We start from the raw sequence: 71,596 nt of genomic DNA, 5'->3' as shown, positions 1-71,596 counted from the left end.
CAGATACACACACACCTGACCCGTAAAGTCACACAGACTGAGGCACCCCACCCATTCACCCCACCCAGCTCAGCCAACTTCTTCACTGAGCGACTGCACCCACTGGACCTGGATCAGAAGGAATCTAGTTCAATATTTTTTATTGCTACTCTAGCCATAATGACTCTTTATTTTGTTATGTATTGCTCTGATCATTGTTTTTACCCACTGTCACTTTCACCACTACAGAAAAGAAATCCTCATCTCCTGTGTACTGGTCGTAATTGACCAGCCAGTCTTTTTTTTTTATTCTTTTTTTATATCGCACCTTTAACGCCATGCCTCCCCCACCCCCTTTACCGATGACGTGATCATCTGCCGACTTTTCATCACCTGGGGACAATAACGCGCACAAACGTGGATGTGGTCCGACTCCGTGACCAGACAAGCCGCCGGCGATGGTTGCGTTGCTTTGATCGGTGTACATACAGCAGTGACGACTGCACTGGATTCAGGTCAGTGGGAGCAGGGTTGACAGGGCCTTTTGAAAACAGCCAATCAGAGGCTGACCCGGAATCCGAAACGCCGGCGACATCTCCCCCCGCCTCATGAACTGATCAGAGTTGTCGCCATCTCTCCATCACATTAGTGTCTCTGCATGGGACTGGCAAATAAAAATGAACAAATTCAGATGTTGATTGAGAAACAAACGAGCCCCACGGTTAGCTCCGTTGTGGTGCCGTAGTGCCGGAGTCCATTTGAGATTCTTGCTAACATCACAATTAAATAATGACAGCAGATTTTTGGTTATATAATATAAGGTCGTATAACTTTTATACCATTGCTGTCATCAATACTTTTCCTATGCTAGCTCTCTAAAAGAATGAACAGAGAGGCCTGCAAAGACTGTGTGCACACACGCTGCTCTCTGATTGGCTGGATTCATTGTTTGTCAGCGCTGGTCATCGTCAGTAAAACTAGTTCAAAGCATTTGGATTATTCCAAGCTCCCACCCCCGCCCCGCCCCCCCCGTTTCATCCCTTTTCACGGGCGGCAGAGAATATCTTTCCAACTACACTAGAAGCCCGCAACTGTTGAGATCTTTCAAGGTGATTAAAGCAAGCAAGAGCGACAAATGTGGATTTTATTTTTCATTAATTTTTTTGTCGTGCAAACCTTGCCCTTGAAATCTGTCACTCCTCCCGCCACGACAAAACAGAGATACTGTAAGTTTGGCTTGTTTTTCAGTGCAATGCAATTCTTTGGTTCTGTTCTGTGCCATGGGAGCTCAGCTCAGCCGTCCTCTCCGTAGGTGGATGGGAAACGCCAAAAGCAGATCAGCCGAGCAGTGAAACCTCTTCGATCTCACACACACACCACACACACACACACACACACACAGGAACATGCACTTCTAAATGTCCACCCTCTTTTTTTTTTTTTTTTGTGGCACAGTCTATAAACTGGTCTGTCCATTATTGATGACTGTGGGCTGTGGGGATCAGGCTGGGGGTGTTCTGAATCTGGAAAAAGGCTTGATGAAGGCAGTGTGCATAGCGTTTTCTTCTTGTTAGTCCAGTTGCCTTTTAAAGTGAACAACCCCCAGCGCCTTCATACAGTGCATATTTAATGTTTCAAAAAGAGAGAGAGAGGGAGAGAGAGAGAGAGAGAGAGATGGGAAAAAAACTTGCTTTCTAAGCTTTCTATTCTCCCTCCCTGTTTTCAGTCAATGACTTACTGTGATATTTGCGTAGGCTACAGAGAACATGTCGTTTGGCTGCTGATTTACTGTTAATACTATCTCTCGATTGTGGCTTTGCTCATGGTGATCCAACCCCACCCCCCCACATTTCCTTTCCCATGCGTCATAAGCTCCCCCGACTCCCTACATTTAACAGGGACGCCCCCACCTTAGCTGTCCACCGCCTTCCTATGTCCCACCAACTTTTTTTTCTATCGTCACAATTTGGCTTCCCTCGGCTCTCTCTCGTTTGAGCCATCATCCGCACTCTCACAGCGTAGACCCAACGTACAACATCTTCTCAGTCCCGTTTGGCGTGTGCTGTTTCAGCGGGGGGGTGGGGGGATCGGTGTCCACCTGACCTCCCTCCCCAGGGTGAGAAGCAGACACCAACATGGATACCCGGAGTGTGTCCTTGTCCTCTCCCTGGACGTTTTTTTTCTCATTGTGGTGTATATTAGCATTAGGTAATATAGACCTCAATGCACTTTGCTTTGACTTGAATCAGCTCCTTCCAGTGTACCTGTACAGGTAATGCCCCCAACTAGCCACTGGAGGGCGCCAATGTCTTAAATGTGAAACACTTCAATTTGTGGATATTTGCACAGGTACTTTATTTATTTTTTAGAATAATATCATTTAAAAAAAAAAAAAAAAAAAAAAAAACACCAAACAGGATTTATATCAGTCAGTCGATGGCTGTATATAAAATATATGAATATAGTATATATCTTAGAGCTCAAGGTTTATTTATAGCTAGAGCAAGGGAAGTAATTCTAGTTTAAAGCAGATTCTATCAGTGATGATGGGGAACAAAACCAACCTGCAATCCTGCATGACTTCAGAGTTTTGGTTTTGGGAGGGGGGGCGGGGGGGTGAGTGGGAATGAAACATGATGCACACCTAGGGTTGGAAGCTTCGTGGAATGCAGACACTGATCGTTTTTAGACACGGTTTGATACAGAGAAATGGTGCTAAATGTGGTACCTGGTCCCCCCCCCCACCCCCCCTCCCGTTCACACAAACAAACAGGAAGGCTTTGGTGAAACGCAGTGACTCTCCTCCACCTTGTTCGCTAGAGGATACAGGTTCAGTACATGCGAGAGGGCTTCTGAGTTCCTACAAGTATTTCGACATGCCGTGAGACGCACCACAGCGTACAGAAAAATGTTCAGTAGATCCAGAGAGGACACTCACTGTTGGCCTACATTTGGGAATAAGTTGTGCAGTTTGCTTCTATTTCAACTTGAATTTACACCGATACCCCAAAAAGTCCCTAACACGTTGAAAGCCCTGGGTTGCATTCAAAGCCATAGAAATGTCACGTCACTGTCTCCCGATCGCAAATATGAATCATGTTGTTAGCGAAGCCTTTTCTTCGGTGGGAATGAAACGAAATGAAACGGGCTACAAGAAAAAATAATAATAATAAAAAAAAAAGAAGCAAATAACTTGGTGTAAAACAACTCACTCTTAGTATATGATGGATGAACATTGTCTTAAGGTGGAATCTACTGTGAAACCTTCTTGAAAAGATTTTGTAAAGTAAACGTGTGTACCTGCTCAGAGACGCTTTGTCGCTGGTGTGGTTTAAATGGTGGATGGTACAGTATTAGGACCCCCAGGGGGGCTCAGCATTTTAACATGCACTGTCATTTCAAAAGTGATTTTTTTGGAAACGGTTGATGTTATATGCAAAAAGAGACTGAAGAAACCCACCCAGTTTGACCTGTATGAGAAATTTTACACTGCTCTGCTGTTGAATTCCTCCCCTCAGAATAAACTGTACGCTGAGATGGAGTGGATGTGGTTTATAAAGGGAGAAGATGGAGCTGAAGATTAATAAAAATTCACTGATGTTGGCATTTTGTTTCCTTCATTTTAGTCACACCATCTGAATATTTGTCGATTGGCTTTTTGATCATAGCTAAGTGAGTATTAATAAGTGAAGATTCTACTTTGTTCATTGTTATTTCCAGTTTTCCGTGCTGCGACACAAAAGATCAAAATGATTCGTTTAGTTGTTTCATGGGGTTTTATTGAACAGCTTCAATAATCATTACTTTTTCTAAGAAAAAGTAGGTGGTGCCACGTCTGCCAGGCGATGCCCAGCTCAGTGGAGGCTGATCCCAGGATGTTACCAACCAACACAGGAGAACGTGAAAAAAAAAAGAAAGGACAAAGGGTCAGAGGAACGAGAAAAAAAAAGAAAAACCAAAAGCTGGAAGGAAGAAATAGGCGAGCAGAGTCAAGAGTCTCTTGGTGGAGCGGCTGTTTCCTCTGCAAGCCCGTCAGCCGGCTTCGATTGCACGCGAATGGTCACGAGAGAAACGCGAGGTCGTCCCTCTTTACTTCTGTGCGGGGATCATGCTGTCGATGGCCTCTCCCTTCTCCAGCTTCTTCTCCATCTCCACCATCAGCTTGACACCGTCAACCACCAGCTGGACCTGGGACACCTCGGAGGAGCCCAGACGGTCGGCGTTGGAGATGTCGAACACACCACCCACGGAGGCGGTGTCCACACCACCTGAAGAGGATAAGGGGATTACAGGTTACGCGTCTCACCTCCCAGGGTCTCAGTAGAGATCGAAATGGACCTGCCAGGCTGATTCTGATACAGGAAACGTTATTGTCCGCCATGACCGAAAATCGTCTCAGATGTGGCCTCTACATACAGTGCAAAAACCAAACTCGGACAGTAAACGTGCTAAAGTTTATAGGGCTGCACAGTGTGTGTGTATATATATATATATATATATATATATAGTTTTTTTTTTTTACATTTATTTATTTTTTATCATTATCGCGATATCAACTGGCGGAATACAAACATCGCGAAAGGCTGCGACGTATCGCAACGGACGCAAGACTGATAGTTTTGTGTTAGTTTAAAGAAATGATCAGAACGCTGCACGTTAAAATGTAACTGTCATTTCTTTTTAGCAGTGTCTTATGTTCAATATAATGATCAATTTGTTCAAAAAAAAGAAAAAAGAAAAAGGAATGTTTTAAATGATTTCCTTTTTATTTTGTTTTTAATCCAACAAGCAATGTGTTGTATTTTAGCAGAATACTGAAAGCAGCAGAACTGAGTAGGATTTCAAGATCGGTTTATTTATCGCAAGTGATATCGTTATCGCGATATTTAACAATGTTATCGCATATGGCACATTGTCCTCGTGCAGCCCTTAATAGCTTATAAAAATAATTAACACAGTATGAAAAAAATACAATGTATGAGTGCAAAGTGACATAGTGTTTGTGTGGGTCATTACTTTATATTTAAGATGTTTACGGCAGTGGTAATGAAGATGTGTTTGTGCGTGTTTTTCTTGGCTAGAGGGACTTTATAGTGGCTTATAAGACCTATGCAGGGGGTGAGTGGACTCTTTTCCCCTTCCCTTGATCCCCAGGTGTACAAGCTAAAGAGTGGGTCTCTTTTTACTGTACCTGTGCCACGCTTCTGCAGACGCAGCCTGGTGAGGATCTCGTCGAACTTGGCGTGTGTGCTCAGCTTGGGCAGCTTGACGTGGACGCCACCACGCAGGCCGGTACCCAGGTTGGAGGGGCAGGTCAGGATGTAGCCCAGATGCTCGTTCCACATGAAGCCGTGGTTGTGCTTCTTGAAGATCGCCTCAATCTGGGAGATAGGTAATATAAAAGAAAAGTCAGGAGGAACATCCGGCAGTGATCCGCACTGCTTTCATTCTTTGACTTGTTTTGACCAGCGGTGGAAGAACTATTCAGATCCTTTACTTAAGTAAAAATACTAATACCACACTGTTAAAAAAAAAAAAACTCTGTTACAAGTAAAAGCCCTGCATTGAAAATGTTACTTAAGTAAAAGTATGTAAGTATCATCAAGGAAATGTACTTAAAAGTAAAAAATACTCAATGCAGAACTCTCCTCCCATTGTAGAAAGAGTAAAGGATCCAACCAGTTGTGTGTTTAATGGTCTCATCATCTCAGCTGGACTTGTAGGCTGTTATATTGTTGGCTAGTTTCATTTATAAGTACAGTACTTGAGTAAATTCCACCACTGGTTTTGACCTGGTTTTATTTATGAGTACCTTCTGCAGGCCAACGCAGAAGCGTCTGAAGACCTCCCTCATGTTGCCACCCTGCTGCATGGAGATGACACGCAGGTGATCCTCCTCGTTGACCCAGACCAGGAAGGTCTTGTTGTCGTTGTGCCTGGACGGAGATAGATGCAAGGGATCAGCATACAGTAAAACACACAGGTGATGCAGAAGCATAATGGGAGTCTCTCTCTTTTTTTTCTCAGTATTTTAGTTTCTTTATTTTAATTGGATTATACATTGGAGAGTGCCCAGATTAAAACCTTATGAGTTTTTTTTTTTTTTTTAGCATCTCTCCATCACATCTTTTATTGATTATGTGTATATCCATCTGTAGTATTTGTATATGTGTAAACCAATAAACTAAACTGAACTTGTGACGAGGTGTTTTCACTCATCGGTCGCACTCACCAGATGCCTCTGCCGTCGGGCCAGTCGCGGGCCATGCCAGCGCAGGTCAGCAGGGGAGAGACAGGCTTGTCAAACAGGAAGTGATCATTGATCAGCTGCTCCTGCTCGGCATCAGTCATGGACTTCAGGGGGTAGTACTTTCCCTTGAACTCGCCATCCAGGCTGGTCAGAGCTGGAGAGACACACGTACAGTACATTTAGGAGACTGAATATTCTTCTGCCGTTGATCTCAACAAGAAATAGTGAGGGGTGGGAGCTATTGTTGAGTGTCATCTGTCACTTAACATTCCCTGTTACTGCTTTAGCATCCCATGAGCAAGCAGAACCACCCTAACCCTAACCCTTTACTTGTTGGGGCACTGTATTCTAACTGTTACCCTCAAATGACACTTTCCTTTTCTTGCGAACATTGTTTGGGAATGCCCTACCCAAACCTAACCCCTTTTTTAAAGTAATATAATTCCCACTGACCATCTTGTCCAGTGGTTCCTTCAATCTCTTTTTAAACACTTTTATCCTTTTGAATTGTCTTTTAAAGAACCACGGATGGTCCCCTTGTGCCCGTGCCCCTCCCATTATGGATGCTAGGTTTTAACCCTAACCCTAACCCTTTGCATACTTATATGACCTCAAACCAATAATAACTTACCCTCAACGGACAGCTTCTCAATGCCTCTGCGCTCCCCACGGCTGCTGTGTGGGGGCAGGGTGAATCCCTTGATGCTGCGGCCAGTACGGACACGGCTGGACAGAACGTAGGCGGGGTCCAGGTCGTCACCACCCTAATGACAAAATGATAAAGTCTGATTACAAAGTGAAACAGAGGCCAGAAATGCAGGGCACTGTGCAGCTTCATGTTCCTATTTGTCTCGCTGAAGGTGTACAAATCAATGAAATGACCCAGTGTAGTGTTTGGTTTGAAACACTGAAAGTCTAAACTTAACCCTAACCCTGCAGTAAGTAAGTTTTCTCTCGTGTAAGGTCTTTACTTAATGAACCATAGCGCTCTCTGGGCTACTGCACCTTCAGGTTCTCGAAGTTCAGGTCGGTCTTGTGCTTGTCGGTGGCCTTGTATCCATTATGACGGTCAGAGATGATGGGGTCAAGCAGATCCTTGAAGACCTCGTAGGACTCCTCATCACCAGCAACGCAGCCAACAGTCATAATGAAGGGGTGACCTGAATTCAGGGGGCAGAGAGGAAAGAGACAAGCTTGTGAGTATTTCATTTGGTGATTTTATTCACAGGTTAAACTAAGAAATGTGCCGTTTTGTTTCAGTATAGACTTACAGTATGTGTCTGAATGATTTTATGCTGCATAAAAGGGATCTTTGTCTAAATGTAGGTGTGTCTCTCTTGGCTTACCGGGGTTGTCGACTCCAGTCTGGATGACATCATCCAGGGTGAAGCCATTGGGTGTCTGCTTGTCCCTCAACTTGCCATACAGCTCCTTGGTCAGGACCTTGGCCATATGGTTGTTGTGCTTGGACAGATCGGGGTACTCCTCCTCAACTTTGTAGTTGAGTTTGAAGTTGTTGTGGGTGTTACCGAAAGGCATGATTGCTTTCTAACACTGCAAAGAGAGGGAAACACAAGGATGAGCAAATTTAAACAGAGGCTCTGGACAATCAAAAACCAGTTCCTCCTAATCTAATCCTAGTCTGTGAAGGTGATCTGAATATCCACGAAACATTTCAGCATTTGGAGACATGGGATATTCTGCAAGACAGCTGGAGAGTGGGGTCGGCAGAGGAATCCTGGGGACAATTGTCGCTCAATTCTCGACTGCTCAAATGTCCAGTTAAAATAGAGTCGGGGGAGGAGCGCGTCGGCTGGATATTTTTAGCATTGGCACATCTGACTTTATGCCTTTTCTTCCAAATGTCCTCAGCACATAAGCATACAAGTAGTATTTTAATTATCTGGACACACGCACCACCGCGGTTCTCCAATTTACATTTTGACACATAAATACGCATGGAGAAGTCTTTGCTGGCCATGTTTTACATACCTATGCCCTTTGAAAAACACTCTGCACCTTCTTTGTATCACACTTGTATCACCACTCACCCTGCAGGTTCAAACACTTAGCACAAGTTGTCACTATGCTGACAGAAATCTGTCCCTTCAGGAACCCTCCCCCATGGTCCCCCAGGATCTATTTACTTGTAATCATCTGTACATGTTACCTTTTTTTATAATTTGTTTCATCTTGCCCTGATAGGCCTATCACATGAATGCAATGACCCACTTCTGACGTCACATAAAATGCAGCTACAGTGTGGCATTTTGGTAATAAGTCAAATATGAAAGTAGCGTTTTTAAGGTCCATCTTAAAAAGTTGACTCTTAAATGGCTAAGTCAATCAGTGGACATCCAGTGTCTCCAGGCAGTCGATGAAGCACCTGTCCACATAAATCAGCGCTCGAACGAGAGAACATTTGCAGAGCGCATAAATATATGTTGCGACACAAGTTCATGAAACAGCATTGCAGCTACCGCTATGCTAAAACATCATGTTCGTGCAGTTTTTTTGTTCCATTTAATAACATCACTGAGAATAATCTGACAAAATTCAATGACCTCTGATACCCAATAGGTCTCTTTTTCCCCCCCAGAATGCATCATATAGATTCAAACATCCCAGAATTGTTGTGCATTTATCCTTTGATTTCATCACAGACTTTGAGTCCAAAGGCCAGAAAAAAAGGCAGCCAAAAAGAGTTATTCTCTCCAGTTCTAAATGTTTGAAAGGTTCTCTGAATCCGCACGTCTCCAAATATCTGCTCCTCCTTCTTTAACTCCACAAAACTAATAATCTCTGGTATATTTCTTTACCTTCACAGCAGACAAGAAACAGAGGTAACAGTCCTTGGGATCAGATCCTGTTCACCGTAGACAAAATAGGGGTCACCCAACTTTGGAGGTCTTTCTCCCTGTTTATATACCGGGCAGACACTCAGCCATTGGTTGTCCATTTTAGTGCCTGCGGCACCCTCATTGGCCAGATCCTCTGTACTGATACTCTGAACAGTTTATGAAAGGGGACGCATTTACATCTCAGTCATCTAAGATGGGTAGGGCAGCTGTACCCTCAACCCCCCCTCACCCACCCCTGGCCCATACATAGCACCAGACGGTGGGAGTATTGGAGAGGGGAGGAGGGGTCACGAGGGTGGGTGAAGGGGGGGGCTGTTGGAGGTAGTTGACACAACTGAAAAAAGCTGAGCTTCACTTTTGCCACGCATGTGGTGGAGATCAGGGCCCCCAGTGTGAGGCGTAAAGGTTGGACAGAGTTAGTATTCTTTCACTTATCAAATGGCTGCCATGTCGAAATGCTGTCCAAAGAAACAGATATGGCGACTATGTTAATTCAAGAGGTTAACATGATAGATACCTCCTTGGTGATGAGTAACGGTACGTTTTGCACCACTGAAAGTATGGCTATGCCACATTCAACAACAGCAGCTTGTCGGGGGAAATTGTGTCATGAACTGACTCAAGGTTCAAAACAAGGAGGAAGATTATTTTAGTAAACTGTTGACCAGTGGTGGAAGAAGTATTCAGATTCAGTGAAAGTACTAATACCACACTGTAGAAATACTCTGTCACAAGCAAAAGTCCTGTGTTGAAAGTGTTAGTAAAAGTATGTAAGTATCATCAGGAAAATGTACTTAAAGTATTAAAAGTAAAAATTACTCAATGCAGAAAACTCCTCCCATTGTAGAAACTGTAAACGATCCAATCAGTTCTATCAATCAAGTAAGCGTTTAATCGGTCAATCCTTTCAGTTTAATTTATTATAAAACATTTTATTTTATAAAACACTGCATGTATTCTGTGTGCAAAAATCTTAACGTGTAAAGTAACTAGTAACTAAAGCTGTAACAGATGAATGTAGTGGAGTAAAAAGTCCAATATTTCTCTCTGAAATGTAGAAGTAGAAAGTGGCATGAAAAGAAAAGATTCAACTAAAGTACAAATAGCTCAACATTTGGACTCAAGTACAGTACTGGAGTAAATGTACTTAGTTACATTCCACCACTGTTATTGACATACATTAATCAAGGTTATGCAACAAAAAAAAAAAGGGTAACAACAACAATATCCACATGTACTGAGGAAGTTAATCAGCTGATTGATAGGTGATAGCGGTGGTAAAGTCTGTCTCGGGCACATACATTTTGAAAGGGCAATGAACCAATGGGGAAACCCCAACACTCGCGTCACCACACTCACTCCAACCATTGCTGGAACTTCATCCCTCAGTGACCGAGCGACAGAGTTTACCATCCATAACGCTGGCCATAAACAACCTCCACTCTGAGTACTTTCTTCCTGAAAGCGGAGGAGAAAAGAGACCAATCAAACCAAGCCAAGCAGAGAGGGGAAGCAGGGGTCGCCACAATTGTCATTTCCTTTTTAGGAGCTTAGTTTGACATTTGCTGTCAAATAGACATTTCTTAATGACTGGTATTTGAAATGTAACATTAGTACTACTTTTTCTTTACATAGAGTCAACAAGAGTGAAAGAAAATAATAATACTTTTTGCAGTATACAATAGTATTGGACAGCATTAGATTGTGCAGATATTGTTGCTATGTTCATCCTTTCTATGTTGACCCCCAGTGACCTGCAGAGGAATCTACCTCGAAACAGCCATGACTCCGTTCTGCTCTAATTGATATAATTATCAGACATCCAATCTATGACGGGAATACTGACTGTCGGATGGAACTTTGAGGATGAAAGAGGATGCCATCTTTGACATTAGCTTCATTAGCCTCCCTTCTAATCTCTCAAATATCTCCCACTATTTTACCAACGCTTATGCCCCGCATCTGCTTCATGCATTACTTCAATGAAGTTTATAGAACATAGAACTGCAGTATTGTCGGGGCAATGGCAATGGCTTCAGCAGGCCTATATTTGAAATTACAGTTAGTTGATAAACGTCCAAAATACATATTCTTCATCATTCAGACTAACTTTCTACTTATATAAGTGACTAACTCAAATGTGTATGGTTACGATACTACCTATTGGCCCTGTCGTGGTCTTGGAGTTTTTCTCTAGTCCAGGTGTCTCCAAGGGCCCTTTAGCTTCAACCTAAAATGTAGAAAATGTAGTTGCATACGTGTAACAGTATTTGTGAATGGCTACCATAGTGGCTACCTTTAGTAAGTCTGTCATCACTGTTGTGTAAATTAAATTGCGTTGATATATAAGTTGCATATTAAACTTGGCAGGATGGATTAAAATGGATGGATGGATATTTATATATTACTTATATGTCATGTTTTAAAGGACAAATTCAGCGCAAAATGAACCTAGGGGTTAATAACACGTGTACCGAGTCGACCGTTCTCTGGGATATGTTTTCATGCTAATTGAATGTGACCAGTTTTATCGCAAACCGCTAATTAGCTTATAAAGCTAGTCGTCCGGGCACGGGTAAAGTAAAAAGAAATTGCTATTTCTATACCACTAACAAGGCTGAAAATAGCACCACACTTCCACGGTACCGTTCACGTATACATGTGGGCGCCATCTTGGGAAAACAGTCATGACCAGTCTAATGACGAATGCCATGTAACCAGTAACCAGTAACATAGCTCAAGCACGGCGTTCGTCGTTCAACTGGTCGTGACTGTTTTCCCAAGATGGCGCCCGCATGTATACGTGAACGGTAATGTCTTTATAAACTTATCTTTTTAATAAACTGTCTGTACACTTCCAAAGTTCTCAATGCTTCGGTTAACATGTAGGGACCCTCATTATGCTACCATAGAAGTGTGGTGCTATTTTGAGCCTTGTTAGTAGTATAGAAATAGCAATTTCTTTTTACTTTAGCTGTGCCCCGACGACTAGCGTTATAAGCTAATTAGCGGTTTGTGATAAAACTGGTCACGTTCGATTAACATGAAAACATATCCCAGAGAACGGTCGACTCGGTACACGTGTGTTATTAACCCCTAGGTTTGCGCCGGATTTCTCCTTTAATGTTAAACATACATGTGGAGGGCACAGTGAATCCTTAAGCTTACATGTAACAGTATCTGTGAATGGCTACCATAGTGGCTACCTTTAGTAAGCCTGTCATCACTGTTTGTTTTTTTTTCACGAATATGCCAATTTATCTTTGCTAATTATATGTTGGACTGTGTTAATGTATATTTTTAGAACGTTTTAATTTTTGAAAAAAACTACTTTCAAAAAATAATCAAACAATAATTTGGGCGGCCCTCCTGCAGTTAGTCTTGCAGTAGGACCCCTAGGAGGTCACAGACCCCCTGTTGAAGATCTCTGTTGAAGTCTGTTTCCTGTTTTATTTTTATATTTAATGTCACTCTCCTTATGTGCCATGTCCTGGTAGCTCATGTCTTGTTTTCATGCCTGTTTACCACCATGTTTGTGTTCATGCGGTTTAGTTTAAAGTTTCTCCGGCCATCTCTCCAACTGCACGTCATCCCCTCGTCAGATTAGTTTGTATTTAAGTCATGGTTTTGCATTTGCTAAACAAAAAACCTGTAATACCGGTCTGCGGTGTCCTGCGTTTGGATTCTCCTGCTCCACTCAGCCGTGACAGGCCATATAATATTACACTCAGAACTAGCCTTCTCAGAGAAGGTAACAGGGCTCTTTGACTCAGGTTGGTTCCACAGCGATTCATAAATGTTCTAGCAAGCTACACCACCCCCACATTTTACAGGAACACAGTTGGCCTGCAGCCAAAGTAAAAGTCACTCATCAAATCCAAATCTACACTGGAGGGAAAGTTGGTGATAACACCACTGGTGTTCAGTGGTGGAATGTAACTAAGTACATTTACTCAAGTACTGGACTTAAGTACAAATGTTGAGGTGCTTGTACTTAACTTGAGTCTTTTCTTTTCATGCCACTTTCTACTTCTGCTCCGCTACATTTCAGAGAGAAATATTGGACTTTTTACTCCACTACATTCATCTGTTACAGCTTTAGTTACTAGTTACTTTACATATTAAGATTCCTGCACACAGAACACATGTAGTTTATCAAATCTGATGTTTGATTATAAAGTAAACTAGCCAACAATATAACAATATACAATATACAAGTCCAGCTGAGATGATAAGACCATTAAACACACAACTGGTTGGATCCTTTACACTTTCTACAATGGGAGGAGAGTTCTGCATCGAGTACTTTTACTTTTAATACTTTAAGTACATTTTCTTGATGATACTTAAATACTTTTACTTAAGTGAAATTTTCAATGCAGGACTTTTACTTGTAATAGAGTCTTTTTACAGTGTGGTATTAGTACTTTTACTTAAGTAAAAAATAAAATAAAATGTTGGTGTTGTCATACGGTAAAATAAATGGTGATGTACTAAAGGTGTAGTAACAATTCAAATGGGGGTCCATAGGAGTTTTATCACAGGCACTGTTCCAGGAAGGGGGGGCATCCCAACAAACAGCTGTGACTGTGGGATGTCCCAGCCCTCTACGACTAGCAGCTGACTGGATTACACCTGCTTCTTCCAATCCTCAGTATCATTACCACCCCTGCACCTAAAACACTCCCCCCTCCCTCCCAAATAGCCAACCCAACCCTGCCACATACTTCAAGCCTACACTTCAGACCTTATGCCGGCACGCATATATGTTCTCTAGCTATACTCCTGTTGTATTTTGTATTTATCTCTTTCCTCTTCTTCTGCTTTTGGTGCCACCAGTGTTGAGAGTTGTAGGAGTGTAGAGCCAACTGGTCACGGTGCCTTGGCCCTGAATTAAAAACCCCATCTCCTGTTACACAGCTGTCTGCTGCCTGTCCGGTCACCAAATTAGTCTCTGTGCAGGTTTCTACTATCACTCCATGCACCAATCTGTCACCTTTTCCTCATATTGCCCACAACACTGGTTTTGTCTTATGTGCATATTATTGTAGCACACTGTAGGTGGCTGGAGTTTGAGACACTGTAGTTACATTTCTGGTATATGTGTAGGTAAGACTCACAATAAGTTTGGCTTATTTTTTTGTGATCAATTTTTATTGTTTTTTTAATATTTTTAACATACAGAACATACAAACACAATTGAACAAGAATAACAACCCTCTCCCACCCCCCACCCTCTGTGGTCTCGAGGAAAGAAAAACAAATAACAAAAAACAGGAATCAGGAATCACACCTTGCCTAGTCGCTTTCCTCTAATTCTTGTGATGACGAGGTCATTAGGACTTGTGCTGCTGCATTTTTCCATAGGTCTATAGTCGATGATTTGGCTTTGTTAATCCTTGCTGTAGAGAGCTCAAGCATAACTATGTCCAGAAAATACGCCAACCACTGTTTTATACAAAGCGAGTGGAGCCAGCGCTGAGCTATCATTTTCTTGGTTGCGGTTGAGCCAGCTAGCCAAACTTTCTTCCGTCTCCCAAGCAGGTGTAATTTAGAGTCGTCATCAAGTAACAAAACAATCTTGTCAGTAGGATCCTATCACATCAGATATTATTGATATTGTTTTATTCAAAAACTCATGTAAGTTTGGCTAACTTTAACCTCCAGAAGGAAGTAGTAGCACCTGCAAATGAGACACCCCATAGAGCTGCTAAGTGCTGACATTCTAGCCAGAGCAATTGAATTAATGCCAGTCTAGAACAGTTATGCAACAGGGCAGTGACATGATATTGTGCCTTCTGCTCATGTTGGCCAGGAAGCTTCACAAGCTTGACAAAAAACTGAAACCTCTATCAGGAATATTCTAAACTGTGTGAAAAATAGTTTTGGGGATTGTTATCAGGAATGATTTGGTAACAGCGTGTATGGTTTCATTACATGTTCTGAAACCTTAGAGTGTTGAACTTCAACAATTTCTGTCTTCTTATCCCACAGAGTGTTGTCGGGGGAAGTGGGCATTAGTTCGTAGCCTTGCAGAACATTTTGGAACATATGAAGTTTGACCCTTGGAAAGGAATCTACACCAACTGAACTGACCTGTGTCAGAATAGCACGGTGTCAAGCTGCAGCTGTGTCCAGTGCCACACTCTGAGTGTTAGGTCAGGTTAGGCACATTATGTCACATTGGTCAGGAATGGGGCAAACGTATCATTTCGACATCTCTGCCACGAGTAGTGAGACTTGTCAGCAGTTCCTTCACATGAAAACGAGATGGTGATCATGAAACATGGCTGGAAAAGTAATGTTATGTGCTTGGCAACCAAATACAATGACATAGCAAGCGTCTATAAATAACACCTTTATGGCAGACTATTTAAAGCTTCTCTCCAACATTAAATTCAACACCGGTCACCTGTGGAGAACTAGCCTGGAGATGCAGATCATGCACACAACATAACATTTAAAGCAATATATTGGTTCCTAAAGGAATACTTCACTCTCAAAACCACAGGTGACTAATTGATAAACAAATGATCATTTTGAGGGTGAAGTAGTCCTTTAAAGATTCATTTTCAAGATGTATATGTGTTTCAGTTCAAGTTAAAAGAATACACTTTATCTATAGACTGCCTAAAGCCTAAAAACAACTTTGTTGTAATAGTTTTGAATAATGATTATGCAGATTTAAAGGCTGGATATTATTACTTTCTTTTCAGGCCTGGGGTGGTTTACTTGTTGCAGTCCTATCGGACTTTTGGTGGCTGGTATTCCTCCATTGAAATTTAAGCCGTCAGGGTCATGTGTACGTAGTGTGGTCAGGGGGAGGCTATAATTATACCAGGCTTGCTGGTCCATCTGCACCCTGTCAAACAGGAGCCCCCGCCCACCCAGGACCCATATTCAATTTCATCGAGTCAGTTCTCTGTCCATCTCTCTCCTAGCTTTCGCTCCACAAAAGTGGTGCCCATTTACTAAACCTTGCAAAACATATTATGAAATTAAGCTGCATGTGTCACCAATGTTGTGGTCAGTGCAGTGCTGTTGTGCTGCAACTAATTCATTCAGATTCAGAGGTCGAATGAGCAAGAACACCAGGAAAACAAAATTTGATACTATTTTTTTTTTCACAAAATTTGAAAAACTGCCTCATTTTCACACTATTATAATTTGTACTGTGAATATACATTTTAAACCTTTGCCTCAAATGAAAAACACTGGTAAACTCTATTCTATAAAGAAAACAAGTGAGATTAAAGATGTGGCATTTGTCCACAAGAGAGTCATGCAGGTGCTGTTGCTATGTAAATAGGTGTGGCCCTTCCAAAAGGATTAACTGGACCCACACACATGAACACAATGTGCTCTAGTTGGAGAATGTTCATTTAAGCGTACCAAATCTGTGTCAGTGCATCTGAATGAATTTGGGCCGGCATTCCAGAGGCTTAGAATGGAGTACGGTATGTGACCATATGGATCATTGCACATGCTGTACTGTGCGATGTAACATGCATCTACACCTGGCTCAGTGCCACAACCCTGGGGGAAAAATATGTCCATTATGTAGTTTCACCTTTAAAGGTCGGTCCTCAGTTTGTGTTACACAAGATTGCTTTCACATTTATTCAATATTTTTATTGTCTACGCGACTGATTCTGCATTGAATGGATGGATTCGTTAAAGTGATAATCAGGTTGGCACTTTTAATTTGTCCTTAACATTTAAAGGTGGTATTCCAGCAATTACTTTTAGTTTTGCACTTCCATAAAGTTGGGGCAGCAGAGGGGCAGCAGAGGAGCAGCAGAGGCCGAAATATCCTGGCTCCTGAATATTAGTCAAATTTATAAAATGCTGAATTCCACAATTCCCATAATGCAACTCAAAAGCATCTTTCATTAGAGTGGTTTACACACAGTTAATGAGACAAAGGCCATTGGTACAAATAAATCTTTTTATTAATAAACTGTGACTAACTGTACATGTCGAGTCGTTAGCAACTGAGGTAAGCTAACAAGCTTGTTAACTGACAGTTAGCAAGCTGGGAGGGCTTCATTTTCCCTCTTCATTAACTTTTTGAATTGAGCGAAATGGTGTGTAAAGGTGAACAAAATGCTAGCAGGGAGTAAACCGAACAGTAGAGAAAAAACAGAGAATGACCAGGAGCTTATTTTCACTACTCCGGAGTACATTTCCAGGTTAAAGCCATCTAGCCTATATGCCAGGATGTCAGGCTTCAAATCCCTTCGCTAAAGTAAACAACAACAAACTTCAAACTAGAAAGCTAAACGCTGAAATTGTTAAGTTTAGGTTAAGGTACAATACTGTGTCCATATACATATCGTCATTTCAGAGCGAAGGAACTACTCATCCCATAAACCCGCACACCACTGAATAAAGGAAGCTAGCTACGTTAGTTTAGCTAACAGCTAATTCGGCTAACCGCTAGCTGAGACAGCATGTAATAACTTTAAAAGACCCTCAAAATAAAACCTGAAAATAACCGTTAAAATATATAACAGCTGTTACGTCAGCTGTAGCCTGCTTTACCCAGTGTTTAGTTTGAGTTAACGTTATTTTAGACTGAATCAAGCTGTCAGCTAGCGATTAGCCAAATTAGCTGTTAGCCAAATTAGCTGTTAGCTAAACTAACGTTAGCTTCCCGGCGGAGGCTAACGGCAGAAGCGTGGAACAGATCGTGATTCGTGCAGTGTCGTAAATCCTCGTGACGGATCGTGCAGGCAGCACAGATCGGGCACTGACCCCCACGACCAGCATGAGTTCCACCAATCAGAGGCATCACTGTGGGATTGTTCAGGATTGTGGGTAATGCAGTACTGACGTTTATCTCAAAACAAGGTTGGTGCCCCATGATTTTTGGCGTCTATATGATTATATAGAATCGCTTAGTCACGTCGGCATGCTGATTTTAAGTCTATCATCGACGGTTATCATTTTATGGCTTATACTCCAATTTTTCAATGGAGAAATTGCATTGTATTTTTACTTCCGGAACCCGACTGTTGAGCTCTATTGGATGTTGTGTTATTTTTTTTTTGCAGGGTGCAAATGTTCCACCAAAACAAGTTCCTTCCTGAGACTATTTAGCAGAGCCACTCTCGCTGCGTCCAGAGCTTAGCACCGCCCAAGACCCAGAGAGTTTTTTTCTCCTATCCCAGAATGTATGTGTGGAGGAGCCAGATCTTACTCCACCACGCTGTGGTGATTTTAAGTTTAGCGCTAGTTAGTGCTTAGCTCGCCAGCTACAGTAATTCACTGGCCATTTGAGTATACGTAGCTTACATGTCACCTTATAGAACCAAATATTTCAAAATATTACATCCAGAACTAAAGAAGATATACAACTGCTTTCAGAGGCTGTGTAGTACTTCCCATTATGAGTAAACTGACCTTCATGTGTAAAATCGGTGACCTGCCCCTCTAACCAGGGTTAAAGCAGTAGGTATTAGAGGTGATTGTTCTTCATCCACAAACAGAGCTAATGTTGCTGCTTTAATCAATTAACATTCTCGTGAATTATCAGGGAGCCAGAGTTCAAGATGAATTTATTGTCATTGTACAACACAGTGTTGCACAACGATGCTATGCTGTATGCTATATAAGAAAAACAAAACTATTTTTATGGTGGACTGTGGAGGATGAGTCTCCCAGCCTGAGGAGAGAAGCTGCTCTGCAGTCTGCTGGTACAGCAGCATAGTCAGCAGGCTGTTGCCAACACTTTCCTCTAACACAGGGCTCTTCAACATGTGGTCCGGGACCCCTAGGGGGATCCTCATAGTCAATGCAGGGGGGGGGCTCCAAATTATTGTTCAAAAATTAAAAAGTCTTAACATGAATCCAAAATATTATTAGCAAATATAAATCCCAACTGCTAACTGTCCTATAGGTAAGGTAGTCACTAAGGTAGCCATCCACAGACAGTGTTCATCCTAAGGGTTCACTGTGACTCATGTATGTATTAAAACATGATTTAAAAAACCATGCCAACAATTATTTAGGCTTAATTAATAGTTTCGACAATGCTTACATTTAAAAAGTGTGGAAAAAAAAAAAAAAAAAAAAAAAATATGGTAACATTTAATTATGCAACTTCATTTTATACAATATATTAAGGGGCCCTGCTCCATGCATCTCTTTGCAGTTGGGGGTGGGGGTCCTTTGGTTCTTGGTAGCTAAACGTTGAAGACCCCTGCTGTAACATACAGTGGTTAGTAAACCCACAATGCACAGGGGCACAAGGGTGTGATGACAGGTTTGTGACTTTAAAGGACATATCCAGGTGGGGATGTTATCACAGCCTACATGGCTCTGTGTCTGCACTAGAGACAAGGCAAGTTTGATTGTATAGCACTTTTCAGCAAGAAGGCCACTCAAAGTGCTTTACATAAATCATTAAAAGCACAGAGACAAAGTGCAAAATAAACACACTAGAAAAGGACATTGAAATGCAATTTAAAAACAGTCATAGAGCATACAAACAAGCTAAAGAGAGTAAGACAGTTAAAGCAATTTTTAATGATCTGATTTAGTTAAGGCAGTGTGTATACGGCCTTAATTTAAAAGAACTGAGAGTTGCAGCGGACCTGTAGTTTTCTGGGAGTTTGTTCTAGGTATGTGGGGCATAAAAACTGAACGCTGCTTCCCCCTGTTTAGTTCTGACTCTGGAGACAGAAAGCAGACATGTCTCAGACCACCTGAGAGATCTGGGTGGTTCATAGTGTAGCATCAGATCAGAAATGTATATGGGCCCTAAACCGTTCAGTGCTTTATAAACCAACAGTAGTATTTTCAAATCAATTCTCTGACAGAAAGGAAGCCAGTGTAAATACTTCAGAACTGGAGTGATGTGATCCACTTTCTTGGTCTCAGTGAGTACTCGAGCAGCAGCGTTCTGAATCAGCTGCAGTTGTCTGATTGATTTTTTTAGGGAGACCTGTAAAGACACTGTTACAGTAGTCAAGTCTACTGGAGATAAAAGCATGGACTTTGAGTTTTCCCAAATCCCTGCTGAGACATAAATCCTTTAACCCCTGATATATTCTAAAGGTGATAATAGGCTGACTTTGTAATTGCAGTTGTTGAAATTCAGGTCTGAAGTCCATGACTACACCAAGATTTCTGGCTTTGTCCGTTGTTTTTAACATTGCCGACTGACCGAATCCAAAAACAACCACCTTAGTTTTGCTTTCATTTAATTGTAGAAAATTCGGGCACATCCAATCGTTGATTTGTTCAAAGCACTTACTCATTGCTTGTATTGGACCATAATCCCATGGTGATATGGTTATGTAAATGTGTGTGTCATCTGCATAATTATGGGAATTTTTTTTGTTGTTTTCCATAATCTGAGCCAATGGAAGCAGTTCCCAAGCAATGGTGTTACAATGTTTTTATCAAATACAAAATTGGTTAGTCTTCATACAGGCTACTTGAAATACAACTCCTCTGAATTGTATTTGAATGACTTTGAGTTATAAAGACATTACAAATGGACTCTGCTACCACCACTGAGCCTGAGTTAGACTGTGAAGGGTTTATTAAAGGTCCCATGGCAAGACAATTTCACTTTCTGAGGATTTTTAACATTAATATGCGTTGCCCCAGCCTGCCTATGGTCCCCCTGTGGCTAGAAATGGCGATAGGTGTAAACCGAGCCCTGGGTATCCTGCTCTGCCTTTGAGAAAATGAAAGCTCAGATGGGCCAATCTGGAATCTTCTCCTTATGAGGTCATAAGGAGAAAGGTTACCTCCCCTTTCTCTGCTCTGCCCGCCCAGAGAATTTGGCCCACCCATGGGAGAGAGACATCACGGCTCGGCTTTCAAACAAGCAAAGTGGCAGTTGGTCAAGCAACACCCCTCTCTCCTCCTCAATAGCTACAGACACAGAAATGGCACATACTAAGGAAAGCTCATTGTGGGACTGGCTCTAGTGGCTGTAATTCTGCACCAAGGCTGAATTTCGGGAGAGAGACTTCAGGTACAGTTAAGGGACCACTAATGGTGCGTTCTTTTTGTCCACCGAAGTCGTTTTACGAGTTGTTTTCCGGAGTTACGACCCGGAAGTTGCAAAAAGAACACCCCCGAGGTCGTATTTACGACTCGTCAAGTCGTCTGAACTCAGAGGACCCCGAGCTCACTTTCAAAGATGGCTACGTCGTGCATCACACGTAGTAAACATTGTGGTTATCTACAATTTTAAGCACTTTTGTCTTTGTTGTAACCAAATGAAGAAGTCGTACACATAGCGCTGTATACTGCTACCTATAGGCATGTCTCTACAGTCTTATTAGGAGTTAAATACCGCCTGATTAGTTATTTTGTAGCTTGTGCAGCTGAAATTGGCTGGAGACGCTGGGTTGCTATACAACAATGGCTTTAAGCCGAGTCTTGAGCAGAAAGCAGAGCAGCAGCCTAACGTTAACGTTAATCAAAACGTAATTTTCATGTATCAAACTGTGAAATATATGTGTGTAATATGTCAATAACTGGGTGAATAGAATCCTAAATGTTACTAAAAATGTTACAAAAATCCATCTTTTCTCCGACTCGTAGTATTGTGTGACAAAAAGAACACAACAACCCGCGGTTATTCGTTTTTCGACACGGATGTGACGTCACGCTCGAGCTACTAGTCGCGATTACAAGACAAAAAGAACGCACCATAAGGTCTATATAAAAGAGACTTCAGATACAGTATTAGAGGACCACTAAGGTCTATATAAAAGAGACTTCAGATACAGTATTAGAGGACCACTAAGGTCTATATAAAAGAGACTTCAGATACAGTATTAGAGGACCACTAAGGTCTATATAAAAGAGACTTCAGATACAGTATTAGCCTAAGATTTTAAACTCAGTATGGGACCACTAAGGCCTATATAAAAGAGACTTCAGATACAGTATTAGGGGACCAGTAAGGCCTATATAAAAGAGACTTCAGATACAGTATTAGGGGACCAGTAAGGTCTATATAAAAGAGACTTCAGATACAGTATTAGAGGACCACTAAGGTCTATATAAAAGAGACTTCAGATACAGTATTAGGGGACCACTAAGGTCTATATAAAAGAGACTTCAGATACAGTATTAGAGGACCACTAAGGTCTATATAAAAGAGACTTCAGATACAGTATTAGGGGACCACTAAGGTCTATATAAAAGAGACTTCAGATACAGTATTAGGGGACCACTAAGGTCTATATAAAAGAGACTTCAGATACAGTATTAGGGGACCACTAAGGTCTATATAAAAGAGACTTCAGATACAGTATTAGGGGACCACTAAGGTCTATATAAAAGAGACTTCAGATACAGTATTAGGGGACCACTAAGGCCTATATAAAAGAGACTTCAGATACAGTATTAGGGGACCACTAAGGCCTATATAAAAGCATCCAAAGAGCAGCATGTCATGGGACCTTTAAGAAGTCATCAACACCTTATGATGTCTTACTGTATTAATACCTGTCCATACGGTTACACATGTCTAACAATTGGCAGCTGCGATCGTATTACTGAATGTCTGTTACATAATCTTACAGTATGTTTTGTAGCAGAGCCTATGGCCTCAGTCAAAGAACAAACAATATCTGCAAAGCTTTGGCATTACATTTAATGTATTACACCCCCACAGGGTTGTACTTAGAGTATGTGTGAATTTGGAACCACACTACCATACAGTGTGTTGCCCTGCAGCTGTTCACTCTTCAGGCCCAGTGTCTGCTGCCCCCTGTTGATTCTCTGGCTCTCTGCCAACCATAACCCCCACTGGCTCTGGGCCCTTCTTATGTCATCAGCAGTTGGGGGGGGGGGAAATCACACCCACCTGGTGCCCCCAAAAAACTGCTGCTAAAATCCACAAGGTGGAGACATTTGTAAAGTATTTGCCGTGTATGTTGTTGCTGCCCTTCACTGTCATCTGTGCTGCACTAAAAGGTTGCTGTAGATGTGGTTATTTATGAGACACCCCATTTCCAACTCAACAATCAAATCGATGCGGATCACAAACATACAATACTGCCACGATACAGTATGTACTGTCCTCAGACAGACAAAGCATTACCAGGTGATGATACAGCTGAAGGAAGATGTCCAACAACTTTACAATCCTGAAAGAGAACTATTACTCACTGAATAAGACAGGACTCACTGAAAACAAGGGCCGGATTTTCTACAGCTATAATAATAAACAGATAGATGTCTAAAACGTACATATTTAGCAAAAGAAGGCAATTTGTATGCTCAGTGGGGCAAGGTGGCATTTCATTGGTTCGTTCCAAGCGCACCCCGAGGCACTGATTGGTGGGCGTTTTTACAGGATTACAGATAGAGATGTTACGATACCAGTATCAGAAAAGCCTCGGATACCGGTATCAGAAAGTACTGGAGTTTACGCACCGATCCAATACCACGTAATTTAGCCCCGAAGAAAATCTACTTTAAAGACATTTATTTATGTTATTTTTCCGGAATTACTCACTGTCAAACTAAGTGATAAAAGAAAGTTCTATGGCATTCATTGTTTGTTCATGTTTCACAAAGAGTTTAACCTGAGCCAGGCCGTATAACAAAGATAGAAATCACATCACATCCATACAGGGAGAGAAGTATACAGCTGTTAAAAAATAATAAAATATATGACACACTGGTATCAGATCAGTACTCGGTATCGGCCGATATGTAAGTTCAGTTATCGGGAAGCAAAAATTGGTATGGGACCATCTCTGATTACAGCAGCTACTGATGACCGATCTTTTTCGCTCCTTTGTCAGAGCCCATAAGTTATTTATTGCTGTCGGGTGTAAAGACCAATTTTAACAATATATAAAAAAAAGTGTATATTTAAAATACTTACCAACTCTGCCTGTAATATATGTATATTGTTACCAGGTAACTAGCTGAAGTACAAACATATAGCCTGGTAAATGTATATAGCCAAGCAGGTTGGGTTTGTACATGTCAAATATTTACATTTCAAAATATAAAGCTTGCATTTCGATCCATATCAGTGCACTTCAATCCATCCCTACCTAGTAAATGTACAGTACATGCATCACAGTAGAAAGGTCAGGGCTGTATTCTCTACAACAATCTAGTAACCATGGAGAGATCATATAGGGCCAAAGTGCTCGGGGCTAGCAGACAGGCTGCCACTACTGACTGATCTAGTATCTAAGTATATAAGTGACTGATTGTTCAAAGGTGTGTTCTGTGGAGTCTACAACTGAAATAATTAAATACAATTTACACATTGGTTACTTACACTTAAATTGAAATGATACTGTAAAAAATTACATAAAAGATATTTTAAAAAAAGAGTAATGTGCCAATTAATATATGTATTTAATTTTTCTGGCTTCAGATAATGACCAGAAATAAATCAATGTATTAATTTTTTTAAATGATGATTTGCCGTTTGTCCAATCACGTTCCATCTCACAGATCGTTCTCCTCCTGCTTTAATACAGTCTCTGTTTTATGGTCACTTCAATCCAAACTATCCAAACTGTGAAAGATTATCAGACCCGAATATAAAGTTTTGTACTTTTCCTGTAACTTCCACTCAGTTTTTTTTTGTTTTGCCTTATATAAAAAATAAAATGACAGTGAAAGAGTAAAATAAAGGTTTAACGTATTTTATCAATTGATTGGTGATAGGTATACTTAAGTATAAAGCTTTAGATTTGTTTTTACACAAACACAATTTGACCATTCTAATTATTTATCTCACGTTATCATGTATTGATGTATTCAGTTATGCGTTTGACTCGTCTAATAACCTTTTACTAGGATTTTGTCTGTTTTCGGGCTCTATAATCACTTTCATTAGATACCCGTCCTATCTCCAGGACCTTTTATTATTATTGATAAGCAGTGGCGGTTCCGTAATATTAAGCCTCGACCCCCCTCTGGCCTCCCTAACTGTTGCAGTGATAAATAAAATGTAGGTTAACACTGAATGAGCATTCTTGTGTTTATTGTTATGTGTGTTTCGTTAGTCTTTTGTAAAACCAAAACCAATGGAGGGTTGGTGGTATGCAACACTTGTGCTTAATCTATTTGGTAAACCCTAAAATTGCATGTGGCCCCTACGGAAGAGGATTAGGGCCAGTGCATTACACTATTCAGGTAGGCTACTGTGACTTTAAGAGGCCAGGGAGCAGCGTGTATTGCGTTGCTTCCATTACAACACTGGGGTGTGGCGAAAAGATAAATAATACAGATCCACGCGGACTTCCTGCATGTAGCAGACTATTCCACAGAACTCGTCCGCGCCATGTCTGCCGCCGAATGGAAGAAGAGATGTGAGGCTGAGTGGGGCCTGGCGGGCGCACCGATGCCCGACAGCCTGGACTGGAAGTCCGTGTGTGACGCCAAGCCGTTCGGGAGGAACTTGCTGAGGAACCCTTCGCCTCACGGTACCACAACACAAACACGACTCACGTGCTGTTCTCCCGTTCACTACTGAGCCACGGAGTTAGTGTTCACAGTGCCGATCCACAGGAGGGATCGGAGTTGTCACACGGATGTTGTTGTCACACGGATGTTTGTGTAGCCTATGTTGTACACGGTATTGCAGTAACTTGAATGTGAATGTTTGTTTCAAAGTCATATTCCGTCATAACTCCTATAAGCTCATCCTGAATTGGTTTCAGTGTTTTGTACCAAGACTTTAATATGTATAACTTATGATTGGTGCTGTTCATAGCCAGTTCATCTTCAGAAACTATTGAGCCAATATAGGGCGCAGACTTCCTCATGTCATTTTTTTCTAGATCTTTATCATTCTGACCAATGGATGAGTGATGACACACTCTCTTCTTGGTTTGGTTGTGATTTTCAGTATTTTTTTCTGTGGGGTCTAAACAGTGGTGTGCACTCATCATTGTAGACTCAATGATTTCCTTAATGCCTTATATCTGCTTAAATAAACCATAGTGCTCACTGCTTAGATACCCGCACTAAAGGGGAACATCAGCCAACTGTCTGTATTACCAATAGAAGTAGCCTACAATATATCCACAGTGGCAACCATAGAAAACAAATTGTGTCATAAAATTACAGGAAAATATGAATTAACTCTTATGTATACAATGAAGTTGCAAACTGGTGCCATCACATTTGGTTATCTCTATTCCTCAATTTAAAAGGTGAGTTAATTCAGTTTAGAGGACCAATTCATCCAAATCACAAGTCATAGTTCATTTTGGTTTTGAGATCTCCACTGAGACCCAGTACACTGGAGGCAAATGGAAGACGTGTGTGTGTGTGTGTGTGTGTGTGTGTGTTGTGTGTGTGTGTTTGGTGTGTGTGTGTGTGTGTGTGTGTGTGTGTGTGTGTGTGTGTGTGTGTGTGTGTGTGTGTGTGTGTGTGTGTGTGTGTGAGTGGTGTCGTGTCAGAAGCATCTAAAAAGGAGCAATGCTTTTTAGGATCCGTGGAAGATATTTTCAGGGATATATAAAGGTCTACCTGAGAAGTGAAATGGGAAGAAAGTGACTCAGGATGTGATGATATACGGCTTTAAGAGGCATGCGCACCAATTATAAGAACCCCAAGGGATTGGTGAAGCTTTATTTGGTTTAGCCTATATGTATTTATTATTAAAGAATAAATAAATCCACTTTGTAATGAGGAAAAGCAGGGCTAGGGTGACAAGAGAGCTAGTTTTCATGTTGGTTGTTGCGTGGAAGCATTAATAGATTTGTTTGGCTGTACTGTACCTATAGTACCTACATTTACATTAAACCACAATATAATTTAAAAGGAATAAGTGGAACCAGCTGTTCAACTCATCAAAAACTGGATTTTTTCTAAACTCAAGTATTAGATGACGTCAAAAACTGGAAGTTTATGCAGACGTGTGCTTTCTGAGCTGCTGACTAATCCTTAAAATGTTTGTTTTCACAGTGAGGCACACCCTGTGACCCTGTCAGAAAGATACATGCTTTGGCTCTGTGAAGCCTACAGTGGAATTACAGTGGAATTACAGTGGAATTACAGTGGCTTCAGTAGGCGTGGCGCCGTTCACAGTTGCACCTTTGTCTTATTTCCCACACAGGATTGAGTAAGGACACCCCTCCACCTGAGCCTGACCTGCCTGAAGTGCCAACACGTGGTCCTCCACGCTTTCAACCTGAGGGTGAGCGACAGGGGTGATCAGCATTAGAGGCTGCACAATATATCCATTTCTTATCGTCATCGCGATACCAAATGGCGCAATAAGCACATCGCGAAAGACACTCTGAGATTTTTTTTGCGTTTGAAAATATCAGTAGAACTACCCTTTTTTATAATGTAGCTGTCATTATTTTTATATTCAATCCAATATTTAATTTGTTCAATAAAAGAATGTCGGAAATGATTTCCTTTCATTCATTTGTTGTATTTTAGCAGAATGCTGAAAGCAGCAGAAATGCAGACCTGAGCACACTTATAATATCTGTTTATGTACTAGTAATATCGTTATCACCATATTCAACAACGTTATCGCATTGTGTACATTTTCCTCATATCGTGCAGCCCTAATCAGCATGTTTGGCTGCATATGACAACAAAGGAAATTAAGTTTTGGATCGGGTAAACGTTTTTTTAACTTTTTTTTTTTATTCCTAGGCGACTTCAGTGGCTGGACCACGAGCACAGAAGTCCTCCCCTATGATAGCAGTGGCATCCCAGCAGGTGCTGTGATCTGTGCACTGCCTCAATACAGGTTTGTGCTTACCATGCAGCTGGATATTAGTGAGCATATGCTCATATCTCACCTACAGTTAGGCCTGTAACAATTAGTACATCATTTTTTTTTTTTTTACATAATCGCCATTACTTTGTTTAACCGCAATGAATTGCTAACATTAGTCCTAAGGTGTCTAACTATTGATGGTTCATTTAAGCAAAGAATACAATGTTTTATGTTCACGAAGAGGCGTGGTTTACTTCATAGGCTGTTTACTTGTGTTATTACATAATCTGGGTCACATGACAGTGATATAATAACCAAAAGATGTTTCCTGCGATTCATTCAACACTTTTTATTTGTTTGAAAAAATAATACATAAATAAATCATTTTAAATTTGATTGAAGGACACAATTATATTGTTAATTGCAATTATTTCTGAGACAAATAATTGTACAGTAACATTTGGAATTGTTACAGCTCTACCTACAATAGATAAAACTCGCCCATATATATATAAAAAATAAAAATAAAATCCTGTGTATCCCAAATAATGAGCTGATGTGGTGATTGTGACTGGTGTGTGCTCTCTGGTCCTCAGCTGGTTCTCCATGGAGCAGGTTGTGGACCTGAAGGCAGAGGGACTGTGGGAGGAGCTGCTGGATGATTTTCAGCCTGAAATAGTCATCCAAGACTGGTGAGGTTAATGAGCACCCCCACCCGCCTACCTCACCCATGTGTGATTACATATCACTGTGTGGTCTTATCAGCTTGGTTGGTACACATGGAGATGACACTGTGAACAATACATGTTTCACAGTCTGTCAATTATTCATATAGCCCAGTGTTATAAATCACAACTTTGCCTCAGGGGGCTTTAAAATCTGTACAGCATACCACAACCTCTGTCCTTTTCGAGGAAAAAATGGCCATAAAGAAATCATGTAACTAATTAGTATATATCCACGACGTTCCACTTCTGGGATTGCTCCGGTGCCGCTGGAAATTCCACCGGATGTTCCTCTTTTTCGGCCGGATGTCCGTCACCTTCTGCTTTCTTTGTGTTGGCGTTTTAAACTCCGTTGAATTTATTAGGACTATGGTTAACTGCCCCTCAGATCTCTGCAGGGTAAATCCAGACAGCTAGCTAGACCATCTGTCCAATCGGAGTTTTCTGTTGCACGACTAAAACAACTTTTGAACGTACACACGTTCCACCAAAACAAGTTCCTTCCAGAGGCTATTTAGCAGAGGCACCGTTGCTCCATCTGGAGCTTAGTGCTGCCCATGACGATTGTGATTGGTTTAAAGAAATGCCAATAAAACGGAGCACGTTTTTCTCCCATCCCGGAATACTGTGTGGACTAGTCAGACCCTCCTCCGCAGCGCTGTGAAGGAAGGTCTGGCAAAGCGGGACTATTGACTAACTAACTAACTAAAATTAGGTCGACCAAAAGAAGAGGGATCCCTCTCCCAGGGTGGACAGACATGCAATAGATGTCGTGTGTACATAATAGGCCAACATAAAAGAATTACAATATAGACAATCCATTTGAAAAAAATGATCCATAGAATTTGAACATACTATATATGAAAAAGATGGATCCAGGAGGATGTCAAGCAGCTTCCAGGTGTCGCCAAACGGCTAGAGGCGGAGCCACACACCCTCCTCTCCACCATGGAACCTGGAAAGAGGACAGGCTGGAGGCTGGAGGACAGGCTGGAGGCTGGAGGACGGAGAGGCCGGAGGACGGAGAGGCCGGAGGACGGAGAGGCCGGAGGACGGAGAGGCCGGAGGACTGAGAGGCCGGAGGACGGAGAGGCCGGAGGACGGAGAGGCCGGAGGACGGAGAGGCCGGAGGACTGAGAGGCCGGAGGACGGAGAGGCCGGAGGACGGAGAGGCCGGAGGACTGAGAGGCCGGAGGACTGAGAGGCCGGAGGACTGAGAGGCCGGAGGACGGAGAGGCCGGAGGACTGAGAGGCCGGAGGACTGAGAGGCCGGAGGACTGAGAGGCCGGAGGACGGAGAGGCCGGAGGACGGAGAGGCCGGAGGACTGAGAGGCCGGAGGACTGAGAGGCCGGAGGACTGAGAGGCCGGAGGACGGAGAGGCCGGAGGACTGAGAGGCCGGAGGACTGAGAGGCCGGAGGACTGAGAGGCCGGAGGACGGAGAGGCTGTGCGTCTCGACTGTTGATGCGTCATTTAGGTTCATCTCGTAAAATGTTTGAATAGTTTGGGCATGGACGGGTGTCTGGCTTTCAGCCTGTGTGTTTGAGACGATATTAGGGCTGCACGATATGAGGAAAATACCTAATTGTGATTATTTTGACTGATATTGCAATTGTGATATGATTCACGATATTGGAGGGAATGATCATTTTTGTATTATTATTCTCATTTTCATTGAAAATTACTAAAAAAACAAATTTTTAAATGATTATAGTGTGATTTTTGCAAGGATCTGTACCACACAAAGATGTTTTCTGTAGTCTGTAGGATAGGATTTGTAGGCCGGGACGTCTCTGCAGCACCACAATACTTCATTCAGAACGGTTTGACACATATTTTGCCATTAACAAATATTGCTCCCCTGCGATTTGGATATTGCACTAGTCCATATTGCGATTTTGATAAAATTGCGATTAATTGTGCAGCCCTAGAAGATATTATGCAGAAAATAGTGTTAGGATTTGCAATTGCTTGTGGAAAATTAACTTGACTTTGACTAATTTATCTATTTTAGTGTAGCATCAAAGTTTCAATCCTTTTTGACAGTACATTAGTCAAATGCTTATAAGTAATAAAGCATTAAAGTATACAATCTAACAGGACTAACAACTTTTGTATCTTTCTTCTGTGGTACAAAGGGGGACTTTTTCATGAATTATTTAAAGAATACATATTCTTATCCATATCCATCCACTGTTTGATAAGGCTTTATTTTACAGGTCCAAATATTACCCCAAAAATGTCATACTAATTTTCTAGGAAATGGCTTTGCTATTTGTTACTGTACTAATTCTAAAGAAAATAGGAATTTCCTTCAAAGAAAGGCTCTAAGTTCAGCCCAGTAATGATAACTGAATTACCTTGTTAACCTTGCCTTATTAACTTATTATTGGAAACTTAATTATACATATATGTTGATTTGAATTGTGTGCTTGATTGTACACACAATCTTACAATTCTGCATGTTCAGCTGACTGCTGTGCTGTAACTAAAATAATCTCTGGAATTAAACAATGTGAAGTGTACCAATTGAACACTACATCATTTCCATCATGAATACCAAATAATAAAGTTATTTCCAGAAAACGTCTTGGAAGTTAGTAGGAAATAAATTGGAAGTTGCAGACCTGTAAAAATAAGTTTTTTACACTTCTTCATTTATTCTGTTTGGCAGCATTCAATGTCCGAACTGCATTTTGTTATGGTTTCTGGGTTCACCATAACTGTTTGATAATGTGTCATTGTGTCAGGTATGAGGAGAGCCAGCTGCATGATTCCATCTACCAGCTGACTGTGAAGTTACTGGGTGCAGACAAAAGCACAGTGCTCTCAGAGCACACGGTCAGTCCCACCGAGGACCGCAGTGCCTACTCCCACACCTGGAAGGAGGTGAGTGACTCCATCCCCTCCATGGATGGATTATATTCCCTCAATAAAAAATAGGACTGGACGCGCTCAACTCACGTAGATACTTAAAAGGCTCTGAAGGCTCTGAAGGCTGGGTGCACGGTCCTAAAAATGAATAATCTACTAAGACTTCCTCGGTGTGTGCACAGGCAATTATTAAAATGACCAATTATATTAAATCAATACTGGATCCCAAAATGGCACCTTCTCAGTTGCCTGGCGCATACGCCAAAACAGCTTCTGGGTTTACTTCCCTGATATGTGGCCCGATGAATATGCGCAGTAGTGTTTCTCCCGCTGGCCCCGCCCTCGGCCCATAGGCTTCACATTGTGGTGACGTTTTTTTTCTTCTTTTTTTTAAAAGATTATTTTTTAGGCTTTTTGCCTTTTTTAATTAATAGGAAAGCTGTAGACAGCAATGGGGAGGGAGGGGAGACAACATGCAGCAACGGGCCGCGGGTTGGTATCGAACCCTGGGCTGCTGCGGTAAGGATTGAGCCTTGGTACGTGGGGCGCTCGCTCAACCAGGAGAGGTACTAGAGCGCCCCTTTAAATCAACTTTCATTTGAATGATCCAATATTGATTCATAGAGTCCAGCATTGATCTCTCTAACATAAGGAACTAAAATCCCTAAGGAATCCTAAACTATGAAATGCTAGCTTGTCGGGAAGGGGGTTAAATAACGCTCCAAAGTTAGGCTCCATTTTGGCGAGGGGGAAAAACTGGCATGGCCATTTTCAAAGGGGTCCCTCGACCGCTCACCTCAAGATATCTGAATGATATCAAAACTCACTGACTATAGAGTCTGTAGAGCCGCACTTTATTGTGTGTTCATGTTAAATAAAAAGGACATTAATGTAACTTCTTTGGGGTCAGTTCTTAATGTAAACATTGATACTTTTAATAATGCAGCAGGTTAGAGGGAACATTGTACAATTGCAGAATCTCTTTCAAATACAAGCAAAATTGGTTTTGCAACTGAAATATCCCAATCGACATTGAATCGGAAATGTAAGCCAATTGGGACGTTGTGAATCAGAATGGAATCAATTCGGAAATCAGTGGCGAGACCCAGCCCTAGTGATGTCACACGTTTTTAAATCTCTTTTCCTCAGCTAGAGGGAAGTTTTTTTATAACTGATCTCGTTTGCAGTTCGAGGTGTCTTGGCAAGGTCTCTTTTACAATGGTGGCCTATGTGGAAAATTATTTTTGGGCCACAGAGATTGTCCAGCTGCTGCAATAAATATACAGAGGAGGAGAAGTCAATTTGCACAAAATCATCTGAGAAGTGTTTGTTGGTTACTTATTTGTGCTTTAGAACGTAATCACTGCAAAACAATCATACCATTGGCTTCATTTATCTCTCCCTCCTGCACAATGACATTCAAGTAGATACAAAACATTAGTTTTGCTGGTGGACAGCTGGTCTGGAGTATGTGATGTTAGCTGTTCACTGAATATGGCGTGTAAAGCCCCGCCCATTTCTAGAACTTAAAGTGCTCATATTCTGCTTTTGGGCTTTTCCCCTTTCCTATGTTGTGTTTTATATCTTTTTTTGTGCACGTTATAGGTTTACAAAGTGAAAAAGCCCAAAGTCCCCCCCAAAGGGACTTACCATCTCCAACAGAAAACACTGTTCACCAACTGCTCCAAACAGCTCTGTTGTAGTCCAGCCTTTACTTCAGAGACAAACATGGTCACTTTGTAACACACGTTATAATGCTCGCCTAGCTGCTAGCATGGCACGCCCTCATACTCTGCTTCTGACTGGCTAGTAGTCCTTACCTAGGTACTGTCAGGGCACGCCCTCATACTCTGCTTCTGACTGGCTAGTAGTCCTTACCTAGTACTGTCAGGGCACGCCCTCATACTCTGCTTCTGACTGGCTAGTAGTCCTTACCTAGGTACTGTCAGGGCACGCCCTCATACTCTGCTTCTGACTGGCTAGTAGTCCTTACCTAGCTACTGTCAGGGCACGCCCTCATACTCTGCTTCTGACTGGCTAGTAGTCCTTACCTAGCTACTGCTCATGTGTGACTCCCAACAAAGATGGAACAGAAGTGAGATGTCTCACTCTGTAGCTAAAACAGAGAGCTCAACACACAGGGTGAAAAGAGGAGCTGCAGCAATGTGCAGTACAACAAAAAATGGTGTTTTCTAAAATTTAAACCACATAATCCTATTCTGGTACAACCTCTAAATACAATTATGAACCTGAAAATGAGCAGAATATGAGCACTTTAAGGTAATTATTATGCATTGCTCCCTGGTTGTGACCCAGGTCATCTATGAATTGTCATGACCAGGAATATACCCCTGTTGACTGGCTTGGGTTTGAATTTCCAAAAGGAGGGTTGAACACTGATCAGACAACCCTAGCCCAACCCTGGTAGGTGGTGTGAAAGAGGTACTAGACAGATAGTAATCTGCATGTACTGAAGGTTTTCATTGCATGTCTCTCTGCTGGCCTGCAGGTGTCACATGTGTTCTCTGGTTATGGACCTGGGGTGAGATATGTCCACTTCCTGCACCGACTGAAGAACAGTTTCCTGAACGACTTCTTCCCCACGCTGTTCACCGGCAGCTCAGTGATGGTCAGACCAACCAAAACCAGCTCCTAGGCTGAATCCTACTGATACTGCAATGTAACTAACCAGATCAACACATTTGCTAATAGTTGACATAGGTTTGATTTTAATACAAATAAAAGCATTACAAAGTGTGCAATCATCAGTCATTTGATTTTCTTTTTATGCTGATTGTTGGGGTAAATATTGAGAGATGGGTTTTCATTTTACATTTGCTTTTAAGGTCTTTTCAAAATAAAGGGGGGGGGGGGAGGAATTCAGTTGTTCTTTAAGAAACTATACACAGTTTTTTGCAATAATAAAACCCAATTTTCTTATCTCAGTTCATTTTCTTACTAGCAGTGAAAATGTGTGTCTTAAAACAATAATCTGCATTAGACATATAGTAAACCTCAAATACTATGCACCCTTATTTAAGGATTTCTGTATATTTTGTCTAATGTAAACGGTGGGTACTTGACAGGTTTACATGTTACTGTAGGGAATGATCCTGTCCTGAATGACTGAGAAATAGACTACTTATTTAGGTAAAATAATATTATTAGGAGGTAGTTTATTTTTCATTTAGACTATATATAAATAAAATATATAAACGTAGTTGCATTAAATCAGAATATGTACAGAGGAAGGTGAATGGGCCAAATCAAGCAAACAAAAGAAGAAAATAAATAAATCGGAAAAACAATAATATAAGAGGTAGTTTTAGTGAAAATCCATTTCATAAACTAATCTTATTTGGCCGCGAAACTGGGTTAGAATTGAGTCTATGTAAGGTTCTTCCATGTATTATTTCTTTTCTAATATATTCGGAAATATTTTGACATTAACGTAAAACTCTCTCGCTCAGTAGGCTACATTAAAGGGGGCTGGGAGTTGTAACTAATGGCTTTATTAATGCTTGATGAATAAAATAAGCCATTGATAGAACAACTTTTGGGTTTCCAGGTTGTGAAAACTCCCTTTGGCTGCATAGTTTTTTAGCATATCAATGGACTACCAACATTCATAACTTGGGGAAACTCTAAATAAAGCAGGCTATGTTCTTAGTAATGGCTTAACATACTCTACAAAGCATTCAAGGATTCAGTATTAACCATTAATAAAGCCATCCCAGCAAACAGGTTACCTTCAGGGAACGTTCCCTGAACGTTCTCTTAAGGAACGTTAGGAAAACAACCTTTCGGGAACAACGTTCCCTGATCCGTAAGTTTTCTATAACGAACGTTCCCAGGACGTCAAGAAAACGTTCCTACATAACGACAAGGGAACTTACGCTTTGTTTACTGGGATGAGTTACAATTGCAACCCCTTATAAATGGCGTCTTATGAGAAAATGGCACATTTACAAGGTGTGTAAGGATGAAAAAAATGGTCTTATAAAAAAAAAAAAAAAACGTAGCCTACACACTGAACTGAGTTGTAATAAACCCAGTGGATGAATATGCTACTTATAAATGTCCTTTCCCATATTCAGAAAAAATAAAAGAAAAAACATGTAAGAAAAAAGACAATGTTTTGCACATCCAGTTTCTGGTGCAGGACAAAAATAATGCATGTTCAAAGAAAGTCAGTGAAGTCCGCACAACAGCTGAAATACTCCGGAAAAATAACTTTATTTGTGCAAATTTCGGCCGTCATTTGGCCTTCCTCAGGTGTATTTGATTACAGTGAGAGCGCTTTGTTTGAGTGCTCTCCCACTCTGTAAACTATCGTCAGTCGAAATACGGCCCAAAAAAGCAGGTAGGCTATGCGTTGCAAATATGCAGCATTGGTCCAGTAATAAGGGAGAAATAACTGAGCAGCTAAACGCAGATTTGACAGCGACCGGACGAGGCAGCCCACTTACCACAGCAATCTATCAGCTTTGCAGCTGCGCACTTTTCCTTGCGTGTGCCGCCTTCAGGTGCTCTCGAAAACAACTCGGAAGAGAAGATCATGTAATAAAAAACAACATACACCATTCATGCAGCATCGTTCTGCTGAAACAAAAACTAGCAGGCCGCCGAGTACAAATTTCTGTTATAATGTCCGAGCACAAATACTTAAATCAGCCTCAATAAGTCGCTTTCACCACTTCACAATGTCCAAACCAGGAATTTCGGAGGAGACCTTGAACGCAGCATGGTTATCCTCCGCGTGTGCTCGCAGCATCATCACCGTTAGTTAAACGGCATGGTGAGTTAACGGGAAAGTTCAGTCTGTGAGTTGAGCTGTGTGTCGAGACGGGGATACGGTAGTTTTACCGGGCGTGTGTTTCCAGACTTTCAGAAGCAATGGCAGCCTTTGGTGGAGCTGTGCCATAAAGCCGAAGGTAAGAGCCGAAGGGAAGGGTAGAGGAACAGGTGCGGGGACACTGCTAAAGGCTACGCCCTCGTGACCCATCAGTAGTTTTGATTGATAATGATTGATTGTTAGTGATATTAAATAGGTACACGACCCCTTTAGCTAGCTATATCCTACGAAATACTGACTAAAATGACTAGACTAGAGCAGCGGGTTATTTAAAGTTTTCCCCACAAAGACAAAGTTAAATTTGGCTAGCCCTTTCAAACTCATTAGATAGCTAGTTAGTGTCTCAATAAATCATATCGTACATTTATTATTCAGCACAGAAATGCATATTATAAGAGGTAGCTAACTTATAAGGTCAGTAAAACAAGTGACAAAATTACAAAATAAGAGTGGCTAAGCTAATCTTTAAGAATGAAAATATCAGTGAGAGACTATATCAGAGTAGAAACAAGGGCATCACATATGAGGAAAATATCTAATTGCGATTATTTTGAGTGATATCGCGATTGCGATATGATTCACGGTATTGGAGGGAATGATCGTTTTTTTTTAATCATTATTCTAATTTTCATTGAAAATTATTGACATTAAAAGAAATTAAAATGATTATAGTGTGATTTTTGCGAAGATCTGTACCAAACAGAGATTTTGTCTTTGGTTTGTAGGATAGGATTTGTAGGCCGGGACGTCTCTGTAGCGCCACAATACACAATGGTTTGACACATATTTTGCCATTAACAAATATTGCTCCCCCTGCGATTTGGATGTTGCACTAGTCCATATTGCGATTTGGATACAATTGCGATTAATTGTGCAGCCCTAGTAGAAACCATTTTTTGTTATTGCTGGGGATCAGTTAAACCATAATCACAAATCTTTTAACGAACTTTTTTAAAAATTATTATTAACGTTTTTTCCAATATACTTTAACTTGTCAAATTCATTCAAATTGTCAAAAATGTTGGCACGAGAAACAACTTGATTCCCAAACAAAGGAAAAAAGAGATAAAAAAAGTACGGGACATAAGCAGTAATACAAAACCATAATGTACCTCCACAACTGTAAAATATCTCATGAGGATCACCACTGTACAGGCTGTATTGGTTAATGGTTATAAATATTGACATGTAATGAAACTTTTTGTTGAGGAAGTAACACCAACTTACCGAACAACGCCCTGCTTGCTCGTTTTTGTTTAACAGCAGCATTTTTTGCCAGTTTCTTCTGGTTGAAGAAATCCATTTAATAAATTAAATTTAAACTGGATTGCCACTTTGAAGTCAAGTTGCGTATTGATGTTTGCGTGTTCCTGCTGGACACTTAGAAGGTCCCATTGATTTGACTCGGAAAGATCACTTTGCTTTCTCCCTGACATTTTCTGATAAGGGCTGAACTTCCGAGCCGACATTATATATTTATATTTATGAAAGCATCATTCATTTAGCAGATTGTCTGCCACATACAGTGTCCCACTCGGCCATCTCTTGTGTCCACGAGTGCTGGCTGCCCACAGGCGTGTTGAGAGTTACTGATGTGTGAGACAGCAGGCGTTGACTGCCGCTACACCCCCCAGTTTCAATCCATTATATTTGATTACCCAGATGATATCGCTTATATCACTTTTCAGATAAGCATCCGAAAAGGCTCTTTTTTTCGATTTTGTATTCTCTTTTACTCATGCATGCCTTTTGTGGCTGCTCTCTTGATACGTTATACTTAATATTCATATATGCAGTGTTTACTAATGGATAACAATAAACAAACTTTGGGTCATTTCAGCACCACACAACAGGTTATCAACACTTACATTTCAGATAATTCATTAGGGATGTAACGATACACTCAACTCCCGATACAATTCCCAATTTTAAGTTCACGATACGATTTTCTCAACAGAATGAGCTGCAGACAAATGAGCAAAAATGATTCCTTCATTTCTATAAACTGTGCAAAACAACAGATGTGTCCTCAAAAATGAACATTAAATAAACAAATGAGTAATTAGATTATTAAAACAAATCACACATCAAAATAACGAAATAAATTGAAACAAATCTCTTTAAATAAATAAACTAAGAAGAACTAGTGACGTCTGAAGTCAAACAAGTGAAATCAAACATACAGCATGTGTACGCCCCAGGCGTCGCCATTCATTTTTCATCTCAACCGGTTGTAATCTTTACACATTTCTGTCGATTTGTAACCGATTCACGATGCATCGGTCCATCCCTATAATTCAACATAATTAATGGCAAAAGCAATAGACTGTGATATTACAGCAAATTTAAAGATTACTTTTTGGGGCTTTTCCGCCTTTATTTTGATAGGACAGCTAGTTGAGAAAGGGGGAAGACATGCAGGAAATCATCACAGGTCAGATTCAAACCCTGGACCTCTGCATCAAGGCATAAACCTCTCAGTATATGTGCGCCTGCTCTACCCACTGAGCCAACCAGACCACATAATTGCTGGAAATTTTGTTACACTAATACAAAACTTATTTTGTTGGCGATGAGTAGATTTACACATAGAGCTGAAATGATTAGTGGACTGATTGAATAATCATCAACAATTTTTTTAATAATTTATTCGTTTTCACTTTTTAAGCAAAAAAGCCAAACATTTCTGTTACCAGCTTCATGAATGTGAGTATTTTCTCTTTTCTCCTTTGCGTCTCTCTTTGTTCTTAAATCATTGTAAATTTGATGCTTTTACATGTTAGACTGTGGACGTTGTTGTAAATGTGTCCTTGCGGCCTGGGATGAAATTGGGATAGGAATTTTTTCACTCTTCTTTCAACTCTTTGACATTTTATAGACAGAGCGATTAAATCAAGAAAATAATCTGCGGATTTATCCATAATAAAATAATCGTTAGTTGCAGGCGGCCTTGTTTACAAGTTGTCTGTCAGTATGCAGTTTATGTCTCAGGACCGTCTTGTCTTTCGTGAAATCTGGAAGACAATAGCCTATGTGTTGGGGTTTAGACTCTCAATACAAACAGTCCACCACTAAAGCTCACTGACACTTACTCATCCCGTATGTGACTGCTCAAGTAAACCAATGCTGCGGCATTGTATACAGGAAAAGATACAGGACGTGTGCCCATCGCAGGTGCCACAGGACAAAGGGCTATACAACACCTCACATCTCCTCTACGATCAATCAGTCAAACTGTATATTTGACTTTTTGTCCACTTGAATTTGGGAAGTGAAAACCTGCGGATGGGTCTCTTTGACCCTGAGTGAATTAGATTACTGTACCTCATTTAGTTATTGAAGCAATGATACTATAATGAGGCCAAAAGCACCTGCCACATACATTAGGATCAGAGAAATAATGTAGTAGCTTGAGGTTACAGCGGTGTACATGCTGTAATGGATAGTATTTACCAGCCTGTGTGTGTGTGTGTGTGTGTGTGTGTGTGTGTGTGTGTGTGTGTGTGTGTGTGTGTGTGTGTGTGTGTGTGTGTGTGTGTGTGTGTGTGTTTGGTTGGGAGAGGAGAGTTAGTGAGTGCCTGTTGTGGGGGTCTGTTTTGTTTTCATTGGCTCCTATTGTGTGTTCAGGCCTGCTGGCTGCCTCTGCACATTTTGTTAACATTTTGTTGGTCTAAACTAGATTGTTGCCCTGAATTGAAGCGGCCGTGGTGAGGACTAAAAGGCACCACAAATGGTTTCAAACGGAAAAAAAAGTTTGTGGTTTATTGACTTTTCCTTGCTTTCATTTTCTGTTATAATTTGGATTGCTCAACCGTGTACATTATAAGCAATATGTTACCTTAGACTGGGTAATAAGTAGAGGTGTTCTCCTTATGAGTTACATCGGGTGGAAAAAATTCCATTTCTAAGATTAGTGATTGCTCACGGAGGTCCAGTAGCGATAGTCAAAGTGCAAGCAGCAGTGTTTGTGTAGTCGACACCGTCACATTGTCATATCACTCGTCACACAGCCAGCATTATGGGTTTGTATATTCGGTGTGTTAAGGGCCGTCCACACCAAGAACCAGAACTGTAACGATAACTATAAATATATAGTTTTAAAAATCGTTCCAACTCAAGTGGATTGCCAAGTCCACATCACAACTATGACGACAATAACAGTGGCGAACGATATCGTCGGGATCACTTTCAGAGCGATTTGGTGAACGATAGGAACACCGGCAGCCAATCAGATTCCATCTGAGTTTAGAAAATGACGCAGCGCAGAGACACGTAGCGGAGAGATTGGTTTCACACAGGTGGTCCGTGGCGTGTCGGGAGTTGTCCCCTCGGTGGGGCTACCATCCTTTAGCTCTGTGTATTTTGGTATTTTGAAACATTAGTACTTTGAAAGTATTTCTCATATCACAGTAACCACTGAGAGTGAATCGTGTGTTTTGGATGTAATTATTATACTGTCTGTCGGGTGCTTTTGTTCCGGGGCTCTACACAGATCTGACGCCCGCTCTCATCCCCGGGCTCTCTGGCGCTCTGTGCGTCCCGCTGTAGCCCGGAGAAGGCAGCGGTGTCGCTGTCTTTGTGCTGATCCGAAAACCGATCCGATCCGTGGCTCCAAACCGTGACCCGAACCATGAGTTTGGTGATTCGTAGCACCCCTACGTCGTTATAGTTCTGGTTATAGTTATTGTTCTTGATGCGTGGACAGCGCTTTATTGATGTTTCTGACAATAACCGGAATATTGCATAACTGGTGACCCTGTCTGGGTTCGTACTGGAGTTGAAAGTGCTGTTCCTTCTAAGGTGACAGGGCTGCCAGTGGCTGGGCAGGCTGTCTCAGGTAATGGAAACCTCCGGAGATGCTGTCTGCTGGCTGTCAGCTGTTAGTCTACCGAACCCCTTTCTGTCCACCTTACCTCCGGCCCCCATGCGGCCTCTCTCTGTCCACCTGCCTCTTCCTTTTACAGTGCGCCGGCCTGAGGCGCACGTGCAGGAGAAATCTCGAGAAAAGGAAGTGTAACGTTTATAGCCGAGGCCGAATGACTCGAGGGGGAGAAACGAGAGCTGAGAACGGCTTAGAGATGCCAAATGGATTATTTATCTCCGAGTCAAAGTGATTAGAGAAGAGGGACGTTAAACTCTCTAACTATCCCCCCCCCCAGATATCTCAAGGGGCCTCTTCTGAAATCTCACAGTATGTAATTCCTGCTTAACCTGAAATCACCCTTGGATATACAGTAGTAGCATGGTCATATGATATAATATTATGCCATATTGTAGTAATAAATCAAATAAAACAAATGTATTTGTCACATCATTATTAAAGTGCAATGTGTAGTGAGATGCCACATATTATGCAATATAAATTACCTAAACAATATAATACGTATTTGCATGAAAACAAAAGCTATTAAACACACACATACACACACCGTTACAAAAATTATAATAGTAGGTTTCAAGGTATTAATAGGAGTTATTCACTGAACTATATGTTCATTGAACTATACTAGGTGTTAGTCCACCCCATTTACAAACATGAGAGGGGAAGAATATCAGAAACATATTATAATACAATATAATGTAACAACACCATCGCTACTGCAACTTTGACTTCAGTAACAAACATTATAAGCTTAGTACAATGAAGAACAAACCCCTAATATAGTACATAATAAAAGACCTATAATACCTCTTGTGGTCTAGGTCATCATGGCCAAATCATTGAGCAGTTTTATGGCAGTGTCCAAAAATGAGACTGCATGTTAGGGTATGAGCCATTTAGTGGGCTATAAAGTGTGTTTACAAAGACCTATTACAGATCAGAACAGTCTGTGATGACTTTCAAACATGTAAATCCCTATCAAAGCCCCAGTGAGTAGAGCCAAGAAACAAAATTGAGAGACTTTTTTGGAATGGGATTATTTCTATTTCTTTCGATTTTATTTTTTTCCGATTATTTTGTTGTATGTGATCTTCAAACTCTGACAGTGCTAACAGTTATTAGGGGAGTGCTCTTTCATCCACAGAGCATCATTCTGTGTATGTCACAGTCAAATTTTTTCAGTTTTTGACATCACGGGTTGGCCACAGGGCAAGAAGACTAGTTTCCCACAAGATAGATCAGATTTCTAAAGTAAAATTCTTTTCAGATTATTCTCGTAGACATTGAAAGTTTCACCATTGGACTGTACATGAAGCAGTGGGAGACATAAGAGTTGAACTGTGGCGACTGAAAGTAGATCACCATACCTGAGGAAGTGAACAGCGTGGCAGCGTGCCCGCCCTCACCGTGCTGTAAACTAAGCCTCGTGCTCAGCCGAGCTTGCACTGCTGCTGTCCAGATTGATGGTAATGTCGACCCAGTGGCCATAGATGGAGCAGAGACTGTGCATGATGGGGTTATCTTTCATCTACATGGACTTCTCAAAAAGCAATTAGGTTCCACTGGGGTACTGATTCAGCCAGTATAGTTAATGTATGCACGGAGTGACTTCACACAGCATAGAGACATGGTAAAGCACTCGGATACCCTTTTTCCACCAAGATTTGCATGTATACATGTATTGTTTTTTTTTTTTAAAGGGGTTAAACCAGAGGTAGCCAACACTGTGCCCGCGAGCACCTGGTTGCACGCAAGAACCAAATGAGTTGCCCGCAGAACATGTTCTAAAAATAGCATGAGTCACCAATAATCTATAACACTAGAAATTGAGTTTAACAAGGTTAACATTGCATACAACATTTTAAAAACAATTTATTATTGTATAAACACGTTATCGCGCGAGACGCACGCGCCCACACTCTTTCCTGTGGACTGCTAGCTGGCACAACATGAGCAACAGCGGTTTATAAAGAAGATTTCAGAAAAGCGAAAGAAAACGTACCATTTTCAGGACGAGTGGGAGGAACAGTTATTTTTCACAGCAGTCAAAGAGAAGAGTGTATGTATGTATGTCTTATTTGCAGGGCGGCTGTGGCGACGGCGAAGCAGCACAATGTCAAGAATCACTTTAGTACATGTCACAAGAGCTTCCATGCTAGAAGTTAGTGGGTGTTAGTGGGTTTTTTGGCTAGTGGGAAAGGGGTATAAGAGACAGCTCCTCATGTTGAAGTATGACTTTAGAAAAGTTTAAGATCTGGGTGTCTACAAAATGTTTAGTAGTTTGCACTTTTGTCTCTAAAGCATTGCTAAATCTAAAATGAGCGAATCAAGGTGCCTTTATTATAAACTGCACAATAAACTGCAATAAACTAAATATATTCACATCTACTTTTATAGACCTAGTGTCAGCTTTTACTGCTATAAAGATGTGGTTGCCGTCATCCACGTGACTAAAGCCCTATTCAGACAGGCACCCCTTTTACATTAATCCAATGGCAATTTAACCTATAAGTAGGTTGGTTGCATATTATGTTTGTTCATGCCCACTGCATGGATGAATATCTAGCAAACATACAGCATGAGAGCAAACCAGAGTTCAAACTTAACATCCTGTCAATTTTACAATCCTAATGTCTTTGCTATCATAATCATCATACAGTAATAATCATCATGTCTCTCTCTCTCTCTCTCTCTCTCTCTCTCTCTCTCTCTCTCTCTCTCTCTCTCTCTCTCTCTCTCTCTCTCTCTCTCTCTCTCCCCCTCCTTCTCTCCCTCCTCTTGTGCTCCGGCTGCCAAATATCACACGTGCATGCAGTTCTCCCTGTAAATTTGCCCTCATGTCTGAATGAGGTAACATTAAAGTAAAAGACCAAAAGATAGATGAAGCCAGCAATGTTATGTATCCAATTTCTGAAAAGGACTGCAGTATAACAGTACCGTGAATGAGATAGGGAATTTTGGCTATGAACAACCAACCTGGGTAGAGCAAGGAATCAGGCTAGGAAAGCCTCAGAAAGGTGTGAAGGGAACAGGATGTTCACGAACTAGCAGTAATTAGATTCAGACATTCCTTCTTACTTTGTTATGCTCACCAAACATGGGGTTACTATATCTGAAGTCAAAGAAAATGGTTGTAGTTATGCTGATCAATGACAGATGGTAATAATCCAACTCTTTTCTGTCGTTTTGATGTTTTAAAAACATAATAAAATATTATATATATATATATATTTTATTATGTTTTAAAAACATAATAAAATATCATGAAAATTCCTGTGTGGATCAAGGGGGATGAAGGTGTGATCTGACTCCTCACTCTGTCAACATTTAAGTGCATTTTTACATTCAGTCCTGTATCTAGTGACTAACATAACCTGTGTGTGTGTGTGTGTGTGTGTGTGTGTGTGTGTGTGTGTGTGTGTGTTTGTGAGACATGTTTTAAACTTGTTTAAACATTTGCAGAGTGGAAAACGACTCAGCGGTTAACAGGATAACTCTTTAACAACCCCTATTCTGCTTTGCATAGCATCTCTTTATTGGACCCAGATTTAGGGCATGCATGTGTAAAACTCTTCAAAATGTTGTATTACTTCTAGAGCTGCAAAGATTTATTGATTCATCGATAAGTTGTCAACTATTAAATGAATCGCCAACTATTTTGATAATCGATTATTGGGTTTTAGACATTTCTTATGAAAAAAAAAAAATTCCAGCTTGTTAAATGTGACTATATTGTAGTTTCTTCTCTCCTCCGTTGTGGACAAAACAAGACATTTGAGGACGCCATCTTGGGCTTTGGGAAACACTGACTGATTAATCTCACCATGTTCTAACATTTTATAGAACAATCAACCAATCGATTAATCGAGAAAATAATCACCAGGTTAATTGACAATGCAAATAACCGTTAGTTGCAGCCCTAATTACATCATTTGAAAAGACTTCTGGTTGACACACATCAAAAAAATTAAGTCAAGATTAGTTACAGTGCACCCCCGAGACACCATTTTGAGTTCATCTGTGTGACAGTGACACAATGCAGCGTTTGGTGGTAAAAGTAAGAAATGTTGAATGTACACTAAACCATGTTTGTTTACAATGTAAACCTCCACAAGAGACCTTTTAATGTCACATTAGTAGTTTGGCCCAGTCTGTATCTATCTGTATCTGTCTGTGTGTCTGTGTAGGCCGGTGGATTATCTTACACTCGGATACATCAGATACATTGATAGGTCCACAGCAGCAAGCCAAAGCCTGTGTTACTTATTAAAGGGATGGATCGCCTTCCTTTCTTTGCTTTAAGTGCAAACAGAGAGAAAGTCGGAAACAGAGACTAGCTCTAACTGCCTTGATTTGTGTGTAACTTGAACAGACAGACTTGGTGGAAGACTTAGGTACGGGTACTTGATGGTCGGTTTAGGCGTCTTTCCTCAAGAAAATTTTGAGTTTTTCATAGAAAAAAAAATGCTATTTGCCCATAGATTTTGTGTCTCTTTGTGGTCGTGTTGCATCTCTTTTTGGTAATTTCTGTTTTCTTTGGGGTTGCTTTGGGTCTCTGTGGTCATTTGGCGTATCTTTGTGGTCGGTTTGTGTCCCTTTGTGGTAGTTTTGCGTCTCTTTTTCACATCAATTTGACCATTATTATGTCCATGTCTGTGTCTAAAACGTTGGAAAAGCTAGAGCAGATAATAAATAAATAACCCTCAAGAAGCTTAAAGACAAAACTCGCTAAAGAAGTCCGACTCCAATCATTAGATCTGAGAAAAGTTGGTAACACTTTACTTGAAGCTATCGACATAATCGTGACATGACACTGTCATAACTATGACATGACACTGTCATGAATGTGTCATAAATGTTTATGACTTCTGTCATTAGGTGTCATTCGGTTTTTGTCATGACAAGTTGACATTGTTTGGGTTGTCTTGATTATGACAACTTGACATTAATCAAAGTGACATTACCTGAAGTAGTCTTGGTCATGACAAGTTGACATTAAATTAGTTTGGGATGTCTTTGTAATGACAACTTGACATTAACCAGGATGACATTACCAGAGGATGTCTTTTTCATGACAACTTGACATAATGTCATCCTGTTTAATGTAAAATTGTCTTAATAAGGACATCCCAAACAAATTTAATGTCAACTTGTCATGACTAAGACTACTTCTGGTAATGTCACTTTGATTAATGTCAAGTTGTCATAATCAAGACAACCCAAACAATGTCAACTTGTCATGACAAAAACCGAATGACACCTAATGACACAAGTCATAAACGTTTATGACATATTCATAACAGTGTTATGTCATAGTTATGACAGTGTCATGTCATGATTATGTCGATACCTTAAAGTAAAGTGTTACCGAAAAGTCTTTTAGTTACATTAATTCGGCTTAGGTGCTGCTCAAAACAGCTTGGGTGCTGCACCTAAACCTCAAAATGGCAGGGAAAGCCCTGCATCATTGTGCTGTAATTGGATGTGTTTTATACTGTATTGCTCAAATCAAAGACTGAATCACGTGTACGGAAAATTGCTTGAGTTCATTTTCTCAAACATACTGTATGTAAGAGCCTTTCGATCTGACCATCCAAACAATACCAAAACAACTAGTAGCATCTTAGCTATGCGCCAACATCGAACACTTCAGATACACAGAAACAAAGGGGGAAGAAACAGTTTCAGAACAAACAGTAATAGAAACAGAAGAACTAGTTAACATGAACAACAATAACCAACATAGATAAATCGTCAAAGATAGGGCATCACTTACGAAACCTAGACTTTATCATCAGAAAACCCATGAAAGAACTGCCTACTCCTGTCCTTCAGGAGATGGCAAACCCACCATTAAGTAACACTAACAACTTAGCACCAGCACAAGAATGACCATGTTACTCTCCCCTACATTCCCTAACCTTTCTGATGAAGCAGCAGATCAATCATTTGGTGCAACTCTTTTGTGCCACAAAAGAGCTTTTAATAACAATATAAAACCTCCTCTCAGGATCTTTATTTGCCCTGATTGCACAAAACGGAACTTAAGCTAAACTAGTTTGATAAAACCAGTCGAATATACTGTAACTAGCTGGCCAGACTCAGGTGTCCTCGCTGACAAACCCTGAGTCATCATCAATCCGTCTAGATTGCACATTCAGCATTGTAAATGAAAAAACAGCATCCACACATTTTTTTGGACTAAGATATGCTGCTTGAAAATATCAAGTTTTGTATTATTATTTCCTTGACAGAGCATTATCTTGTCCCAGGGGAATTAGCAGTTTAAAGGAAATAAAGGCTAGGCTAATGCCTGGTTAGCCCTAAATGTCTCCATAATCAATATATTAAATGGTTCAAATGATGACCCCACAGAGAGAATTATCAGTGTATTAGTATTTTTTTTTAGCTCTTTGTTTTGGTTTGACAGCTGCTTTCCACAACCTGCAGGCAGCTGTTTTCAGTGAAAAAGTTCCCATAAACCCAGTGCACACACTACCTGACCAGCACCAAACTACAGGCAGATAAAGTTTTCCCTTAGCAGTTAATGAAGACCATAAACAGAGCTTAAAGGAGAGTGAAATTGGAGATGGCCCGAAATACAACTCCAAATGAATGCTAGTGCTGCTCTGTGTCAGCTGGATGTGTACTCAGGCATCTGGCACATTGTTTTAAATGATCTAATGTCTGGTTACAAGGTTCCCTTTGTATTTTTTGGTAATCTATGTGTTTTATATATATTGCTGACTTTGGGTTATAGCATCTGAAGTCAATTAACCCATGAATGAGACACCTTGATTCTTTAGGATACATTAGGTATTTTCTTGTGGTAGCAGCCAGCAGAAAAGGCTTTGGCAAGGCTGTGGGTGGCAGTGGAGTCACTGGCTCAAGTGATGTATCCATTAACCTTGTTGTTTGCAGAGAGCTACAGCAATGCAATAGTCTCTACATTTCAGCATGGGGCTTTACTAAGTGACTGTTCAAGAATAAATACAAGCACAGACTTTAATTGGTTGTCTGTGAAATTAATACACGGAATGTTTCTTGAAAGATGATCATTGTCAGTGGTAATGTTGAAGCCGCTCGGTTGAGGCAGTTTCTTCCTGTCTGTAATGGATTTGATGATTGAGATCGTGTGTGTGTGTGTGTGTGTGTGTGTGTGTGTGTGTGTGTGTGTGTGTGTGTGTGTGTGTGTGTGTGTGTGTGTGTGTGTGTGTGTGTGTGTGTGTGTGTGTGTGTGTGTGTGTGTGTGTGTGTGTGTGTGTGTTAACACAGACATGAGTTAGGTCCCTGTTTCTGAATGCACTCTCCAATTGGACCAAATTCATCAACTGATTCTTTCTTTCTTTTTTTCTTTTTTTACATATTTCACTAAAACTGAAACCAAGTAGAATAAATCACAAGATGACTTAACTGTGTGTCCAGATTACACTCATTTTATAGCTAACACTATCCAATAAAGCAGAAATGCCTAAATATCTTTAAAAAATCTGACAGCCATATTAGCCACTGGTTCATTGGCTCTGAAGTGGGATTACGAGTAGTCTCGTATTGCCAGACCTTCCTCCACAGCGCCGCGGAGGAGGGTCTGGCTGGTCTATACAGCATTCCAGGATGGGAGAAAAACGTGCTCTGGTTTATTGGCATTTCTTTAAACCAATCCCAATCGTCTTGGGCGGCGCTAAGTGCCGGACAGAGCCACAGTGCCTCTGCAAAATAGCCTCGGGAAGGAACTTGTTTTGGTGGAACGTGTGTACATTCAAAGGTTGTTTTAGTCGTGCAACAGAAAACTCTGATTGGACAGATAGTCTAGCTAGCTGTCTGGATTTACCCTGCAGAGATCTGAGGACCAGTTAACCATAGTCCTCAGAAATCCACCAGAGGTTAGAACGCCAACACAAAGACAGAGGAAGCGGACATCCGGCTGAAAAGACGGACATCTGGCAGAATTTCCGGGCAATCCTGGAAGTGGAACGTTGTGGATATACAGTGGGTATGGAAAGTATTCAGACCCCTTTAAATTTTTCACTCTTTGTTTCATTGCAGCCATTTGCTAAAATCAAAAAAGTTCATTTTATTTCTCATTAATGTACACTCAGCACCCCATCTTGACAGAAAAAAACAAAAATGTAGAAATTTTAGCAAATTTATTAAAAAGAAAAACTGAAATATCACATGGTCATAAGTATTCAGACCCTTTGCTGTGACACTCATATTTAACTCACATGCTGTCCATTTCTTCTGATCCTCCTTGAGATGGTTCTACTCTTTCATTGGAGTCCTGCTGTGTTTAATTAAACTGATTGGACTTGATTAGGAAAGGCACACACCTGTCTATATAAGACCTTACAGCTCACAGTGCACGTCAGAGCAAATGAGAATCATGAGGTTGAAGGAACTGCCGAAGGAGCTCAGAGACAGAATTGTGGCAAGGCACAGATCTGGCCAAGGTTACAAAAGAATTTCTGCAGCACTCAAGGTTCCTAAGAGCACAGTGGCCTCCATAATTCTTAAATGGAAGAAGTTTGGGACGACCAGAACTCTTCCTAGACCTGGCCGTCCAGCCAAACTGAGCAATCGTGGAAGAAGAGCCTTGGTGAGAGAGGTAAAGAAGAACCCAAAGATCACTGTGGCTGAGCTCCAGAGATGCAGTAGGGAGATGGGAGAAAGTTCCACAAAGTCAACTATCCCTGCAGCCCTCCACCAGTCGGGGCTTTATGGCAGAGTGGCCCGACGGAAGCCTCTCCTCAGTGCAAGACATATGAAAGCCCGCATAGAGTTTGCCAAAAAAACACACGAAGGACTCCCAGACTATGACAAATAAGATGCTCTGATCTGATGAGACCAAGATTGAACTTTTTGGCGTTAATTCTAAGCGGTATGTGTGGAGAAAACCAGGCACTGCTCATCACCTGCCCAATACAATCCCAACAGTGAAACAAGGTGGTGGCAGCATCATGCTATGGGGGTGTTTTTCAGCTGCAGGGACAGGAGTAATGTGTGCAATTGAAGGAAAGATGAATGCGGGCAAGTACAGAGATATCCTGGAAGAAAACCTCATCCAGAGTGCTCAGGACCTCAGACTGGGCCGAAGGTTCACCTTCCAACAAGACAATGACCCTAAGCACACAGCTAAAATAACAAAGGAGTGGCTTCGGAACTGGCCCAGCCAGAGCCCTGACCTAAACCCAATTGAGCATCTCTGGAGAGACCTGAAAATGGCTGTCCACCAACGTTCACCATCCAACCTGACGGAACTGGAGAGGATCTGCAAGGAAGAATGGCAGAGGATCCCCAAATCCAGGTGTGAAAAACTTGTTGCATCATTCCCAAGAAGACTCATGGCTGTACTAGCTCAAAGGGTGCTTCTACTCAATACTGAGCAAAGGGTCTGAATACTTATGACCATGTGATATTTCAGTTTTTCTTTTTTAATAAATTTGCAAAAATTTCTACATTTCTGTTTTTTTTTTTCTGTCAAGATGGGGTGCTGAGTGTACATTAATGAGAAATAAAATGAACTTTTTTGATTTTAGCAAATGGCTGCAATGAAACAGAGTGAAAAATGTAAAGGGGTCTGAATACTTTCCGTACCCACTGTAGACTGGATTACCAGTGGTTAAGAAGATTAATCACTAAGTAAATCTGTATTATATATCAAGTATTCTTACAGTAGTAGTTAAACATGTGGAAAAGCATTTGTCAAGTTTCAATAAGAGTCCCTTTATTATTTTCCCATTGATGCTTGGATAAATCCTATCTGCCTCACCCTCACACCTGAGTGCTCTGCACCCCTCACCTGACAGGTACAGGAAATATGACACTGTTAAAGGTGCTAACTCCCTTTTTTGCTGTCACTCCTATCAGTGTAAGATAACCCCAGGCAATCACTTATCGATGGTGGTAACAGATAGTGGACGTGTTGGGCAGTAAGGGAAGATGAGCTGTCACCCAGCTCACTGTTCCTGTGTGCTAAGAAGACAAGCAGACCACCGGCCCCTTTTCCCAGGCATAAGAAAGGCTTGTAAGAATAGAGGTTTTTTTTTTAGGGTCAGCCTAACAGTTAGACAGGTATGTGCCCAGTAACATTGTTCCTGGAGCAAAACCAAATAAGGTTGACTTGAATCAGTGTCAACGCAGAGAAAAGCTCTGATCCATTTAGGTGAGGGCAGGGAGTGGCAGTAATCTGCCCATTTATCTCTCTATTTACTTATCTCTCTTAAATTGAAAGCCTAAGAAGGACTCCCTTTTCTTCTCTTCTGAATGATGTTTACAGAGCGGCTTGTAGGTGACATGAAAGGAAGATATATTTAGATGAATGCATCAATCAATAATGCATCCAGTTCTTCCAGCACTGGCTCCTTGATGATCTAGCACTCATAAATTGCCCTCAGTGGCGAGGAAAATGCACCACTAACCCTTACGAAACAAATCTGCTGTTGGATCTTAAGAATGCCACACACGCGTACGTAGACTTGAAAGACAGGATGTTATGAAAAGTGTATTGGAAGTCGCTTTGGATAAAAGCGTCAGCTAAATGACATGTAATGTATTTCGTGTAGCCCAGGTTGTATAACCAGGAAAATGTGAAAATATTTGTTAACACATTTTATGCTTAGGTGGTGTGAGTACACATTGCTGGTTTTATGTGAAAGTGTTGACTGTTATGGTAAAAACAAAGCTGCTACTCTCGTCACAGCCCAGCAGTATTATAATATTTCACTGGGGCCATCATATCGTATAATAATTTATTTAACAGGAAGATCTATATTTCTATTACTAATCCCCCTACCTTGTGCCACGCCGCCCTGTTACTTGTGCATTATTGTTGTCCAAAATATGAACATTAAGGAAGTTAACCCCCTTGTGTAAGGTGGCCCTCTGTCTGAGGTCGCGGTAACCATAGCAGTCCTTGGAAAGTGAAATGCGATGCGACAGGCCCTCTGGGCTGTGTTTCTGAATCACAACTCCATAATGAGCTGGCAGAGCTCAGGCTGCATCAAAGATGCAGCACCCCAGTATCTGTTTCAACTCTCGTTGCACAATAGTGCAGTGTCACCTGTGCAGGGAAAGTGGAGGGGGTGGGCCCAGGAGCAGCAATGAGAGACTGAAAGCTTTCTACCACCCTGCTGTACTCACACCCATACATCATCAGACAAGCTCAGGCTGTAAACTGCCTGCTACCCTTTAACATGTGTCTGCTCCGCTGATGTCTGTACTTTGACATTATTAAGCCTTCCTTTTAATCCAAAACATGCATCAGAAATGCTCTAAAAGAACACATTTTTCAAAAGTAAAATGAAACTTTATAAATGTATTGGGCTGTCAAAATGAATGCAATAATGAGTTAACAGAGATTCCTTTAAACGCCACTATTTTCTTACCAAACACTCGTTCTGTGAGTTTCAAAGCCAATACAGATGGCGCTCTCCACAAGACTAAAGTTATTTCATGTACTGTAGCTGTGTCGATGTTACCACCCGAGGACGTCCAGTCTCAGATACCACTTGCTGGCCGAGCATACGGCTGATGCATTCAGGTCAAAATGCCCATCTGTTGTGTTCAGTTTGCCAATGTTATTTCAGCATTTATTTTTGGAGCATACAATACCTTTGAGGTTATTCTAGACAGTATTTGTAATTGTTTTGGATTGTTGCAATAATAACAAACATTTGCATAAATATTTGTCCGCTCCTTTGTTAATAAGAGCTTTAAAAACGTGAGAAAAAAACCCTTTTAAAGTACATTTAGAGATAACAGATAAAAATGCTATTAATCGCAAAATAACTAGGACAATCGTACTATTAATCGCGATAAAATATTTCAATCGATTGACAGGCCTTAAATTTAAGCATCAACACTTGCTTTGTTTAGGTAATATATTACACTGTTAGTGTCTTGACTGTGGTTAATGATTAAACATTTTTTCTGTATCACAATATGAAATGATGTAAAAAAATGAATAAAAAAACAGGGAACAATGTCATTAAGACGCGTACATCACAACTCAGGGATCAGTAATGACCTGTAATGGCCAATAAATAAATAGCACACACAAAGTTTACTCATGCAAATGACCAGTGATGGGTGTCAATGAGGACAGTGGCAGATTAAAGGGGACCTATTATATAGTCCATACTTGTATTTTGTGTTTCTACTAAAACATGTTTAGGAGTGGGACGAGACACCCAGCTCACGAGATGAGACACGAAATTGTGTTCACGAGATCGAGACGAGATTTTAACGCTATTTTACAGAAAACTTCAGTGAAGAAACAAGACTGGAAAAATAGTCCTTTATTCAATCGAAAGTCACAAAATGAAAAACGAGCACTGAAAGGTTTTGCCACAAACTCAAATGACTGGCTTCTCTCCTGTATAATTATGAGTTACAACGTAACTTATTCCATATGTACGGTGGGGAGAGAGTCTCTTCACTCAGAGAACCAAGGTTACAACATAACCAAGCGTTTTCTGGCAGCAGTTGAGAGAAATAAAGCTGATTTTACTATTGTTTCACAGTGATTACGTTCTAAAGCACAAATAAATGACCATCAAACACAACCGATCATTTTTGTGAAGACAGATGCTCTTTTCTCTGCATTTCTGCATTTTATTAATTGCAGCAATAAACAAGGAAGTAGGCTACTCTAGTGACGATTTATGACCATTATAATAACTTATATTATTGTATCAATAATTATTGACTGAAATTACATTCTTCAAAGGGGCATTGATTGTTGCATTAGAATATTTATCGAATGCATTTCTCTTTTTCATCTCCAGATGCCTATTTATTAGCTGACCATCTGGCTCAACTGGTTTTCAAGAGACTTTTCAGAAGTTTGCCTAAAATTAGCTTTCAAGTAGCATTCACACAGAGGTGTTGACACAGCGCTGCATGGCTGCAGGCAGAAAAACACCACATGAGCTATAAATTGGCGCCCATTCTCACCACCAGGGTTCAGTGATTAGTGCTAGAGAATGATAACCACAGGAGCCTTAACAACTTGGCTTGAGTTTACTCTTCTCAATTACGTCGGCTCAGTTTACTTTTAATTGCTATTAAGATGCCTTTGTGTTGGTGGCTATGGTAAAAAAATAAATAAAAAAAAACTTCCTGGCAAACAGTGCAGCACAGTCCCCAAAAGACATCCCTGAAACAATATGCATGGGGGTGTGCATTAGTTAGTAGGCTAATCATCACCTGCTGGGTATTGCATGGGATTATCATACAGGAAGGAAAAGAATGTTTTGGTAATGCACATTTTATACTCAAATTACTCACAAAACTGATACTATGCAGTAGGCTCAGGTTTCACTTTTACAGGTTGAAGATATGGTGCTTTGATTAAGAAATGCTGAGGTGTTTTTCAGCCACTGTTAACGTTTTTGGTGTATTTTTACACAAAAAGCTGAGGTGGTGCAAATTTAAAAATAGGTCCATTTTAGGGCAGTGTTCACTTAAAAGCTTCACTTAAAGTAAATGGCACTTGTACAGTAGCTCTCGTTAGAAACAAGAAACAAGCAACCCTTACATGTGAGGTAATGCAATGCCTTTATGTATGTACTGCATGTACATGTTGTTTTATGTAATCATGCAGGTGTTTTTTATGACATGAAACTATTTTTACATATAACATTCAACAACAAAGTGGAATTTAGCAAGACTAAAGGGCCGAACACACCAAAAAGAGTAATTAACTAACTTCAACGTGTTTCTAACTATCAGTAGGTTAGTTAGGTATTGGGACTTTTTCTCTTCAGTCTGGGCCAAAGTGGTGGACCTTCCAGCTGACAGACAGACAGACAGACACAGACTACAGACAGACAGACACACACAGACTGACAGACAGACAGACACATAGACACACACAGACACACAGACACAAAGACTACAGACACAGACAGACAGACAGACAGACAGACAGACAGACAGACAGACAGACAGTTTGCAACCAGTATCACAACTGATCAAACAGCTAATTGTACTATAAAGATTTTGGTGATTTCTTTTGTTTTCTTTTAGAATCCTTACCCCTGTATACAATTTAATTATTCTTTCTTTAGACAAAAGCAATGTAAACAAACATGTACTGTAAGTCTGTTACACCCCATTGAATCTCTTTTTATTAGAACCATGTGCCCTCCTCTGTTCCCCCAGGAGCGTCCTCTGACCCAGCGCACCCCCCAGTGACCCCCAGGCCCCCATCTCACTCAGGAATATCATGGGAGCCCCCCCAGTTCACCTTTCCCCACTCCTCCTCCTCCTCCTCCTCCTCCTCTCCTTCCTCCTCCTGGCCCAGCCCTGCACCTCCATCAGGCCCCAGGTTGTGGAGCGAGCGTCTGCCTCCGAGCAGCCTCAGTCCCTCGCTAACTCTACAGGGTCTGGCAAGCGGACATGTCCGGGCGTGGTGGTGTGTAGACCCGGTATCCTGCTGCCGGTCTGGTTGCCACTCAACCCTCCACTGGGGGAGCAGGCAGGGAGGGCTCTTGTCTACTTCATCTGTCTCATGTACATCTTCATGGGTATATCCATCATCGCAGATCGCTTCATGGCATCCATAGAAGTCATCACCTCTCAGGTATTGTTGAACTTCACATTTGTAAGAAATCAAATGCAAGTACAGTTTTGGTCAAAGTTCTTACTCAGTTTTATTTCTCTCTGTTCAAGACTGGGAAAAAATTAGACACTGTTGAAACAGAATGAATCGCTTATCCTCTGTGTCCTTTCAGAAATATCATATATATACCCCACAAGTTCCTAATTCTCCACATGTTGCACGCTCTCTTGAATGCAGCCAATAGGTTGTCAATATCAAATGCTCTGAGTAAATGATAACTGGAACTTGTGTGCATGGGTTCAGAAGGAACAGCATCTTTGACATTTTCACAAACTTGTGTCCTTGCAGGAGAAAGAGGTGACCATCACTAAACCCAACGGGGAAACAACAGTAACGACAGTAAGAGTCTGGAATGAGACTGTGTCCAACCTCACGCTCATGGCCCTGGGCTCCTCGGCGCCTGAGATCCTGCTCTCTGTTATTGAGGTACACGAGGCATTTCACATCCTTCTAACATACTAGTGTACTGCCCGTTTGGCCTGTTTGGAACGGGCTGATTATATTTTTTCCCTCAACTTTATTGTGTAAATTCTTTTATTGTGGTATAGTTTGCAAGACTAAAGACACGTTTTTATTCACCCGCCTTTTTTGGCCCATTCATTTTTCAATCTGTTGTCATATATATTCTGTGCTTTGTCCCATATCAGTTATTGTTGACAAATATATTAGTGTGTGGTGTATAAATGAACTTAACTTACACTTACTACAATGATGGTAATAATTTAATGAATAAGTGTGTCTGTCTGTGTCTGTCTGTCTGTCTGTCTGTCTGTCTGTCTGTTTGTCTGTCTGTGTGTCTTCTCTGTATCTGCTATTTGGGTAACTTACCTTTACACAACTATTAACTAAAACAACAAGTATGTATGTATTGAGTTGATGTAAATTAATGCTTTTTTGTTTTTTTTATCCGATTCATCGATTAATCGAAAAAATAATCGACAGATTAATCGATTATTAAAATAATCTTTAGTTGCAGTCCTAGTAACAAGTAATACTGGCAACCAAGCGTTTAATAACTGCATTTTGTGTCACACGTTGTTTGTGAGAATTTACACGAAAATAAATACTGGGAACCAAGCAATCAGCCCGTTCCGAACAGGCACATGCTCCAAACGTGCACTGCACTATTGCTTAGAATGACACAAAAAGTATGACGTGGAGTTGTTTATGTTACATGAATAAACGGACTTATACATAAATGAATTAACACCGTAAATTAATAAAAAATTAAGGTACACTCTGAGCACAACTTTGTTAATTGTAAGGCATGGCAACCACCAATGTGAACAAAACTTACTTCATATTTATAGATAGATTTATTTCAGCCTATAAATGGATAATCTCTATTCTGGCATTTTCTGTTTTTCTTTTTCTAGTTATACAGTATATTCATTTATATTTAATATTTGAGTATCCCCCACTCAAAAGTACAAACGTATTCTAATAGATTTGTGTTATTTTGGTTATTACCATGGGTCTTAAATTCAGTTCCAGTTAGCATTATGAAAGGTCTTTGATTTTTGTGTATAACATTTGTCTTTTTTGTCCCTTAAATGTCGACAGGTGTGTGGGCACAACTTTGATGCAGGGGAGCTGGGCCCCAGCACCATAGTGGGCAGCGCAGCCTACAATATGTTTGTGATAATTGGTCTGTGTGTGTGGGTGATCCCAAACGATGAGTCTCGCCACATCAAACACCTGAGAGTGTTTTTTATAACGGCTTTCTGGAGTATTTTTGCCTACATTTGGCTCTACCTCATACTGGCTGTCATCTCACCTGGGATTGTAGAGGTGTGTTTCCACTGACTGTATATAAATGTGTTTCTAACAAATCAAGAGGATACATTATGTAATGCTCATATTGCCTGTATCGCCAGGTGTGGGAGGCCATAGTGACACTGCTTTATTTCCCGGTGTGTGTGATCTTGGCTTGGATCGCTGACCGTCGCCTACTCTTCTACAAATACATGCACAAGCGTTACCGTGCTGACAAGAGGCACGGCATTGTGGTTGAAATGGAAGGTGACCTCGAGGCCAAAGGCATTGACGTGATCATGGATAGAAAGTTGTCAGACGCCCGTTCGTGCCCTGGAAACTCCTCCAGTGTGACAGTCTCCGTGCAGACAGGCAATGAACTAGACCAGAACAACGATGAGGTAAGACAAGTGGCTCAGGGAGAAATGCTGTTGTAGACACACATTGCAAGACTGAAGATTAAATGGTGTGAAAAATAGCTTATTTTTCCTTTAATGTCAGGTTTGGCATCTATTTTGTATTTAGAGCTTTTAAATCATATCATTGTTTTTCAACTCAAATTTTCATGTGTATTTTCTCAATGATGAAAGAGGAAATTCTCACACAGTAGAGCGTGCATCCCTGTGTGTCATCCTTTCTCTGTCCCCACTTTCCTGTCTATCTGCACTATCCAATAAAAATGCATTTCTTGAATAGAAAAAGGCAGAAGGAACACAAGAAAGCTACTAGCAGGGGAACAGGCCCACTGGTGGATGATGTTTTTCTAACTTTTAAGCTACTTAATGGAAATTTAAGGGCAATATTAGGTTTCCTGGAGCTATTAGGATTCAATCCCAGCAGGCGTCTGAATAGCAGGAGTGCACACAGCAGTAGTCTTTAACAGCAGGAAGTTGATCGGTAGGAGGCTGAGCATTAGGACTATCCAAAGTTTTTCTTTATAAGGATCCCTGCATTAGTCTGCAAGTTGCACTTCATAAAAATGTTGTCCCAAGAAAGACCAATACTTTTGTCATTATAAACTAAGCCATGTCTTCTCATTCTGCCGCTGAATCCCACCAAACCCTCTGCAGGACCACACTGCACACCCAGCCTGTGTAGTCACAACTTAAAACTTCTAGGCACTGGATAATTTGTGTTTTCAAGAGTATTTTTTACAGAACATTTTGTTGTACATATTTATGAATATGGTGTGTTATTTTAACACCGGTTTCCTCTCTTGGATAGGTGGTCCGCATCCTGAAAGACCTGAAGGAGAAACACCCAGACAAAGACCTGGACCAGCTGATTGAGATGGCCAACTACTCTTCCCTGGTCCACCAGAAGAAGAGCCGCGCCTTCTACCGTGTCCAGGCGACGCGCATGCTGATCGGTGCCGGCAACATATTGAAGAAACATGCTGCTGATCACTCACGCCGCTCAGCAGGCCAGGACTCTGACAAGGCCACGTGCTCGCACATTTGTTTTGAAAGTGCCCAGTACCAGTGCACAGAGAACTGCGGCTCTCTGAGCCTTGGGGTGATCCTCGAGGGAGGCACAGGCCAGGACACTTTCTATGTGGACTACTGTACAGAAAATGGCTCCGCCAATGCTGGGGAGGACTATGAATTCAGTAAGGGAACCCTGGTGTTTAAGCCAGGGGAGAGCCACAAAGAGATCAAGGTGAGCAAGGGGAAAAGAGGACTCTATCTATATATATATATATATATATATATATATATATTAACTTTAAAAGTTGTGTTATAGAGACAGCGCGCATTTAAGTCATCACACTTAAAGGCTTTTAGGCATTTTTCTGTTGTTTGCTATCAGACGGAATAGACGAGGAGGAAACCTCAGTCAATGGAGAGCGGAGAGTTGTTTTCCCCTCTGGTGGCCGTGGCTTTCAGAGTGTGACGTGGTGCGCTCTGTCTCTATAGTGTGTGTCTGCATTCACACTGTTATGGCTTTATGCTTGCATGAGGAGAGCGACCTTACGATACTCTGTGCTCTCCAGGTGGGCATCTTGGATGATGACGTCTTTGAGGAGGACGAGCACTTCTTTGTGCGTCTTCAGAACCTGAGGTTAGAAGAAGGTGGAAATGAAGGGGCAGGAACTCCCCCAAAGGGTCGGCTAGTGGAGCCACTGGTGGCCACCGTCACCATCTTGGACGATGACCACGCTGGCATCTTCACCTTTGGCCAGCGTGTGCTGCGGGTGAGTGAGAGCACAGGCACGCTGACGGTGACAGTGGTGAGGAACTCGGGCTCCAGGGGCACCGTCGCCGTGCCCTACCATACTGAGGATGGCAGTGCAAAGGCTGGGGTGGACTACGAGGAGGCCAGAGGGGAGCTGGAATTCACCAATGAAAAGACTAGGTGAGGCCCAGTCAGCAACCAGAGGCAATGACTGCAAGAGCCACAGAGTCTAATGAGGTTGCAGCTTCCCATTCTTCAACATACTATACATTAAAACATGGCATTTTGCATTACCTAGAACCCTCAAACAAATAGTTTTTTAAGGATAAGGCTGTCTCTCAAAACGTCTACTCAAGGCTTCCCTTCTCTGTATTCTCACTCAACCAAGACATACATCTTTAGAAATGGGCCACAAATACATAAAACAGCTGGTCACTGTAGTTTAGAAAGAAGTAAATGTGTTGGAGAACTTTTTATATTTATTTATTTAGACCAATCACAAATGTATTTATGCTACTCTGGCCCATTAGTGTTTAGGAAACAGGCGTCTGACCCGCACTGAAAGATTACCTGGTGGAGAAAGTCCAATTAGACAGAATGACGAGGCGATCTGACACCTAAAGATCATCCCAACCCTGATCAGGTGTGGGAACCTCCAGTCACCCCATTTAAACTGACAGATCCTTTTCCCATTAACTTTTCAGATTATATAAACTGTGTTTGCACATGGACTAATTGTACACTTAGTGAAGGACTCTGCTGTAACATGGCCCAGCAATAGATGCTGCACAGTAAAGGGTAAAACTATTTGTAGATGATAGTTAATGGAGAGGTGTAAGGGTGTGTAGCTTTATTACAGTATTTATTTTTCCCGCTGCAACCATTATGCCATTTTTACATGTATACTCTTCTTCCAAGTTGTCAAGAATTAATAAAAATATTCCACAAATTAACCATACCGATATTGATTAACCAGGGTGTTGTTGTTATGCTTCAAGTCATTTAGCGTAGCGCTATTTCTTTGTCCCACTGAGGAGCAAAAGCACACTGTTTAAGCATGAATTATTTAAAGGCCCATTGCGATTAATTATTTAGGTCACTTCAATTTGCGATGTGATTTAGATGGAACAAATGTTTAAGATGTGGAGGTATTGTGTATTCAGTAATTTGTGTGTGTGTGTGTGTGTGTGTGTGTGTGTGTGTGTGTGTGTGTGTGTGTGTGTGTGTGTGTGTGTGTGTGTGTGTGTGTGTGTGTGTGTGTGTGTGTGTGTGTGTGTGTGTGTGTGTGTGTGTGTGTCCAACTCCAGTCAGACCTTACAGGTGCACATTATAAATGTGGAAGAGTACGAGAAGCAGGAAAACTTCTTCATTGTGCTAGAGGACCCCAAATGGCTGAAGAGAGGAATCTCGGGTAAGCATTTTAAATGTCACCACTATAATGTCTAAGTGACATGTGGCTTTTAATGGTTATGGTAATGAGGTAATTAGGGCTGTGAAATTAATCAAATTGTAATCGCTAATGCGATTTCAGCTTCCAACGATCACAAAAACACTGTCATCGAGAAAACCCCCAAAATGCACATTACGTTTTGCAGGTACTGATTTTGTCTCATGTTTGGAATGAACGGGAAAAGTGAAAGTACATTTCACAGTTCAAGGTGTTTTCACTGTTGATTTGTTTAACTGTTTCACTTTCATTTTAAGTTGAATAAATGCAACATTTTCCCAAAAGTCGATGAGTAATCGTGTTAAATAATCATGATTTCAATGTTGACCAAAATAATGGTGATTAGGATTTTTTCCATAATCGAGCAGCCCTAGAAGTAAGGCTGTATGAAGTGATAGATAAAGAAGAATTGTCCGTTAACACTAGCATAAGATAGTACACTCAGTAGATGGCAGCAATATAGCAATAAGATCTAGTATCAAAACAACAGCAGCAGCAACATGCTGGGCACCTGCGTCAGAGCCAGTAATTGAAGATTACACACTGCCATTCACTGCTGTCTCTGTTTCACTGTGGAGCAGGCGCCATGGCCAACTGTAAAACGCAGTATCCTTTAGTTGCCTGTTCCCTGTCAATGTGTCAACAGAACGGTGCAGGAACTGGATACGTGTTTGTTAGTGGAGGTCAAAAGAAGCAGTTTGTAATGCGCAGTCAATTATATCATCAACAAAGTATACAGTTTTTTGTTCCTGTTGCATTTTTTAGATTCTCTCAAGCCACTCTAATGTATTAGGCCATGACAATAGTGTTGTTATATTGTTTTGAATCATTTTCTATCTTTCTTCACAGCACTGCTGCTAAACCAGGGTAAGATAGTGTGGATTTTAAAGGCGCAATGTGCAGCATTATTTATATACCGCCACTAGGGATGTACCGAATGTTCAGCAACTGAAATTATTCGGCCGAAAAGAGCAAATAAAGTACTTTTGGTTTTTGGCCGAATAAGTGAAAAGGCTGAATACATTTTACCGAACAATTACGTTTTTGATGACGCGATCAAATAGCAACCAGTGTAGAGTGAGAGGTGCGCATGCTTTATAAATGCAGCATGTTGGCAGTGTGGAAGCACTGTCAAAACTGTCCAAAAAACGGCAATATTTAACGATTCCGATCGTAGGTACTCGACTGCTCCATGCACAAGCTGCGGCAGCGAGAGATGCTGCATTTCATGTCATCGCCCAGACCGGGGATGTGGCAGTATTAAGAACAGATGAAGCCCCCGTGTCTTGAGAAGCGTGTTGTTTTATTGTTCACTGTTATTGCTCACTTTACACCGTCTTTGCTATTTGGTCCCTCTCACAGCAGCACTCGTAGCCTACTCTACTCTCAATCCTTGCTCCACACACCATGTCCACACACTCACTGATGTCCCCCAGGCAACGCACCTTGCCATTCTAGCTCTAACTTACGCTACTCTCGTAACGAGGAACCGACTTTCATGTGAGAAAGCAGAGAAGCTACTTTTCATAAAGAAGAACCTGCCACTTTTCCTGAAGAAGTAGGCTTATGTCGAGTACGATTATTCATTTGTTGTGGGTCCATCCACTTTTTGGCACTCTTTTCAATGCACTTTTTGTTGTAGGCGTACAGATTAGCATTCAGCACATAGTTATAGGCCTAATATAGTATATTCAAGAAGAGGGACTCAAAGATGGCCAAACATTTTTATTTTACTAATTTATTTATTGTAAGTTATATTGTGCTTTGTTGGTATAATGTCTGCTGCAGTGTTAAAAAATGTTCAGTGTTAAATAAATATTTTTTTATTTCAATTAGTTTCATAATTGATTTTTTTCTGTGAAAAGCAAGACAAAATAGTAAAAATCACGTTTTGACTATTTCATTTATGCAATGATGAAAAAATTTGCTAAATAAATGGAAAGAAACGCGTTCGGTTATCGGCTTCAGCCTTCAGCCAAGTTTTAAATTGTAGTCGGCTTCGGCCAAGAATTGTCATTTCGGTGCATCCCTAACCAACACATTATTGTAAAATTGCAAATCTGCTGAGGCAATTGGAAGCCTTAGTCTCACACCAAAAAAATCAAACTGAATTAGGTAAAAACCTTTTCCTTGAGATTAGTGGATCTCCTGGCCTTTGCTTTCCTTTGATACTCCCTGGCCTTGTGATGTATGTTTAAAAGAGGAGCATAAACCTGGTTTCAGTCTTCCATCACTTCCACTACTTTTCATTGTCAGAAACTCTGAAGTCTGTAGCTCCATTTATGCAACTTCTTCTTTTGTTTTGTGATATAGGCTACAACAGTATGTTATTACTTCCACCAAAAAGGGCCACGTTCAGCCCCGACAAAACGTAGCAACACATTTTTTTTGTGTGCTGGGCGCTCTGCCTTTTTGTTACCACGAGTTTACAGACACGTCTCAGCTGATCGGGTATCACCTGTGAAACAGCCACTAAACGAGAGAGACACACCCACCAAATGAGAGCAAACATATCTCAAAGCCCGTTGCACACCGTTTCACACCGTTCCCAGGAAAAATGTCGTTCAAAGCGGAAACCGTAGCAAAACGGTGCACACCGTTTTGAGATGGAACGTGCCCCTGTACTTGTGCTGGCTGAGGGCGGGGCCTGTCACTCTGCAGCCAGCTGCTTGCACTGGTGGGACAGGGCCCAGTTTCTGTGGTCAGGGCCGACTGGGGGCGGGGACTTGATGCTCCTCTCTTTAACTGCTGTCCTACTGGTGTACACCTTTGAATGATCCTCCTCTTATGCCTGGGCCTATTTTTCTCAAACAGAAACTCACAGGCAGTGCTAGCTGTGTCCTTCATATGCTCTGAGTTATAGACGGGTATGGTCAGGGTGAAGATTGGGGTTTGAGGTGTGAAAATAAAGCTTCCTGAGATACTCAATTTAGGGCCAAAAAAAAGTCCTCTTGGGCCACCCCACACCCTGTGTCAACGGGAAATACATGAAATCATGTAAGAGAGATTCCCTCTCAGTGTGCTCACAGCGCCTTTAAAAATGTTTGACAGTGTGGAGTGTTGTTTTTTTCATCTTTATGCCTGTACCCTTGCTTGCCGAGATTTAGTTTTGTGTGTTTTGTGAATGACACAATAGATATAAATGCATGGACATGATAATGAAATGCTCCCTGACAGGCAATCCCACCCCTGAGGAGGAAGAGGCCAGGAGGATCGCTGAGATGGGCAAACCCATTCTAGGAGAGCACAGCAGGCTAGAAGTCATCATAGAGGAGTCCTGTGAGTTTAAGGTGTGTGAGTGGCTGATAGAGGGCATTACACCTACTGTCTTTGAGCAAATAGATCACTTAATACAATGGACACACAAGTATGTTTTAGGTTAAGTACATTAGGAAATATGAACCAGAGCTCATTGGTTTGTTTTTATTTTGGAAAATTTGACTGAACATATGCAGCTTAAAGCAACACTAAAGCACTTTTCCCGCTTCGGTCCCCCTACAGGTTGGAAGCGAAATTGTCCATTACCGCTGTTGTAATGTCTCATTATGTCTCATTCGGTCTACAGATCCGCTACCCGATCTGGCAAACAATTCTGTTTTCAACCTGTAGGGGGACCAAAGCGGGAAAAGTGCTTTAGTGTTGCTTTAAAGGCAAGTTTTAACGTATAATTACGTCTGCGTGTTTCATGACTAAATCTTTGTGGGATAAGCTACTATCTGTTTCAGGCAGAAGTTACAGTTTGTCTAATGCCAGAAACACCAGGAAGTGCCGCGAAGCGCCACAAATAGCCGCGAAGTCCCACTAATAGCCACGAAGTCCCACTAATAGCCACGAAGCGCCACAAATAGCCGTGAAGCACAGCGAAGCGGAGCTATTTTCATTTCGGCGCCCATGTTATTCAGTCTGTCTGGCCACAGCGGCTGCGATCAGGCGCGGAGGGGCTGCGCGCTGCATCGATCGTTTCGGCGTCTCCTCTGTTTCATCCGCGAGCCCCGACCAAATGTGTCAAGCCAGGCGGGTAATCACATACAGGAAGGCCACAGTGAAGCCGGTTGCTTTACAAAAATAAAACATATTTCAAAATAAAAAAAAACGTTCATGGTGATTTTGGCCGTATTGACTTCTCAGCTGTGTCTACAGCAAGACTCGCAATTAGGCACACGGAGAGAGACGGACGGACGGACGGACAGACAGAGTGACACATCACACACACGCACACACACACAAACACACACACTGGAAGAGAGAGAGACATTTTGTAGAGTGGAGAGGAGAACTGCGCGTCTGATATGAACAGCCAGGCGCGCGATCAGGCACAAATCTTCACTTCACGGTGTTCCTGGCATTAATTGACATCAGGGTGGCACACGAGTTTACTAAGAATCCGTTCTTAATTTAAAGCTTTAACAAATATAATCACCTCAGGGGTTGGGGTTGTTGCAGACATAAACATGTATTTAAGTAATTGTGTTTTAGTTCATTAACCACCTTACACCCTCTTACTCATCAGACTCCCAATGGAGTACTAGACCAGGTACACTTTCTGCCAGCATTCTGTGTGTGATGGTACTGATTAGATTTTTCTCATCTCTTCCTCATGACAGTCTCATTATACTCTACTCATTACAAAAACATTATATATTCATATCTACCCTTTCTCCATTCTCAACTTGTCTCATGCATTGCATGCATTCTGATTTGAGATGTGTGTTCATTTGTGTGTGCTGTGTAATTCCAAATTAAATACAAATTCTGCAGCAGAACAGTGAAGCTGTTAATATGTGCCATATTCGTATTTGCCACATTTGCTTTGGACCCAGTCTGCATCAACCAGCCTGTGAAACAAGCTTACCAACTTAACCAACTTTTTTATTTCATCATGTTAGTCCCGCAAACAAAATTCTCTTCTAATGTAAAGATAGGTTTCAATGTTTTGAGATGTTTAGACAAACAATCCAGAAAGGGCGAAGGGACAGAAATGTAAAGCCATCTGTTCAGTGTATACTACCTCTGCCTCAGTACTGACTTATTTAATGTGTCGTAACAGAACACCGTGGACAAACTCCTGAAGCACACAAATCTGGCTGTAGTGCTCGGCACTCACTCGTGGAGGGAACAGTTCATTGAAGCAGTGACAGTCAGTGCAGGTCAGTGGCTATATATTACATTGTATATATATGTTTGTTTTTTGTGTACTTATATTGTCTTCTTTTTTTCTTCATGTGGATTATGTTTTACATTTACTCAATTTCAGATGTGAAGTTAGAGGGTTTCATGTTTGAATAAATGTTTATAATTGAATAGGTTTGCTTCTTCTGTTTAATTAGCTGGCCAGGGATGACCTGTGGTTCATTCACATCAGTTTGTAAATGTTGAAGTGAACCGTCAGATCGGACGTGAACAGAACTCATTTTCACACTATGGCTGATGTTTTTAACAATGAACAGAGAAGGAATATGACATTAAGTATTTCTCCCACATTGCAGCTAGCTACGTTAGCTTGACATTCACAAGAAGCGTTTGTTTTGCCAATTTAAAAGAATAGTTCAACATTTTGGGAAATACCCTCATTGATTTTCATGTTCGGTTATGTGCCGGACTAAGTCTTGGCTGTGTCCAAAATGTTGAACTATTCCTTTAAAAGAAGGTGTTAGGAGGTTGTTAGTCTAGATCAACGGAAGTACATTTCCAGGGTAATTGCCTGACATTGCGCCGGATGTCCCTCACCTTCCGCTCTCTGTGTGTTGCCGTTCTCGAACTCCGTTAGCTTCGGGAAAGAACAACAAACTCCGAGCCATAGACATTATATAAACTGGACCAACAGATCCCGTGTCTCTGGACGGAGACCAGTGAAGGATGTTAGAAGCACTTTCCGGTGAGCGCTGAGCGTTACTGAGCAGCCTCCAACTGAGCTTGAAGACGTAGATGTGACGTGAGCAATCTGTCTGAAAGTGTGAAGTCTTCTGGTAGCTGTGCCAAGAGAAATCTCAATCATTCCCAATCTTACAGAGATGGAGAGCGTAGGTATATGTAAGGAGATAACATGGGCACAGGCTAATTATTGCATAACTAAAATGCTAGTTAATATTAGTAATTCAACTTAAACAGCTAATGTAAGTCCAAACTGCCTGCGAGCTTTTCCTGTACTATACAGTAATTCCTCTACAATGCAACAGTAAGTCGCGTGGTTATGACACAATCGTTAGCCTATTTTTACAAAAACGTCTGCTACGGAGCCATAACGTGAGGTACAAGGTAATGGAGCCTTTTATACATTGTCGTGTTTCTTTAGAAATAAACAATGGACAAATAGAGTCTTTAAACGCTTCAGATGTAAAGTTATTCGCTGTCAAAGTGAGGCCAAAATGAATGGCAGTCAATGGAATGCTAACGGGAGGTGATATTGTTGTAGCAGCAAAATGGCGCCATAGGAGGTTCAAGTTCTGAAGCGAAGCTTGCCCCCTTGCTCCGAGCTAGCAAGCTACACACAGAAAATGGCAAGTTTTGAAGAAAATGTGGATGGTGCAACAAGACAGGCCTGCTTGGTTCTTTCTGGGAATGATTGTAAAGATTTACAAAGAATATGTTTAGGGCATTTCCTCTCTAACTGGGACGTTTTGGGACTGATTGGTGGGATTGCTGTGGTAAGATCTAATAAGGTTTAACCATGTATCAGCTAATTTAAAAAGCTCACGTTACTGTATTGTGTCAACAGTTATCTTCATTTAATATTGTATGTGGCGTTTTCTTTTACGTGGTGGAAATGTTCCAAGTAAACAAGTTCCTTCCTGAGACTGTTTAGCAGAGCCACCGCCGCTGCGTCCGGAGCTTAGCGCCGCCCAAGACCATCGTGATTGGTTTAAAGAAATGCTAACAACCCAGAATGTATGTGTGGTGTAGCCAGACCTTACTCCACAGCGCTGTGGAGATAGAGTTGGCAATGCGAGACTAGGAGGGTGTGCTTTGATTTATCTTCACTGTGTCTCCTTTAAACAGGTAATGGAGATGAGGAGGAGGGACAGGAGCAGCGAATGCCGAACTGCTTCGACTACTTTATGCACATAACGTGCATTTTCTGGAAGATTCTGTTTGCTTGCGTCCCACCCACAGAGTACTGGAATGGCTGGGCGTGCTTCATGGTGTCAATCTCTGTCATTGGTTTCTTAACAGCCATTGTTGGAGACCTAGCTTCCCATTTTGGCTGCACCGTCGGCCTGAGAGACACTGTCACTGCGGTGGTTTTTGTAGCACTGGGGACTTCACTACCTGGTAAGTGATCCTACTAGTGAGTCTCAAGTTTTTGCAATGTGCAGTAAATCTATAACTGGGAGGCGCACAGAGTAATGTCAATGTTTAAGTCAGTTCATGTAATCCAATAGTGTTAGGGTTATAAGTACTGAAAGGATTTTGCGTTGGATTAAACTATTGAACTACTGACTATTGTTTTTCTTTTTAACTTTTTTTCCAGATACCTTTGCCAGTAAAGTGGCTGCCACTCAGGACCAGTATGCAGATGCATGTGTGGGAAATGTGACAGGAAGCAACGCGGTTAATGTGTTTTTGGGCATCGGGGTGGCCTGGTCCGTGGCTGCCGTATATTGGCAAGTCAAAGGTAAGGTGTTTCGTGTTGACCCCGGCTCGCTGGCCTTCTCCGTCACACTCTTCACCATTTTTGCCTTCATCGCCATGGGAGTGCTGATGATACGCCGGAGGCCATCCATAGGCGGCGAACTGGGTGGCCCGCGGATCCCCAGAGTCCTCACTTCACTGTTTCTCTGTGGACTCTGGTTCCTCTACATCCTCTTCTCCAGCTTGGAGGCCTATTGCCATATACAGGGCTTCTGAGGGAGCACAGCTGGGGAGAGTAACGACTGCACTAACAAACAAACACACATACCCGGGACCGTTCACCTGTACAGTTCTGTTCCAGTAACTACCACTGGGAAGACATATCATCACTTTACAACTGCTGCCATGGTTCATAAAACACACACACACACTACAGACTTCGCACATGCAAACCTGTACGTCACATCCACTGCAGGACAGTTCCAGTCAGCCCAATTTATTGTGACAGCACTGATTCATTTTCACGTAAGTGGACTAAATAACATGCAGTTTTTTGATAAAGGAGAGCAAAGCAGGAACGCATGTACTCTGTGAAGTCACTGGATTTTGCTTGATACTGGCTTAATGCCTGATGGCTCATAACCTGGATTTCAAGTTTGGTCTTATTTCTCCTCACGCTTATAGAGGCTGGGTCAGATTAGACTGCCTCAGCTAGTAATGAAATGATAAAAACGACAGCTGCTTTTACACAGATTTGCAATGTAGGGACACCTCTGAGTATATCATCACACTTATACCATGGCCGCTTGTCACAGGCAAAAACAGAAGCTGTGTTGAAACTTTCATCCAAGTTTGTCGTCAGTAAGCATTACCCCATAATTAGGTCTGTTTGACCAGTTAGAGGTCTGTCACGTAGCTCAAAGCAAAAGTGATGTTGCTATGGTTACCTCCATTTTTTTTTTTTGCGCACACATTTAGAACAGTAGTAATAAAACTGTTGACTGGAAGTGTTTGCGTTGTCTTGGTGTACAATTTTGGATGGAACTGCCAGCCAATTAGAGGTGTTTTCTGCGGCCGTGGTATAAAAAAAACGGAGCACAGTTGGGTTACAGTCCACAGTTTGGGAGATAAGCTGCTGTAGTATCTCACACTGATGAATTGTGTTTCGCTGTTAAATGATGTGACACGAGGCATTGTGTAGTAAAATGTAATTTACCTACTGAATTCAGTCGCACTATATAAATATTGATAATAGTATTGAAATGTATAATTGACAAAGAAGTACACAGGCAATGAATTTCTAATAAGCCGTGGAATGAAAAAAAAAAGTACCTAGTATCTGCCATTGAGTGTGATTGTGTAGAAGTGATGATTTATTCACCCCTGAAGTCTTATCTGTTTATTTATTAATGATGTAATTTAATGTCTTTGTAATATAATGTATACAAGCTGATATGAACAAAAATATATTGTAATTTATTGTAAGCTGTAATAATTACATTGACATTTTAACTGAGTGTGTCTCAATTGGATCAGCCACACTGGTTGTTTAAGTATTACTTCCTCATTAGTGCAGAAGAAGACAGATTGTCTCTGGATTTGAAGACGGTAATATCAAGATTTTTGTAAGGCAATTGGATTTGTCATTAAGGGCATTTGTTATGGTTTGACACACACTGACTTAAATACATGTTATACTCTTCAATTCTGTTTCATGCTATAAAATATGTATTTTAGGATTGTGCATCCAAAAATGAAGATAGCGGCTTCAGGAGTCTTAAAAGAATAGAAATCTTTCTGAATATTTCATAAAGTGTGTTACCATGAAAAAAGCAAGACTAAAAAACATGGACTCAAAACAGACCTCTGAGATACAATCAAAGTCAATTTTTGTGGAGGGAGACCATGGCAACGCAGCAACACCTATCATGCAGGTAAGATATAAGATAGTGATAAAATCCCTATCTGAGATGCCAATCCAATGGTTAAAGCATTTATGCAGGATGGGTTGATGACTGGATCCAGTGCTGTGCTAAAGTCCAAAGGGAATTTCTGAACAGAGCTGTCTCTGTGCTGTGTAGGGCTCCAAAGCCAGATTGACTCTTTTTTTCAGAGTCAGAAATCAATACCATTCATATGTACCTACTTGTCTGCCACCAGTTTTTGTGTAATACTTAGGTCAAGTGACATAAGGTAGTTACAACAGTGCACGCTATTATGATGGGCCCTTGTGCACGCTAGTTACTAGTTATGAAACACACACACACCATTAGGCGCATATATATTTTTACCAACAATGTGTTGGATTTTACAGTCCGATGAGTTATTACTCAGGCTATTGTATTGGGAAAGTAGAGAGGTCAAAGGGAAAGCTATCAGTACCATGGATAGTGCTCAAAGTGCTGAAACGTGAAAACAAGCATCTGTCTATATAACAAATGGCATCGTTTTTAATTTAACATACATTTTTCTTTGAACACAGGCGTATTTCCGAGGCGTCAATCTGAATCACTCACAAGGGCCCCTTCTTTGCCCAGTACATTTTTGGAAGGCCTGCTCTCTCTGTGCCCAAGTGCAGCCGCACTGCTTGCACTGACTATATTTACGCCCCTGCACAGGTCAACTACACCAGAGGTGGAACAGTGGGTGAAACATTTCGATTTCTCCCTATAAAGGACCAACATTTAGCAGGGATATTGTGCTGAAATGGTCCTATAGAAATATGAAAAACACAAGAAAAAGGGTGAATAATCGTTAATGATGCATATCAGTGACAAATTGATTGTTTGGGGTCACTTTTGTATGCATGAAACATTTCTTTCCTGGTTTTCCGAGCAGTTGTTGTCCCATGTTGGGAAACATGGGAAACACGTTATGTAGCTTCTAGCATGGGGTTTTGGTTAAAAA

At 41.2% G+C, this 71,596-nt stretch overlaps 4 protein-coding genes across 7 annotated transcripts in view; 3 read left to right on the top strand and 1 right to left on the bottom strand.

The window, feature by feature from the left end:
- The window catches only part of mark4a (MAP/microtubule affinity-regulating kinase 4a), a 37,244-nt gene extending 36,923 nt beyond the window's left edge, over positions 1–321 (top strand). For both annotated transcript variants that reach the window (XM_039777065.1, XM_039777064.1), the window contains exon 17: positions 1–321. This exon is cut by the window's left edge and continues 552 nt beyond it. The gene's annotated coding sequence lies outside the window, so the exon portion shown is untranslated.
- Positions 322–3,736: 3,415 nt separating this feature from the next.
- ckma (creatine kinase, muscle a) lies at positions 3,737–9,198 on the bottom strand. The gene is made up of 8 exons (XM_039777068.1): positions 9,049–9,198; positions 7,576–7,783; positions 7,235–7,389; positions 6,861–6,993; positions 6,212–6,383; positions 5,792–5,915; positions 5,171–5,360; positions 3,737–4,247 (listed from the first exon to the last, which is right to left on the bottom strand). The coding sequence occupies exons 2-8, from the start codon at positions 7,766–7,768 to the stop codon at positions 4,069–4,071; spliced, it is 1,146 nt and encodes a 381-aa protein (XP_039633002.1). The 5' UTR covers positions 7,769–7,783; positions 9,049–9,198; the 3' UTR covers positions 3,737–4,068.
- Positions 9,199–25,271: 16,073 nt separating this feature from the next.
- On the top strand, positions 25,272–34,151 carry nccrp1 (P1, F-box associated domain containing). Its single transcript, XM_039778400.1, has 6 exons — positions 25,272–25,523; positions 27,164–27,244; positions 27,718–27,814; positions 28,381–28,476; positions 31,260–31,398; positions 33,893–34,151. Exons 1-6 carry the CDS (start codon positions 25,382–25,384, stop codon positions 34,037–34,039), a joined length of 702 nt encoding a protein of 233 aa, XP_039634334.1. The 5' UTR covers positions 25,272–25,381; the 3' UTR covers positions 34,040–34,151.
- A 1,983-nt stretch (positions 34,152–36,134) lies between these two features.
- On the top strand, positions 36,135–70,394 carry slc8a2a (solute carrier family 8 member 2a). Of its 3 annotated transcripts, none has more exons than XM_039778456.1 (13): positions 36,135–36,317; positions 55,284–55,704; positions 56,032–56,169; positions 57,307–57,534; positions 57,621–57,899; positions 58,723–59,157; positions 59,492–59,853; positions 60,981–61,084; positions 61,970–61,987; positions 64,298–64,410; positions 66,168–66,267; positions 68,291–68,389; positions 68,589–70,394. In XM_039778456.1, the coding sequence occupies exons 2-13, from the start codon at positions 55,348–55,350 to the stop codon at positions 68,963–68,965; spliced, it is 2,610 nt and encodes an 869-aa protein (XP_039634390.1). In that variant the 5' UTR covers positions 36,135–36,317; positions 55,284–55,347; the 3' UTR covers positions 68,966–70,394. The 3 variants fall into 3 exon arrangements, with proteins under 3 accessions (XP_039634390.1, XP_039634388.1, XP_039634389.1); XM_039778454.1 differs by having other exon boundaries at positions 36,136–36,317; positions 68,117–68,389; positions 68,589–70,200; XM_039778455.1 differs by lacking the exon at positions 61,970–61,987 and having other exon boundaries at positions 36,137–36,317; positions 68,117–68,389; positions 68,589–70,200.
- The last annotated feature ends 1,202 nt before the right edge of the window (positions 70,395–71,596 follow it).

Source organism: Perca fluviatilis, chromosome 16 (genome assembly GCF_010015445.1).
Source record: "Perca fluviatilis chromosome 16, GENO_Pfluv_1.0, whole genome shotgun sequence".
Taxonomy (NCBI): Eukaryota; Metazoa; Chordata; class Actinopteri; order Perciformes; family Percidae; genus Perca; species Perca fluviatilis.
The sequence above is the reverse complement of the archived record's forward strand: the minus strand, read 5'-3'. Positions and strand labels throughout refer to the sequence as shown.

What these genes read in the sequence shown, in the direction of transcription:
- ckma (XM_039777068.1), bottom strand. Translation starts at nt 7,768, where the DNA reads ATGCCTTTCGGTAACACCCACAACAACTTCAAACTCAACTACAAAGTT. An exon ending in TGAACTTCGAGAACCTGAAG is followed by an intron (nt 6,994 to 7,234) that starts GTGCAGTAGCCC and finishes TTTTGTCATTAG; the next exon opens with GGTGGTGACGACCTGGACCC. An exon ending in TGAGAAGCTGTCCGTTGAGG is followed by an intron (nt 6,384 to 6,860) that starts GTAAGTTATTAT and finishes GTGTCTCTCCAG; the next exon opens with CTCTGACCAGCCTGGATGGC.
- nccrp1 (XM_039778400.1), top strand. Translation starts at nt 25,382, where the DNA reads ATGTCTGCCGCCGAATGGAAGAAGAGATGTGAGGCTGAGTGGGGCCTG. An exon ending in GAGGAACCCTTCGCCTCACG is followed by an intron (nt 25,524 to 27,163) that starts GTACCACAACAC and finishes TTTCCCACACAG; the next exon opens with GATTGAGTAAGGACACCCCT. An exon ending in GAAATAGTCATCCAAGACTG is followed by an intron (nt 28,477 to 31,259) that starts GTGAGGTTAATG and finishes TCATTGTGTCAG; the next exon opens with GTATGAGGAGAGCCAGCTGC.
- slc8a2a (XM_039778454.1), top strand. Translation starts at nt 55,348, where the DNA reads ATGGGAGCCCCCCCAGTTCACCTTTCCCCACTCCTCCTCCTCCTCCTC. An exon ending in TAGAAGTCATCACCTCTCAG is followed by an intron (nt 55,705 to 56,031) that starts GTATTGTTGAAC and finishes GTGTCCTTGCAG; the next exon opens with GAGAAAGAGGTGACCATCAC. An exon ending in AGGAGTCCTGTGAGTTTAAG is followed by an intron (nt 64,411 to 66,167) that starts GTGTGTGAGTGG and finishes GTGTCGTAACAG; the next exon opens with AACACCGTGGACAAACTCCT.